Source organism: Bidens hawaiensis, unplaced genomic scaffold (genome assembly GCF_021521415.1).
Source record: "Bidens hawaiensis isolate Kalapana, Puna unplaced genomic scaffold, B.hawaiensis_p1.1 tig00042853_1, whole genome shotgun sequence".
In the NCBI taxonomy this organism is placed as follows: Eukaryota; Viridiplantae; Streptophyta; class Magnoliopsida; order Asterales; family Asteraceae; genus Bidens; species Bidens hawaiensis.
Window position 1 is genome coordinate 1 of NW_027497588.1, and position 72,089 is coordinate 72,089.

At 37.3% G+C, this 72,089-nt stretch overlaps 4 protein-coding genes and 1 long non-coding RNA gene across 5 annotated transcripts in view; 2 read left to right on the forward strand and 3 right to left on the reverse strand.

Moving 5' to 3' along the window:
• Positions 1 to 8,216: 8,216 nt before the first annotated feature.
• LOC143593837 (high-affinity nitrate transporter 3.1-like) lies at positions 8,217 to 9,839 on the reverse strand. The gene is made up of 2 exons (XM_077073328.1): positions 9,703 to 9,839; positions 8,217 to 8,768 (listed from the first exon to the last, which is right to left on the reverse strand). Exons 1-2 carry the CDS (start codon positions 9,827 to 9,829, stop codon positions 8,293 to 8,295), a joined length of 603 nt encoding a protein of 200 aa, XP_076929443.1. The 5' UTR covers positions 9,830 to 9,839; the 3' UTR covers positions 8,217 to 8,292.
• Positions 9,840 to 19,775: 9,936 nt separating this feature from the next.
• Positions 19,776 to 26,667, forward strand: LOC143593839 (chloroplast sensor kinase, chloroplastic-like). The gene is made up of 9 exons (XM_077073329.1): positions 19,776 to 20,279; positions 22,744 to 22,905; positions 23,048 to 23,341; positions 23,789 to 23,854; positions 24,218 to 24,286; positions 24,382 to 24,474; positions 24,789 to 25,006; positions 25,728 to 26,001; positions 26,085 to 26,667. The coding sequence occupies exons 1-9, from the start codon at positions 19,869 to 19,871 to the stop codon at positions 26,340 to 26,342; spliced, it is 1,845 nt and encodes a 614-aa protein (XP_076929444.1). The 5' UTR covers positions 19,776 to 19,868; the 3' UTR covers positions 26,343 to 26,667.
• Positions 26,668 to 29,429: 2,762 nt separating this feature from the next.
• Positions 29,430 to 31,822, reverse strand: LOC143593840 (uncharacterized). Its single transcript, XM_077073330.1, has 2 exons — positions 31,422 to 31,822; positions 29,430 to 30,740 (listed from the first exon to the last, which is right to left on the reverse strand). Exons 1-2 carry the CDS (start codon positions 31,521 to 31,523, stop codon positions 29,643 to 29,645), a joined length of 1,200 nt encoding a protein of 399 aa, XP_076929445.1. The 5' UTR covers positions 31,524 to 31,822; the 3' UTR covers positions 29,430 to 29,642.
• A 10,213-nt stretch (positions 31,823 to 42,035) lies between these two features.
• On the reverse strand, positions 42,036 to 43,571 carry LOC143593838 (uncharacterized). Its single transcript, XR_013146207.1, has 2 exons — positions 43,376 to 43,571; positions 42,036 to 42,667 (listed from the first exon to the last, which is right to left on the reverse strand). It is a non-coding gene; the product is annotated as an uncharacterized LOC143593838 (long non-coding RNA).
• Positions 43,572 to 63,162: 19,591 nt separating this feature from the next.
• Positions 63,163 to 72,089, forward strand: part of LOC143593842 (diamine oxidase [copper-containing] 1, peroxisomal-like) — an 18,014-nt gene continuing 9,087 nt past the window's right edge. The window contains exons 1-6 of the mRNA XM_077073331.1: positions 63,163 to 63,522; positions 65,333 to 65,448; positions 65,545 to 65,850; positions 67,335 to 67,447; positions 70,398 to 70,728; positions 71,639 to 71,854. Of these exons, the coding sequence (XP_076929446.1) occupies positions 63,321 to 63,522; positions 65,333 to 65,448; positions 65,545 to 65,850; positions 67,335 to 67,447; positions 70,398 to 70,728; positions 71,639 to 71,854 (1,284 nt within the window). The 5' untranslated portion in view covers positions 63,163 to 63,320. The remainder of the gene's footprint in view (positions 63,523 to 65,332; positions 65,449 to 65,544; positions 65,851 to 67,334; positions 67,448 to 70,397; positions 70,729 to 71,638; positions 71,855 to 72,089) is intronic.

A 72,089-nucleotide genomic window follows, 5' to 3' on the forward strand; every position in this document is an offset into this window, starting at 1 on the left:
GCCTTTAAGATTGGGCCACCAATACAGCGTTTTAACATCTTGGTACATCTTGTCTGCGCCAGGATGTACGGAATACCGCGTCTTGTGAGCTTCGTTTAATACTTGCTCGCGCAATCCTCCCTTGAGAGGGACCCATATGCGGTTAGCGAAATATAGATTGCCGTTCTCTTTCAGTTCCAAACTTTTAACCATACCCCCAAGGCATTCGTTTTTAACAAACTCTGGTTTCAAGGCTTCTTGCTGAGCGTCTCGGATGCGGGTAGAGAGATCTGCGTGAATGGTCAACCTTAGAGCCTTGACTCGTAGCGTTTTTATTCGCTCCTTCCTACTTAGCGCGTCTGCTACCACATTCGCCTTTCCAGGGTGGTACTTAATTTCACAATCATAATCATTCAACAACTCCACCCATCTTCGTTGCCTCATGTTTAAATCCTTTTGATCAAATATATGTTGAAGGCTCTTGTGATCCGTAAAGATTACACACTTTGTACCATAGAGGTAATGGCGCCAAATCTTTAGCGCGAAGACAACCGCTCCAAGTTCTAAATCATGCGTTGTGTAGTTCTTCTCATTGGTCTTGAGTTGGCGTGAGGCATACGCTATGACTTTGTCTCGCTGCATAAGGACACATCCGAGTCCCTGATGTGAAGCGTCGCAGTAAACGACGATGTCATCCGTCCCCTCGAGTAAAGACAAAATTGGCGCACTACATAATTTCTGTTTCAACAATTGAAATGCTGTTTCCTGACTTTCGCCCCAAACAAACTTCTTGTCTTTCTGAGTTAGCGCGGTCAGAGGTAGAGCTATCTTGGAGAAGTTCTCAATGAAGCGTCGATAGTAGCCAGCTAGTCCTAGGAATTGCCTCACCTCAGTTGGGGTTTTTGGCGCTTCCCAGTTTTCGATGGCCTTGACTTTGGAAGGATCAACGTGAATTCCTTCCTCGTTTACAACGTGACCGAGAAAGTGAACTTCTCTAAGCCAAAACTCGCACTTGGAAAACTTCGCATACAACTTTTCTTTCCTCAACAATTCCAAAATCGATCTCAAGTGTTGCTCATGCTTGGCCTTGGTCCGAGAGTAAATCAGAATATCATCTATAAACACAATCACAAACTTGTCCAAATATGGTTTGCATACGCGGTTCATCAGATCCATGAATACAGCCGGCGCATTAGTTAGCCCGAAAGGCATCACTAAGAACTCATAATGGCCGTATCTAGTTCGGAAGGCTGTTTTCGGCACATCTTCCTCATGGACCCTAAGTTGGTGGTATCCTGACCGTAGATCTATCTTCGAATAATAACTGGATCCCTGCAACTGGTCAAATAAGTCGTCAATCCTCGGTAAGGGGTACCGATTCTTGACTGTCAGCTTGTTCAGCTCCCTGTAGTCAATACACATTCTGAACGAACCATCCTTCTTCTTAACAAACAGTACTGGAGCTCCCCAAGGTGAAAAGCTTGGGCGTATGAAACCCTTATCCAATAGTTCCTGTAACTGATTGGATAGCTCTTGCATCTCAGATGGAGCTAATCGATAAGGCGCTCGAGCTACTGGCGCAGCTCCTGGGACCAAATCAATACGAAACTCGACTTGTCGCGGCGGCGGTAATCCGGGCAAATCTTCAGGAAAAACTTCTGGAAATTCGCGCACTACTGGTAAGTCTTCAATTCTTCGCTCGTCTCCTTTCTTCTCTACGACATGCGCCAGGAAGGCGTAGCACCCTTTCCTTAGGCACTTTCGCGCCTTTAGGCACGAAATCAGTTTCGTCGCAACTCCCCTTCTTTCCCCTTGAATTACCAAGGTTTCTCCGTTCAACAGTGGGATCCGAACCTGCTTCTCATGGCAAATAACTTCCGCGCGGTTCTCGACTAACCAATCCATACCTACCACAATGTCAAAACTTCCCAAGTCTATTGGCAACAAGTTAATATTGAACCCGTGACCTCCCATGACTATTACACATTGTTCAGTTCTTTCGTTCGCGCATAACTGCCTACCATTGGCTAGTTCTATAGTATAAGGCGTGTCTAGCCTACTGGTTGCTAAGCCTAGGGAGTTTTTAAACTCAGCAGATATAAAGCTCAGGTCAGCGCCAGTATCAAATAAGACAGATGCAAAATGGCCGTTAAGCAAAAACGTACCGGTTACCACATTCGGCTCTTCTTTAGCTTCACCCGCGCTGATCACAAAAGCTCTCCCGCGAGCTTGGTTTCCCCTTTGCGGGCAATCCCGACTGAAATGCCCTGGCTTTCCGCATGCGTAGCAGTTGTCATTGGCTCCAGCTTCTTTAGCACGGCAATTCACCGTCTTGTGTCCTGGCCTGTTACATTTGGCGCACGTGACGCTCGCGCATTCACCCTCGTGGTGAAACTTGCATTTGTTGCACCATGGGTAAGGGCCACTGTATCCTTTCCTTGATGGCTCCGCGGCTTGGATCGCGTAAACCCTTGCGCTTTCCTGCTTCTTGAACGGTGGCTGCTTGGAGTCGGACCCTCGGTGGTGAGAGTTCCACTTCCTCTTGGGATTAGAGGTTCGCTGCTCGATTCCGCGCGTAGTTAACATACCCGCACGGACCGTATCCCTTGTAAGGGTGATGGCCCGCGCTACCGCCTCATCAAAGGTTGGAGGCGCTGCGGCGTTGAGCGGAACCCTAACAACAGGAGGTAACCCAAAAATATACCTCTCGATCTTCTTTTCCTCCGTGTTTGCCATGTCTGGCACCAACTGGCAAAGCTCATTGAACCGGTTGTTGTAGGCGTCGATATCCGTTCCTACCATGGTGTGGTTCCAGAATTCCTGCTGCAGACTCTGGATTTCTGCGCGAGAGCAGAACTTTCTCATCATCATTTCCTTCAGTTCCTCCCAGGTCTTGTGGAGAGCAACTTCTCGCCCCAAAGTTTTCGTTTGAAGCTTCCACCAAGACGAAGCTGCCTCTTGGAACATGCAGGTCGCGTAAAGGACCTTCTGGTTCTCACTACATCCGCTAATGGAGAGAACTGTCTCCATCTTGTCAATCCAGTTGTAGAGCCCAATGGCCCCTTCGGTTCCCTTGAATGGCCAAGGCTTACAGGCCATGAATGTCTTATAGGAGCATCCTTTGTCCAAGGCTCCTGATTCGGGTTCTGGGGTCTCGTTCTGACGACCCTGACTTGATTCGGCCTTGCTGGCCTCATGTGTTGCGATCGCTTGCGCGATTATTTCCGCGAGTTCCTCGGGCGTCATGGTAATTCCCTTGGCTCTGGTTGGAGGCATTCTTGCTTAAACAGGGTGAAAATATATTAGACTTAGCGCATGTACTCTGAGTACATTATGTTATCATTATTTACTAGACAGTGTGACCCGTGTTCCTAAGTGTGTGTATAGTTTCTTTTGAAAATATTTTCTTTGAAAAATATTTCATGCGATTCCCCAACGGTTATAGTCTAGGTTAAAACTTCTTTTCCTAGTTCGCTATAACCAGTGCTCTGATACCGATCTGTCACACCCGGCCCTGAGCGGCGGAAACAGCCGGGCGTGCACGAGTGGGGATTGATAATTAAGCACGGGCCATTGCAAAACATTCAAAGATTTTCATTGCGCATGAAATGTTTAATACAAATACATTACATTGTTTAAAGATTACATAAAAACATCCAAGTATAAAAACTGTTGAAGATTTCCACGCCATATCCCCTTTGCGCGGCGGGTACAACCACGCGCATCGAAGGGATAGAACTAAAATCTTCCAAAAAGCTAGTTTTAGATGTTCAGCGTGAGGTGCTCTAAGTGTGACTCCATGCGCTACCTAGTTATCTCCTGAAAGACACGTAAAAATATTTGAATCAGTATAAACTGAGTGAGTTCACAAGTTTTAGTAACTTGATAAATCGTATTGCATCATAATCTCGATACAAATCATTCTGAAACATAATTCTGATAGCATTATTAAACACATGCTTGGTAAAACATAGATCTATCAACATATTCTGATAAACTCGTTGCGCGGTTTACGCGCGAACATTTCTGGGAACTGTGCTCGTCTGTGTAAGTGGCGCTGCCACTACGAGCTAAAATAATGTAATACCGTCCCGCGGGTTACGCGCGGACACTTCTGGAAAACTGTGCTCGTCTGAGTAAGTGGCGCTGCCACTACGAGCGAATAATACTGTAATACCGTCCCGCGGGTTACGCTGCGGACGTTGTGCCGGAAAACAAGGTGCTCGTCTGCGTAAGAGGAGCGACCTCTACGAGCGGGCTCAAACCCATAGTACTGCCCCATGACCATACTAGGCACTCGTCTGTGTAAGAGGTGCGACCCCTACGAGTGGGCGGATCAAACCAGCAGTCCCTACCCTTAGAGTTCCAATGGTAGAGTGATCACTTACTCGAATCTGGTGCACTAACATTGAAATACCATAGATAACTGTTCGCATTGCTCATCATGAAACATAACTTAAACACGTAATCGTTTGCATAGCTTGTAAGTATACCATGATAAAACATTATTTAAGTACGTGTCCCTCGCCCCGAAAGTAGTTTAAAAACAGTGAAAACAGTGAAAATAGGGGCTGTGAGACTCACCTGTGGTTCTTGTTAAGGGATTTAGTCGAGATTCGGGTTTTCTTGGTGTTGGTCTTTGAATTTGAAGGTCTAGAATACGATGAAATAGCAAGAAGTATATAAGAAATAGGAGAATATAAGGTTTGGAAAGTAGATCTCAAGTTTATAACCTCGGCTTACCTAGTAACTGGAACGGAATCGAAAATAATGGATGCTTGGGAGATGATTAGTGCAAGTTTGCAGTTCTTTGAAGTGTGTTTTGAGTGATGATTTAGGTTACATATTTATAGGCAAACTCAAGGGAACACAGTCCCTTGCTTTAGGGGATTGAAATCTTTTCATATCTAAATGTAATGATGATAAAGTATGGAAGTTATTATTATTTACTTAAGAGTGGAGTGGTGGATAAAAGATTTTGATTTGATTTGGACAGAACATGCAGGTCTGGGGTTGGTGAGAATAGGGTGGCTGACAGTTGACTTTTCATGTTACAGTGTGCTTTTTCAGGTACTTTTGTCAGTGTACAGTAAAAAGTGGAAAATCTCTGAAACACGCTACTGTTTCCTTTCGGGCGGGAGTAATCTCCTTATAACTGGAGAATAGACTAAGTGTTCTGCGCGTATAACTTTGTGCGCATAGCTTTCTGCGTGTAGGACATTTCTTTGCTGCGGGTAGATACGTAACCTTCTCGCAGTTAGGGACATTTGAGTTTCATTTGTAGATTCTCCAGGTGGTCTTGGTATTTCAACATAGTGATCAGTCATGTTGAAGTCAATTCCATCTTGGAGCTTCAGACAAACTAGCTCTCAACGTTCCCGCCATGCGGGTAGGTTAGTTCCCCTCCCGCACGCGCATAATTGGTTTTGGGATGCACCCGCCTTAGCCTCATGCGTGACGGTCAACCCATTTAGGCAACATAAAGTTTCATGAAAAACATAAGGCCAAAACGTTCACGCATGGCGCATATAACAAATGCTCACGCTGGTTCTTAACATGGTGCGCTCGCGCAGGTTGCACATAACAACTGCACGCGCTGACTAACATGGCGCGCTCGCGCAGGGCGCACATAACAAATGCACGCGCTTAATATTTACAATCACCTAATTATTAGGTTGATTACTTAGCTTATGGGTTTGGGAATTTACCGGTTGTCACAGTATTGTGGCCTTTTATGTCGTGGAAGTCACAATACTTGCTTTGATCTGCATCCGGATGTTGTCGGATCTTCGGAGCTCTTGGCCATGGGAGCGTCTCCGTGGTGAATACCTACGTGACACTTTTAGTGAGCGGCGTCCACCTGGGGTGCTGATCCAACAGCTGTGTATTACCTCTTTCGCCTGCGAAGGAGCGAGAGCTAGATGAGGTGTCAAAGTTTACCCTTGACTGCCACATGTGTAGCTTCCTCCTTTTGTTCCGCTGGGCGGTTTGGACATTTTCTCTAGTTCTTTGCGTATAGAAGTCTGTAGTCTTGGGCAGATCTCTACCCAGTTGCTTCTCTGTTTCGGCAAAGCGCTTGGCTGCCGTCATGATGGCATCCCATGTGGATGGCATGCCATCTTTACCCGTCAACGTGCGGATAAGCTCTGGGTAATCCGCGCCTTGAATGAAAGCTGCGCGAACAAGGTCTTCGCTTATAACACCCAGACTCAGCTTCTTTTAGTTAAAGCGAGTAATAAAATCTAGCAAAGGCTCGTTTTTATCTCTAACGCAGTTGAGTATTGTCCATTGTTCTTCAGTATATTTCCTCTGTTGACTGAAGTGTTGGCTGAACTTGTGTTGAAAGTCCGCCCAATCAAAGATGTGGTGGACCGGTAGACGGTCAAACCACGCTCTTGCTGCTCCAACCAGTGTCATCTGGAACATGTAACACCACGTGGGCTCCGTCCAGTTACTGACGGTTGCCCCCGCTATGAATCTGTTCAGATGATCATCCGGGTCGGATATGCCGTCGTAGGTGCCAATGTTGGGCATCTGTTTGGCGCCTTTTGGGGCGATTGCTTCCGCAATGTCCCTTGCAAACTTGGAAGTTCCTGCGTTTGCAACCGTAGGTCTAAAGGTTTTGGAAAAGTCACGAGACTTTGCCTCCGCGTTCCTTTGTTCGAAAGGCTCTCCGAAATTTCTTGTTTGGAAGTCTGTTCTCTTACGCTTCCCTTTCACCCTAAGGCAAGGGTTTGCGTCGGAATCAGATTCCTCCCAATCTTCATCCGAGGATTCGCATTCACTGCTCATGTTGAGCTGGTGTGTGCCTCCGAATTCGTAAGCCTGTTGGACGGAACGTAGGCGTTCGTCCAGCTCGGCTTGGAACTTTTTCTGACGTGCCTCCGCCCACGCCTTAACTTCATCAAGAGTTTGGTAGGGGAGCCTCGTTCGTTGTTTCTCTATCTGGGTATCAGTGAATCCCAGTGAACGATTATTTACTCCACTTGTCCCGGCTTGGGTAGCTGGGGTAGTGTTCGTAAAGTTTGTGTACTCGGTATCTCCCCCAGTAGCTGGGGTTGTGATAACCGGAGTCTCTTGGTTACTCGGTTTCGGGACCGGAGTATCCTTAACCATCTTTCCAGAAGTTTTGAAAAAACTGGAGAAAAATAAAGTTCTAGCTTTATGCACGGATGGCGCCAATGAAGAAACACCAGTCGAACCCCGACAGATTACGAGTAACCTGAGGGTTAGATAGACGTTTCCCACGAGGGGTTAATTCCGGCAAGATGGTTCTTCCGATAACCTGCAAAACAGACACCGTGAGCTCGTCACTAAGAAAGGGGGGGTTCCTCCTTGTGACCACCCTCTGGCGTGAGAATCAGTCTATATTACTCTTTGAATATAAAACTATATTATTAATACTAGAGCAGTTATCAGGTAAATTATACAAGATATTAGATGATGAAATGATAATACCATTTGATGTCTTTTATAGCCGAAGGTGGGTTTCCAAGGAGGTTTAGCCGGCCTACTACTCTGCCAACTGTGGCCTACACACGTGCTCTGCTGGTAATTGGTGGATAGGCAGCGGCTGACAGTGACCAGGCGTGCTGTTCACTTTTCCTTTTCCACCAACTACAGGCTAGGCACGTGGTATGGCAGGAGTTGGTGAGCAGGCGGCGGCTATTGGTCACAGTGATGTGGCGTGTTGTCTGCCATGCTGCTGTCAGTGAGCTGTCGTATCGTTGGTCAGATCTTTTGTCCATACCTCGTCAGGTATCACACAAAAGATCCTCCATTATTATACGGACTGGCTCATTTAGGCGGGAGTTTTCCCCCTCCCGCCTTTATGCGGGAATGCTCCCGGCTTTGCTCATTCCTTCTTCAGGTGACTACTGAATTATTACGAGTTTGAGCCTTATGCGTGTAGCCATGCTGCGCGGGTGGCCAGTCCCTAATGGCGGGTATCCGCACCTGCGGGAACAGGCGGATACTTGGAAACCATAGGGAGGCATTTCCTGCGGGACCAGCTTGCGTACCGCATGTGAGGTCGTCACAACTCTGAGCGTGGTGGGTCCTGCGGGTTTGGTAGGTCGCGGCGCAGACGTCCCTATGGTGAAGTCTGCGGGTTCAACTGCGCAGACGTCCGTTTAAGGAGTCTTGCGTGTTCAACTGCGTAGACGTCTCCTTTTAAGGGAGTCTTACGGGTCCTAACCACCTCTGCTGGGACCTACCTCTTCAGTATTATATATAATCATCTAGTAACAAGTAGCACTTTTGGTTTTCTAACACGATATAATGTTAAAATCTAGTGTATTTACTTATAGTCTTTTAACTTTTTACTTTAGACTGCCTTCTCTCTATAATGAAAAAACCGACAAGCGACAACAAAGCAAAAACCGAAAAACAAACGGATGCAACATCAATCGACACATGACGCCCACTGATCCCTTGAATCTTGAATAAGTTATCGGTCTTCTTATTGTTTGTGGTTTGCCCATAAGCGATCTCTTCATCGGCATCATTATAAGCATATGATCTTACAAAATATGTGGCGGTTGGAATATCTTTCTCAATATGCCACTTAAGTCCTTCTACACTCCCCTCATAGGGTTTGTTGTATATCGTAAACTGACATGTTTTGTCTTTTCTTAGGTTGTCATTTGTTTTCCTCCATTTTCGATCAATTTGGCTAACCGGGGCATAACAAAGCTTTACTTTCACTTTCTTGTATTCGTCGGTTTGGTTTGTGATCGTTTGGTTCAATCCAAAAGTGACGATTATATCATCTTCACCAGCTCTTAAAACTGCGAGTTACATGTTTTGTTTCGTCACTAGAATAACCCATTTTAGTTGCAAAGCACCCCAAAGGGTGTCACTTGTACCTTTATTATTTAACAAAGATTCATTTGTCTTGAAACCATATGTCCATATTTCTCACATTTATGCTATTATACATATGATTTTGCAGAAATTGCAACTGTTTTTTATAGGTAATAATATGCATTGGGAAATTATAAAATGTTTTTCTTTTCGAAATAATAATATATTTTAAGTTTTGTCTTACAAAATGATATACTATAAAGTTTTAATCTTGTTTAATCATAAAAAATGGTTGTTTGTCCTGATAATACTCATGTCATGTTAAGTTGACATGTTTAACATGTTTAGTTATGGTTCGTGTTCGTGTTTATTTGTTTAAGTTAACTGTTTAACCTATTTAATTAAACAGTTTGATCCTTAAACCTATTTGAAGTTAGAAAAACAAATAAACATTTTATTTATAAGGTCATCCCATCAACCCATTTAAGCCCTCTGTCACAACCCACAAAATCTCCTCAGGACATGTTTAGCCTATCTATCCAACCCGCAAAGCTTGTTTATGACCTAATTAACTCATTGACAACTTAATTCGACACCTTGCTAACAAATTTGCAATTGACTAACATGTTTGACCCGTTTATAGAAAATAAAATACGTGTTGTGTTCATGTTACACCATTTTAAGTGTGGCACGAAAAAATATATGGATCGTGTCTCGATTCATCAACTAAATCCAAAACCCGAAAACCATCAATCCACCAACCCGACATGATTGACGCCCCTAAATTCACACAAGTATGGTTCTTCCTTGTGCGTATTCTTTGCACGATACGAATTATAAACATCAAAACCAATAGATTTTGGTCTACATATGAAACTTAAAACAAAACACGAATTTTCTATATGAGTGCAGTTTTACCTTGACCGTCTATGGCAGAGACCACGACGAAAAGAGACAGCGGCAACGACGAGAAGAGCACATCTCCATTTGTAATCTTTAAACAGAAGAATAGAAGGAGAGAAACTTTAACCAAAAAAGATTTCATTTTTGAAGTGAGAAATTAAAAAATCTATTAGGTATATTTGAATAGTTTATGAATGGTGTTGATTTTATGAGTGGTGTGTAGAGTCAAAATTGTCATATAGTGACCATAGTTAATGTGAATGGCCCATGGCTCCCTTAATAGACTAAATGACTAATAATAGTTGTGGTCTCAAAAGTCTTTAGTCCACTCTCAAGTTGAGTTCATTGGGCCATTGGTTTTGTTCTAAAGTGAGCAAAATTCAATGTTTTGTACTTTTATGAGGTTGATTGTGTTACTTTAAATGTTTGATTTGTTTGCTAAAATATGATATTTGTATTGGAAAATAAGGTAAAAGTAAAACACAAAGGTGATAGTAATTACTTTAAATTTCTTATAGTAATTTTAGATTATTTCAATTCAAAACATTTAAGTGATTTAATTATGTGAGTTTACCATTAACACTAATGAGATACTTTAAATTATATTCCTTAATAAAAGGTACCTTAAATTATATAAATTTAAAATCTATTTTACTGTATACACTACAATAAATGATTATAAAAATACTATAATAACCTCTAGTTAGAAAATATAAGAGAAACAAAGGGTGTGAATATTTTCCACATGTTAAAGGTATTTAGTCGCGAGTCAACTTAAGGAATACCCTCCCCCCCCCCCCTTTTTAACAACCAACAAATATAGAATGTCTAGATATTTCGTATGAGGTGACTCAGTAGTTAAAGGCCACCGCTAGCTGGCCCAACCCAGTCATACGGAGCCCTTAAGCGCCTCCAAGTATCTCCAGTTCCGGGAAAACCCACACGTCCGAATGCCCACCTGGATGCCCTCAGGATCAAACTGGATATCACAAAGATCTCAGTCTTCCTTAATTGAGCCACCCATGTCCCCTCAAAATGTTATAAGTGGGAATTGAACTTGAGTCTTCATTGAGAAACTCAAACTCCTTACCATTACACCCCATTAAGAAGGACTAGAATATCCTTACTTCTATAATGTTATAATTTTAGATAGCAATAAAAAAAATTAGATGTTTTATTCAGACACTATAAAGTAAAAACTAATGTGCTACACGGATTAAGGAGGTGTTTGGGATTCCTTATTTTACCTTCTTAATTATATAATATCTAGTTCCCGGTGCACAAAACTGCCATTCAGATTTGTTTTCAACTTGAAATTTGTTAATTTGTTTTTAATTCTCTACTTCCTGATAGTTGCACGGTTGGATAGCATTATGCCATGGTATGTGGACATATCAAGGCCACTACGGTTAATTGTGTAGAATAATGGTGGGTCAGTTAGGTGGTTATCAGACCTCAATTCGCACTTATCACTTTGGCATATAACTAATCAATTTTTTAATCAAGACTGGAGGGAGGAGCTTGTAAATAATGTGAAAAATGTTTTTCTTTCTTGCAGCCTGATTATGAGTCTCCGTTCTTCACAGGCCACACTCACGAAGAAGCCAAAGCCAATGGACGAAAAATCCTTTATAAATGGAAGTTGGGAAGGTTAACAGAGCATTTTGTATTATCCTTGAACTCTGAAGGTAAGAGGATCATAACAAAAAAAATATTTTTCATGTTCTTTTTATGGTATTATGGATAAGCTTGTAATCAAATACATTCTAGTGAATAGTGATAACTTTCAAGTTTCAACATAGGCATGCCAAGGCTATTCTACTTATATTACTTCATTTTCCAATACTCTTTTGGCCATTATTCCTAATAAACCATATCTAATATTGAATGACTTTCGTTTCCAGAGTATGAATTCGATGCCATGAAGGAGGAAAATGAACCCAACAAGAGAAGTCCACCTACCGGTGGTGAAGTTCATATGTGTACATAAGAGTAAGCTCTTTTTCAACATATATTTGCAGTTGACTTTTCTTTTTAAAGATACTTGACTTTTTCCTATACCTTTGTTCCACGTATGCAATGTTTAATATTCTTTTAACTGATTATCAATCTCAATTATTAAAAATGCAGTATTAGTTTTACATTAATGAGATTGATGCGGAGCACGTTTGCGATGGATTCATGTTCTTCCAGAGATCGAACTATGAGTTAAAGGTTATATACACTAAAAGTACAGTTATTTGGCCCATTTCTTTTTTGAAGCATGAATCTCATGATAAATAATAAGTCAGAGAACCAGGTAGGTGCATGCTTTATCAATATATATGTGGGAAAACAGGTGGGTCGAAATGGGATATTTTGGTACGAGTTGGTTGAGGCTACTGGAGACACTTATTTTCCAGAAAGAGAATTGATATTGCATAAATGTTTACAATTTTAACAAACTAAATTCTTAAAAATATTTGGTGATGATACTACAAGCACAGCACATCCAACCTTGAGTAATATGGAAAGAAGAAAAGTACGACGTTTGATGGATTGTGGTTCAAGTTCTTTACTATGAACAACGTAACAAGACAACATGGATGGTGGGCTAATAGCAGCCGAACACGCGTCTCAACAAACGAACAAGAAACAATCATTAAAATGATGAGATTTCGTGGATGGAAAAAGAAAACTAAGAGCTCCGATTTGAGATTTTGTAGATTAAAACGAGATTAAAAGAAGCAGAATAATCATCATCATTGTCTGTTGACAAGTCTATGATCTCAAATGATGGTTGTTGGATATTTTTTGTTACATGTATATATAGTTAATTGTTTTAAGTACAATTTATTGCGTTTTTTGTTTAGAATGGAAAGAATGTCGTATCTTTACATACTATTAAAGCAATACAATTTGTACACATGTCATTCAACTAGCCTCTCCACATCACGTGTCATTCAACTAGCTTCTCCACATCAATGTCACATCATGCCAGGTCTTTGAGCGAGATGAAAGTTTTAATACATAGCACACAAACCATCCAACTAAGCTATCTTGATGTCTTTAAGAATGAAAAATATATCATATATATTAAAAAAACACATTGTATTGGAAGTGGATAATGGAAATTAACTCAAAAATGGAAATAAATGTCCAACAGAATCTTCACAAAATATTAAACAATGAAAATTAATTAAAAAAAATTCTTTAGATTATATATATATATATATATATATATATATATATATATATATATATATATTTAAATTATATATTATGTCATCCGGGTCAAACACCGGTCCACCCTCCCGGGTCGATTCGACCTTTGACCCGGCAAGGCTTCCGGGTCGACGTCCGGGTCGGGTCTGAAAACATTGCCTATTATTGCCAAATCATTTCACACACCATATTTAAACCTTAAGATTTTCCACCTTAATCATTTTAATCTCTCTCTCTCCCCCTCTCTCTCTCTCTCTCTCTCTCTCTCTCTCTCTCTCTCGCTCTCTCGGCTTACTAACTCCACCATCCACCATCTTTTATATTCCGGCAATGTAGATCGGAATTAATCGTTTTGCGGTAAGGTTATATACTATACTCTAATGGCCAACAATGCTATATGATTATCCGGCAAGGTTATATCTTTTTCTGGTAAGGTTTTTCGATATGGTTTTTATATTTATTTTAATTGTTATATGATTTTGTAATAATCTCTTAGTATATCAAAATCCAAGATTGAATTGATATTTTTGAAGTTATCACGGTTTTCCGGTAAGATTTTTGTTTTCCGTTTTTGTTTGTATTTATATTAATTATTATATGATTTTCTTATAATCTCTTTAGGTTATATATCAAAATCGAAGATACAATGGAGATTATCCCTATTTCGTTTTTCCGGTAACGCGATTCAAATATTCGGTTATCAATTAGAACATCAATTTTACATTTGTTTACATAATTCAAATCTTCTATAATTGGTAATTTGTTTATTATGTGATATTAATATTAATATTTAATTTCTCATTTCAGGTTATGTTCCCAACTTGATATAGCTAATTTCGTGGGTTGAAGATTTGTTGATAAGATATCTTATTTTGTGTTTAATATTGATGTATATTTTTGTTATTATTCATGTATTTATTTACTTTTCGCAATTCATGTAATTTATTTGATTTTTATATAATCAACCATATATTGTTGTTTGTCAAAGTCCATTTAGTATATTTGTAAGGCCCCGTTACCGGTAACCCTACTTTCGTGTTGGATTTACTCATAAACACAGTTCTAAATATCAGAGTTAATTAAAACATTTACGCGGAATATAAAACTTTCATAAAACTTTACATAATTCATAACTTGTCTCAAACATTTATTGTCTTTCACATTAAAGCATTAAAATTAACACATCATAGGTCCTCAGATGCCAGATTCTTGTTCAGTGCCATGTGTCTCCTCAAGCGAGCTGCCTCATCCTACTCACCTGCGTGCATACTAAAAGTCAGCTACGCTGAGTGAGTTCTAGATAATCACATAATCATACCATTCACATAACATTATATTCTTTCATTCATACTTTTATACTTTCATACTTTCTTACATTCATACTTTCTTACTTTCATACTTTCTTACTTTCTTTTGTATTAACTTACTTTCATATCTCATGTTATAAAGAGCATTACGCCCTACATTCATCGAGTATTATTAGGGCTCGGTACCCTCTTTCCTCGAGTATTATTAGGGCTCGGTACCCTCTTTCCTCGAGTATTATTAGGGCTCGGTACCCTTCTTCCTCGAATATTAGTAGGGTTCGGTTCCCTAGTTCTCGAATATTAGTAGGGTTCGATTCCCTCTTCGTTACCATACAACCATACATCATACCTCGAGTATTATTAGGGCTCGGTACCCTTTTCGTAACCATACAACCATACATTATCATTTCTTTCTTCTATTATCTCTATCATGTTCATACACATAAACATACATAACATACTTACCTTATACATAGCGTTACAACCTGACAGTACGTGCAATATCCGAAGATCGTTCACGTACCATCAAGCAATCATTCATACATTTCACATTATCCACATAAGGCATACACTTATCTCTTAGGATAAGTGTATTAACAAACATGTTGAGTATGCACACAGCCCCGAAAACATAACACATTATTGGGGCTAGAAACTCACCTGAACACGGTTACGTTCTCCGTTGATCGTAATCCCTTTCTTCAGTTGTGCACGGCTGACTGTATAACAAGTATACATATCAATTTAACTATCACTACTTATAACATCTTTCTAGTCTTAATTACTACCCACAACGAACGGGGGTCCGGGGGCAGCGCCCCTGGCAGCGGGGTCTAGGGGCGGCAGCCCCTAGCAGGGTCCAAGGGGCAGAGTCCCTGGCTGGGGTCGAGCTGCCAGGTCAGCTTGGAAAAATTTTATTTCCATTAACTGTCTTAACACATTTTTCATTAGATTTTTAATTTATTTTCTAAACGAACTTGGCTTTAGGCGAAGTTAAACCTCAGGCGAACTTGTCATCAGGCGAAGTTAAACCTCAGGCGAACTTAGCTTTAGGTGAAGTTAAACCTCAGGCGAACTTAGCTTTAGGCGAAGTTAAACCTCAGGCGAACTTGTCATCAGGCGAACTTAAACCTCAGGCGAACTTGTCATCAGGCGAACTTAGCTTGCAGGCGAAGTTCATCAGGCGAACTTAGCTTGCAGGCGAAGTTCATCGCTTGAAGGCGAAGTTGCCCAGATGAAGGCGAAGTTGCCCAGATGAAGGCGAAGTTGCCCAGATGTCCGCTGTTTCGGTTTCTGATCAACATTTCGGGCGATTTTAACACCCTTGTTAAGGTTCAATACCACCCACTACACTTCCCGACCATTTTCGGTCGTTTATTCACTAAAAGCTCGGATCTTTAAACTTCCAAGATCAAGAATCATACCTTTTGAGCTTGTTTGGATCTCGTTTATCTTGGTATCACCACTAATCTTTCTCTCTTACCCGGACCTCGCTCGATCCTTCCTTCTTTCTCGGCCCGGCCGGCGGCGGTTTTGGGTGTGCTTGGTGTGTGTGTATGTGTGTGTTTAGGAGAGTGGGGGAAAATGAAGATATTTTGGGATTTTGGGGGTATTTATATTCCTGAAATCCCATTCTCATTTAACCCATCTCAATTAATCCAAGTCCAAGACCCGCTCCTTCCCCGACATTAATCAATTACGCGAAATCACTAAACATAACTTCCTTTATTCATCATTAAAATTTTAGGATGTTACAATATTTTAATCAGAACCGACGTATTAAAGAAAAATTTATTTGTATCTTATATTTATCTATTTATTAATGATAATCTCTATAATTTATAATAATTATTATAAGTTTATTAATTTTGTTATTATTAATTTATTATCTTTTCTAATTAGTTGTTACATCTTATTTTGACAGAAATAATAACATTTACACCTTACTATTTTTAGATTTCAATATCTTTGACTTAAACATTATTCTGATATTTTATTGTAAGATACATTATATTTTCTATATATAACCAATTACGTTATATGTGGAAAACACAATAAATAAGTTATAAAGTTTCCATGATTTTAATTACAAGATTTTCAATATAATAATTTATTGCAAATAAGCATTTACATTATATGTTCTATATTCAATGTATTTTCATGGTTTTAATTATATAAATACAAGATTTTCAATATAATAATTTATTGCAAATAAGCATTTATATTATATGTTCTATATTCAATGTATTTTCATGATTTTAATTACATAAATACAATAATTAAGTTTTCATGATTTTCACTTAATTTCGCATTTCCATGATTTTGATTATTGGCCAAGTTCTATTTAAAAATTTCTTCAAAAGTTAATTGTATTAAGTGAAGTTCCTTTGGTGATTCACAATTTTATATTATCTATATATTATTTCTGATTAATATTAAATGTATTTTATTCATATAATCGTTCATTAAATATTAGTTTTTATTTGGTAAGTTTTTTGGTATGGTAACCATTATTAAATTAAAAATGTAATAACCAACATTTAAGTTCACGTAAATCATTGCAAATTAATTACCTTTAATTCAATTTATGACAATTGATTTTTGTTTAAAGATATTTAAGGTAATTAATTAATTAACAGTTTGATTTTCATTTACTTAATTGTGGAAGTCAAATTAAATTACTTAATTTTAGAAGTCAAATTATTAACGTTTTCCAAAAGACCCGAGTAATTATGGAAGTCAAATTAAATTATTTAAACTCAAATTTATTTTAATTACACTTATAATATTGTTACAAAAATTTATTTATTTTAAAAAATGATTTCAGATATTGTGATAACTAACTATCATTTGACCAAAATGATATAACTATAATTAATGATATTATATTTTGCCAACTTCAAAACAATTTATACTTTTTATATATGTAAATCGTTTTGAATATAAGTTTTTACAATATATATTGACAACTAATTAATTTATTAGTTATTACGTATTTGACCATAACACTTTCTTTGTTTTACAAATACAATTATTTGATAAATATATATGAACATTAGATCCATGTGATAGCTAAAAAATAATCAAATAGAAAAGAGTTTAATACCAAGTGCATAACCAATAATGTCTATATAAACGTAGGAATGAATGAATGTATACCAATTACGTTGTTATGTTAGATAAATTTATAAATGTTACTTTTATGTTTACTTGCATATTATATATGTAGATTATGAAAAATAACAATGTTTTCTTGTCAAACTCATAGTATAGGTAGATATGTATGTTTATTTAAATTTTTGTAATTGTTAATAACATAACATTTTGTTTATAACACATTAATTGTATTAGAGTTGTACTTTTAATTTCAAATGATGCAATTATCATTTAATTAATATTTGAATAATTTTTAAATACGCATAAATATCAAGATTAATGTATACAATTAAAACAGAATTATATAATGAAATTGATTTTAAATAAAGTAATGATGTTAACAATTACTTTATGTTTTTTTCTTCCTATATATTTTTATTAATATTTTTGAATATGTTGCTTTTATTTAATAGCAATATTTGTCATTTGTAGTATGTTTGGATTGCTAAATGGCAATGTCATTTGTAGTATGTTGGTTTTATTTTTTAAAGTTTCTTATTGATCTCTTATACCTTATTGTATTAAGATTAATAATTAGTTTATTACTTTTGTCAGCCGAAAAATATCATCTTGCTCGAAACATATGCGTGTTGGTTGAATATGTTGTCTATATTTATATGATTTGTTGATATGTTTTTCCACCCGTGTGTAACACGGGCTATACCCTAGTTCATGTCATTATGACATTAAAACACCCGTCCACCGGACGGGTATAAAACTAGTTCTTATAGGTTATAAGTTATAAGACGTTTGATTAAGTTTGATTTTGTAAGTGTACAAGTCATAATTTACAACTTTGTAACTTATAACTATAAGTCATAAAGAGATCGTATAAGAAATCTCAAACAACCCCCCTAAATAAATAAAACATTAACAAACAAGCTATAAACATACCTTGTCTTCTTTGCCATGGATCTAGAGGTACCTTACATGTCGCATGCGAATAATATTAGTGGCCTGTACGATCTTTTATGTTTCTTGGGAATAAGAAACATTCTATAATGGTAAAGTGGTAAAGTTAAGATGGTGTTTCATCTTCGATATTTAAACCATTCGTTGTTAAAGCCTCTTGACAGTGCAACGTCACCGATACATGAACACTAGGCTATAAAACCCCAAGCTCATGTTGCCTTTATGTGGTTTGCCCACCTGAGGGGCTTTAAAATTTATTTTTTAATTTAAAAAACATAATAAAATAAAAGGTAAATAATAATAAATTTAAAATCATTAAACACAAAGTAAACAAAAAAACCACAATTATTTTAGTCGTCGTTATTTGTTCGCTTGTTCCTCCAAAAATGTTTAACCAAATTCAATCGAAGACTATTGTTCGTTTCTCCTTTTTGTGTTTTTAATAAATTAGCAAGTTTCTTATCAGCGTTTAGTGTTGAGTCGGAATCCATATTATAGAGAACGATTATAAATTTATAGAAAAGAATGAGATGTTTGTAGTGTGGGCTTAATTAGATGGGTATATAAAGAGGAAAATGGTATAAAAAATAAAAATAAAAAACTTTTTTTTATTGAAACGGTCATATAATTGTTGGGATTGGAAAGGGCCCCACCACAATCACCTATGTCGCCCAACATTCCCACACCGCCCCAGCCCATGTCCCCGTTCTTGACTGCCCCTCGACGGTGTTCCAAGGGATCACCGCCCCTTTTCCGAGCTCTTTGTCGCCCACATCGAATGGTCCTGGGGTACCAACATAGCTTGCAATTACCCTTTTGTTCAAATGATATGTGGGTGATGATTAAACTTGGGATTTTATAGTCTCGGATTGGAAACCTGACTCAATAGGGTTTTCATATGGTGATGAGTTTTCTCATTGATGGTGTTTTTGAGTGAGTAATGTTTTGAGCATCAAAACCAGTGTGGACAGTTGGTGCCTCGTTTCAGAATTGCTCACTTGAATACTAAGGGTAGTCTCAGATGTTGTTAAAGTAAAAGTACCAACGTAGCTAGAGACGAGCAAATAAACATGTTAATCGAACCAAGCCGAAAATTAAAACCCCCGGACCGGTTTGAATCGATTATGTAGAGACCGGTTTAGAACCGACGAAACCGTAGGTTCGAAACTGGTTTATAATTTTTCTCACCAAAACCGGTTTCCAAACCAAAACATAGCAAAAACCGGTTAACACTTTAACCGAAACCGATCATAACCCTGTCAAGAAACCGATTTTGACCTTTATTGACCTAACCGAATCAATTTCAATCCAAACATATTTGTGCACCTCTAAACGTAGTCAATTTACGACACGTGTACTAGAGTAGAGTGAATTTCTTTCACAACACTAGTTTTGTAAAAAAAGTTAAAAGATTAATAAAGAAAAGGAAAACTATCTTTTTGTGACACCTGTCACATGCTATGTCCACAATAACCGTGAACCCCTATCCACTTATACCAAACCGGCAACCACCGCCGTAACAGAATTCTCCGGCCAATAATAACCGTCACTCACTCACTCACTCTCTCTATAATAATAATATTATTATTATTATTATTAATAATGATACTCTCTTCAATCACACCACAATTTCATCATAATCTACACCAACACACCGATCTCCGCCGTCAATTCCACTACAAATCATCATCATCCACAGCCGTACACTGCATCAACCCTAGCATCGGTTCAACTCTCCGTCACGTAAGTATTAGTGATAGTAATGACGGTAACAGTAACAGTAACAAGTGCGAAGATGATGATTATGATGATGATGACGTCACGGTAGCGTCAGCTTCAGCTATTGCAGCTGCTATACGTAACGCGTCAACGTCTCCGGTGGAGTTTGCGCAGCGGATTGAGAAGAACGGGAAGAGTAAATCGGTTCTGCTTCCGAGTGCTGATTTCCAGACGCTTTGTGTTGAACAGATGGATTTGTTTCGGCGGATTGTGGATCCGGATGCTCTCTTATCGGTAATATCATTATTATTATTAGGTTTAATATATGTGTAATTGAGTTTAATAACATACATATAGGCATATACCTATTTGTTATTTCATTGAATTGGTGATATTAGTGTATAATTGAGTCGATATACATATAATGGAGTCACAACATACATATAACTACTTGTTATTTAGGTTGAATTGGTGGTTTTATTAGGTTTACTGTGTATAATTGAGTCAGTCTACATATAACTACTTGTTATTTGATTGAATTTGGTAATATTATTTAGTTTACTGTGTATAATTGAGTCATCTGTGAGCTGTAGTGATGCTGTTATTTGATTGAATTGGTAATAGGTTTCAGTTACATTAAGAATCATGTACCTAATGGTAGCCTAGAGTTGGCAATATTAATGGTAAAGTTATCAGACTATTGTGATTGGAGTGGTAATAGATTTAAGTCACATATAACTATTTGTTATTTCATTGATTTGGTGATTTTAATTGGTTTTCTGTGTATAGTCGAGTCAATATACATATGACTGTTTGTTATTTGATTGAATTGGTGTTTTTATTAGGTTTACTGTGTATAATTGAGTCATTTGTGAGCTGTCGTCATGTTGTTATTCATTTATTTGATATATTTGATTGAAGTGGTAATATATTTCAGTTACAGTAAGAATAATGTACCTAATGGTAGCCTAAGGTTTGCAATGTTAGTGGTAAAGGTATAAGACTATTGTGATTGAATTGATGATTTTATTAGGTTTATTGTGTATAATTGAGTCATTTGTGAGCTATTGTGATGTCATTTGATTGAGTTGGTAAGATGCACCTAATGGTAGCCTAGGTTTTGCAATATTAGTGCTAAATGTATCAGGCTATCTTGCTTCCGAGCTCTGATTTCCAGACGCTTTTGTGTTGAACAAATGGATTTGTTTCGTCGGATTGTGGATCCGATGCTCTGTTATCGGTAATATTATTATGAGGTTTACTTTGTATAATTGAGTAACATAGATATAACTATTTCTTCATTTGTGACCTATTGTGATCTTGCTATTTTATTAGTAAAAATTCTTCAGTTAAAGTTAGAATAGTAAACCTAATTGTAGCCTAGGATTTGCAATTTTAGTGTCTAAAGGTATCAAACAAACGATTTGGAAATTCTATCACAAAACTAACTGGCTGACAATTGTGTGTTTAAAGTTTTACAATTATAAGTTTGTAACTCACATGTGAAGTATTTGCACCATTATACTAGCTGCACTTAATTGATTTGGCAACAAACTTCAGTTAGAGTTAGAATCATAAACCTAATTGATTATGTAGGTGCATTTCATTGGTTTGGTAAGAGACTTTATTTAGAGCTAGAATAGGAAACCTGATTTTAGCCTAGGATTTGCAATATTAGTGGTTAAAGGTATCAAGATAACGATTTGGAAATTTTTTAAAGTCTTGGAAAAATTTTCAAAATAGACAAATTGCCTAATAAGATTTTAAAAATAGGCATGAAATCACTTTCTCTCCAAAATAGGCATGGCCAATCATGTATTGACAAATAAGCCGCTTAGGCACAAAATGGGCCGGCACGGTTTACCATGTAAAAAGTGGCATGGCAAAATGATATTCTGGCACGTTCAATGGTTGGCTATAGCGGAGCCTAAAATGCAATGAAAAGGCTATGAAAGTGCCTGGAGGGTTTCTAAAAGGGCGGGCGGTTAGGCTCGTTTACATCCCACACGTGGATGGGTCACTTGCTTAGCCTAGACAGTTTCCAGAGACACTTAAAAAGTCGCGTGGTTTGGCTCCTTTGGATCCCACACGCTGATGATTTGGCACTCTCTTAGCCTTGACAGTTTCCAAAGACGCCCAAAATTCGCACAATTAAGCTCATTTGGATCCCACACGCTGAAGAGCAGGTCACTACGTGGTTGTGGCAGCTCCAGTGCTGAGTGCCCTTCGTAGCTTTTTCATTGTCGTTTAGGCTTCTCTGTGTCCCTATCGTGACACATGTCAGAATTTCCTTTTGCCAGATCATTTTTACATTATATCCATGCTACCCCATTTGGTGCCTAAGCGGCTTATGTGTCAACACATGATTGGTCATGCCTATCTTAGAAAGGAAATAATTAATGCCTATTTGGGAAATATTTTTTGTCAATTTGCCTATTTTATAAATTTTATCTTATGTTTTGGTGTCCATCACAAAACTAGCTGACTGACAATTGAGTATGTTGAAAGTTTCACAGATATAAGTCATCTTTGAATTCCTTGAAGCCTTGAACCATCACAGGAAGCAAATTGTGATTGTGTGTTGTGCATTGTGTTTGTTATGGCTATTTTAAAGCATTTATATGGAGATGGTGCTTTTCTTCATTACTAGAAGATTGATAAATCTTAAGGAGCATCTTAGCTTGTTGCTTTTTAACATTACCTTATTCTGATGTTGAATGCTCAATCTGAATCCTGATAGCATGCATTTAACATTCAGGTTTATGTGAGACCAGCTGGTAGTTATGTTATGGACAGGCTAGAGTTGCGCAGAGTTACTGTCTATCCTGGAAGGAATGTGTCTGATATTCTAATATTAATCAGTGATTTTAGTATCCCAACAGGATTAAGAGCAGCAGAAGCTTCACTCTTGAAACAACAGGTACAGTTTTTCATGCAATCTAAGGTGGCGTTTAGGATGCATATTCATGCAACTCTTCTTCGTTCATTAGAATAGGATATACGTTTTTTTTGTTTCTGATTGTTCTTTGTTCAATTTAGGATACATATTAATGTAATTGTAGGCAGAATTTATTCCTGAGTGTCGAACTTTGGTTTTCCCTATGGTGAAACATCCGTTTGTTGTCGGTTTTTTGGTTGCTGAAATTCCAAAACTAGAAATACAAAAAGAAGATGATGCAAAACAAGGCTCATCACCTGAGGATACTTATGCAGTGTACCCATATGCAATCTCAAAATCATGGGAATTTCAAAATTTTGTAGATAGAACATTGGAATTGCACAACTTTTCTGCTGAACAGAGATTAAATGCAATAAACATATCCCGCTCTGTTGCTATGGCGTATGTTATGGATCAGGTAAATGACTAATTTAGTGATTTATTGTGTTACAGTTAGAAATTTTCCAGGATTTATCCAAAGTTATTTTAAGTTAAAAAACTGAAAATGTGGATTATGAAATTGTGGAACAAAGTTTTTAAAATTAAATCAATACTTCCAATTGTATCGGTATTTATTAAAAAATCATGGATAGTTTACAAATCTTCAATTTTGCAATCACCGTGGCATTTTTTTGTGAATGTTTTGGTTAAAATTATATTATTTGAGTTGTGGTTTTGTTCATGAGAGGTGGTGGTGTTTTTTAATTGTGGAGCGATTAATGCTGTGAAATATTATTGTTAGTTTATTAATTGAAACTCTTGATTATGCTTAATATTATAAACCAAATGTTTCTAAGACTGCTCTATTAGTTTAGTTTGAAACTATCTTAAGACGAGTACTAATGTGTGTATGTTTTTTTCACAGAAATCAATGTTACTTCAGCAATCCTCATGGCAAAACAACGTTAGGATGAGTAATTTGGTTGAGCAAGTAAGACTTTATACACCTATTTCACATTACTGACTATAAAACTGCATGAATTAGAAATTACCTTTACACTTTTTATTGATTATATCTAATCAGTGCACATTTTATCATCAATTTTACCAGCCTAGTTACAAATGACATCAATTTCCTGATAAAATACTTAAAATGAGGGTGGTTGCTAAAATCAGTTTTAAGTTACAAGTTGAATTTATATAATATGCATAATGAAAAGTTGGATGCTAAAACTTAAGGAAAATAATATGAAGTAATGTTTCTATTATGTGCACTTTAGAATTCTTTGTTCATCGATATTATGGGCATAAAACTTCTTAGACAATATTATGATTGTTAGTCTTTTTTTTACAGATTCGTGGTCCACTTTCTAGCATTCGAACTTTGAGCAAAATGTTATCCGCCAATATGAAGAAAAATGAGGTGTGTCAGTGTGTGCCAAAGTTTGTTAATATTCTGTCAATTTTGTTATATCTTTTAGGAGTTACCTTTTTGACTCCTTGAATATGTTATTGTAGATTCCTTATGATATTGTTGAGGACATAATGGTAATAGGCGATGGTATGAGAGAGACTCTTCAACAACTGCAAGACGCTGTTCATATGACAAAGGTATGCTCTTGCATGGAATATATATTAAAGGACTAATTTCACACTCATATGCGTGTATATTCTCCCAAAAGCTCAAAATTTCATATTCATATATATATATATATATATTTTTTTTTCTAAACTTTATATATCATAATTATATTTATTTAATAAAAACGCTAAATCTATCATATTTGCCATTTGATAGTAAATAAAGCTAAATAAATTCTGTATTAAGAGTAGGCTGCATATTTTCAATGAGCTTATGCCTTTGATAGTTCGATGTCAATATTAAATATTTATTGGTTTTATTAATAGTTTTTAATTTCTTTCAGAACAATATAGTTCGCTACAATGAAGAAAACCTAACGAAAATAGACGAATCGGCTCACGAGTCAACGAGGTTTCAGTTATCCAATTTCTTCTCAAATGACACCTCTACCCCCACGAGACATGAGTATGGCGGACCATTCTCTCTCTCTTCAAAATCTGGAGACTCGGAAATGCCCATGCCACCTATGGCACTTGCACCTTTGTTAAATCATAAGATAAGGTATGGTTTATAGGCTCCAATAATTAGGGCTGTTCACGAACCGAACCAAACCGAACGCGGACATGCGCATACTTGGTTTGGTTTGAAAGCGAGCCGAACCGAGCTGATTGAATTTAAGGAAACGAGCGATATCTTTATGCTTGAACTTGGTTCGGTTTGAAACCGAGTGGCTTGGTTCGGCTTGGTTTTGCTTGATTTCATACAAAGTTTTCAATTTTAAATTTCTAAAACTTCAAAATATCTTTAATTCAAGACTCTCAACTCTAAATCGTCTAAAGTTCCATCTTTAAAATGTATAAAACTTAAAGTTAACAACAAAACATATACAAAACGAGCGGCTATGGTTTAAATTTGAACTTTAAATTCAACATAAAAGATTGAAAAATTAAAAACTTTAAAAAAATAGTATACTTTTATCTATATTCATAAAATTCACATATAAAACTAATAAATAAAAAATAATTCGAGCAAAACGAACCGAAGCAAACCGAGCGAGGCTTTGCTCGTGCTTGGATTGTTTTTAAACCGAACCGAGCCGAACGGCTCACTTCCAAACCGAGCCGAAATCGAACGGGCATTTTTCGAGCAATTTTTGAGCGAACGACGAACGAGCGGCGAGCGACGAGCATTTGGACAGCCCTACCAATAATTAAAAACTTATGCTTGTTTTTTTTTTGAAAATAAATAAAAAGACTAATATTTGTATTTTCGTGTAAAAAAGACCATGCAATGCATCTGATGTACTCTCTGATCTTGTGGGTGCACTCAAACCACTGGCTCATAAACAACAACGCATCATACGAGTATGTGAAATACCCGAATCGTTGGAGGTTGCAGTTGAAGAACCCGCGTTACGCCAGGCTTTAAGCAACTTAATCGAGGGTGCGTTATTGCGTACAAATATTGGAGGAATGATTGAGATCGTGTCCATCTCAGCGCCAGCTGGAGGCGTTCTTATCATAATCGATGATGACGGACCTGACATGCATTACATGGTATGTTAAGTTGTTGACTGTTGCCGACTCATACTCAACTTATTGGTATTGTTAAATAAAAACAGGCTTATTTAATTGTACAGACACAAATGCATTCGCTTACACCGTTTGGAGCGGATCTTTTATCGAAAGGCATGGTTGAAGACAACATGACATGGAATTTCGTAGCAGGGTTAACCATTGCCCGTGAGATATTGGAATCTTACGGTTGTGTCCTCAGAGTAATCTCCCCTCAGGTGGTTGAGGCAGCGCTTGGTGCTGGCGGGTCCCGTGTAGAAATATGGCTACCTTCTTTCTCTTCTTCAACCGATGGTTTAAACCACCCCGCTCAGGCAGCATAAGGCTCTACGTGATGTGGTTTTTTCCAAAAATGCCCTTGTTAAATCGGTAACAAACTTCTTAAACCGTAAAATTATATTCATGCTTACTGGCAGTATGTATATATATAACTGATGCTATTACATTAGGTTTGTGTAAATAGCAAGATATATCAGAATTAATAGGTAATGTAAAGGTTTGTTGTATCAAAATGTAACAGACGATTTATACGTGTTGTTACGTGTAAAAGATGATGTGACGGTACCTTTTTTTTTACCGTAATCGGTAAAAAAAAAGGTGGCGTGGCAATGGTTTTACGGGTTTAGTATGCAATTGCATCAAATGATAAAGGAAATAAAAGTTAGTTACTTAAAGCTTAAAAAGGTAGTTTTGTTACAGACAATGAGTAACAAAAGTAATAATCGCGATTGCGACTAGACCAACCAGATCGTGACAAATTTATTGCGAAAGTGACGGTCACGACGAAAAGTAAGACGACACGGTTTGTTGCAATCTTGATGGCCATTTTGAAAAGGATTGATTTAAATGGCATATTCTCATGCTTAGTTGACTCTTAATAGTCTTATGGTGATTTTCTGTTTGATAATGATAATTAGTATTTTAGTTATTATTAAAATCAACAAAAAGTGTGATGACCCATTCACATCGACACCAAATGAGCTTTCACACGTTGATTACAAATAGTATTATAACTAGTTCCCGGTCCGATCAGCTCGTATGGTGATACGATCGTATTATTATTATTATTATTATTATTATTATTATTAAAGTTTATCTTTTATTTAGTTTTCATTGTTCCTTATCGTTTATCTTTTTCTATTTTTATGTCTTTTATTTTCCTATATATTGTAATCTCTTTTAAGAGAAAGAATAAGAAAGAATTATTATTTGAGTTTATTTTCTCTTCTTCTCTTATGTTCTTGGAAGATTGACGGTTGTCTCGAATAAACCGTAACAATCGGTGCTTTCATTGAGCCTAAGCCTAGATGGCTTTGGAAGAACTCTTGTGGGAGCATCCACAACTACCTCTTTTTACCGGATCTATCCCCGCCCTATGGATCTCTCAAGCTGAACGATATTTTCTCTTTTACGCGATATATGGCGACGAGTGGTTTCCCTGTGTCATTGAATCCTTCGATGATGAACCATTCTGGTGGTTCAATGGTTGGCTTCGGAGTTCAGACTTCCTCACCTGGGATGATTTCACTACAGCAATGGTTACTCAATTTCACGTTAGTCCCATCAATGCAATTGCCAAGTCTGATAATGAAACCATTGTTAATGAGGAAGTTACTCAAGAATTGGGGGATGCGATCTTAGGTGGGCATGTAACTGGTAATTATAAGCAACAAAATTGTAATTTGATGGTTAATAAAGATGCCAATCAAATTTACAACAATACAATTAGCTTGTTGGCACCGACACCGTTAAAAGGTACAACAAGGCGACCCGTGTTGCACCCCTTGTGGTGGTCCGTTGACATTGGCCCGAATAATACCAGAAGACTCGAATGGCGGCCACCGTGGTGCTACGTTGAGACCGCCCCACTTGTCGGTGTACGACTCGAGTGGCGACCACCATGGCAACGACATTGCGTCCTTGAGGACAAGGACGTTTTCAAGGGGCCGGGAATTGATACGATCGTATTATAATATTATTATTATTATTATTATTAAAGTTTATCTTTTATTTAGTTTTCAATGTAGTCAAACTATGTTTCCTTATCGTTTATCTTTTTATATTTTTATGTCTTTTGTTTTCCTATATATTGTAATCTCTTTTAAGTAAAAGAATAAGAAAGAATTATTATTTGGGTTTATTTTCTCTTCTTCTCTTATGTTCTTGGGAGATTGACGGTTGTCTCGAATAAACCATAACATATGGTTATTACCCACCCATCAGTTAATTATACGGATGATCCTTGTGGTTTTGCCTAGGGTGCAAACGAGCAAAGCTACTCGAGATCGACTTATTAAAAAGCTTGATCGAGCCAACCTTAGACGAGCTCGAGTTTGAGTTTAAGCCTAAAACTAATCTCGTTTAATAAACAAGCCCGAGCCTGAGCTTCACTTATCGAGCTCGATCCGGCTCATGAGCTTGACAGTAATATAATTTTTATACTATATTATTATATATATTTTATAATTATTAATTAATCTATACAATATTGTGACAAAATAACTAACTAATATATATATTATGTTATACATAAATTTATTTACAATTGAAAAAAAAATAAATAATTATAAATATGTAAAAAGTAATTAAGAAATAGTAAACGAGACGAGCTCGAGCTTCGAAAACAACTTACGAACCGAGCTTGAGCTTTAGAAATAGAAAACGAGCTTGAGCTCTATGTAAGTTAAAACGAACCGAGCCCGAGCTCGGCTCAACTCATTTGCACCCCTGGCTTTTTCCTAAGTAACGCCTTTTGATGATAATAAAAATAATAATAATAATAATAATAATAATAACAACAAAAAAAATATATAAATTCCAGTTGGACAAACAATGCCAGTTTCCGTGATTCCAAATTCTTTGAAGAATAAACTTATCATCTCAAGACATGGCAACCTCAAATCACACGAAGATGATCAGATTCTTTATTCTCCACATAATCAATCCTCTTATCTACTATGTAAAGAAACATTTTAATTATATATCCTAATAAAAAAATTGTTTGAAATACTTCATCTTCATGTATTAGAATCGTTTCAAATTCATAAACTTAACTCATTTTTAAAATAAATAAACAAAAAAAAAAATCATATACGTGACCAGTATAATAAAAAGGCTTCATAAACAGTTCAGGTTTGTACACGACAAGACATTGACATTCTAACTTAAGCGGATATAATGATACACATCTATTTATGGTAAAAACTTTTTGGTCATCATTCATCTAATGTTTTAACTGTTCAACATCATCATGATTTTGTATTTTTCTATTTCAAGACATGTTTCACTAAATGTTCATGTTATGAACATACTTTTCTTGATTAATCTTTGGTACTTGTACACGAGGCGTGATCAAAATGACAAACACAACGAAACACAAATTTGAATAAATAAAAGAATATATCAATCTCGGCTCAAAATTTTCTAATTTATAATAAGGGAGACATGGATCAACGGTCAGTACTAAACAGTATGACCATCGAGCCACGACCTCCCAAACAAACAAACAAACGAATAGAACTAAGGAATATTTACATCAATCACTATAAATCCACGAAACTCATTCCGCTCTATAAACACTAAGTGTGTACTCGTATAACCTTCGGGCTCGGGTCAGGCCTAGGTCAACCACTTTCTCTCATGCAATTCCCGGGCAAGAGAAATCTATAATCGTCCGCGTTTTCAATAAGATGTTGCGGAAGATGAACAGCCGAATACGAATGCGGGATAGGTCCCATTTTCCCGATAATGTCCTTAAACGTATACTCCTCGGGTATCATATCGAAAAGATTGGACCCTTTGCATATCACATTTTGAACCCTACTAGGGTTCAAAAACCTCTTGAACCTCACTCTATCACTATGACTATAAGCTTTCATTTTGAATATAAACTCGTTAACGTGTCGAAAACAAAAGCTACAATGCCACCCGGCATCCGCCAGTATCACATTTGAATGACGAAAATGCGCGTATCTCGTTTTACCCGACTGATATCTATGAACCGAAGCCCGCCAGCTATTATTATCCGAAAGAAACTCAAATGAATATAAATAATTTTTTAACCGAAGGTGTAGCGCGGGCGGGATATCATCACACCATCTTAAAAGATTAATCGTGTGTCGGCTCGGGATTTCATCAACATCCGACATTATCAACAAATCATCGTCTTCGATCCCGGCTTTTTTAATAAGATAATCCAACGCTAACCGTTGATACGCCTCTTCTACAAACGGGTTCTCCCCCTTTTTAAACCTCCCAGGAATCATCCCGTAAGTCAACCTCGAGTCAACGAATTTAAACCGGTCACGGTTGCTAGAAAACACTAACGGTTTTGGGACCCCGGTGAATGTCGAGTTTGATTCTAGTAGTACAAATTCGGTCACATACGGGTACAACTCGTGCCATCTTATTGTTAAAAGATCGACCTCGTTACTAAACAACACGGCATCAAAAACACGTCTAGGGAACTCTCGGGTTTTCCATCCGTGAAGCTTACATAGGTTTTGCATCGACACGTTTTCGTGATAATAATGTGGGATTTCGTGGAATGGTTTTGGAGGTGATTCCCATATCGGGCGTAAAAAGTATGAGATTTTTTGACCGTGAACGTATAGTGAGAAGATAATCGAGGGTGTCAACACAAATATGAAGATCAGGGCTTTTAAATCTAACCCGCGAAGAATGCATTTTACTCGCGATAGAGCCGAAGGTTGACCCGAATCCTGCAAATCAAAATGTACATTTTGGTTAATAAACATAATCCACTTTTATACATCCAAACACTTAAAAATACTAAAAGAGTGATCATCTGCAGCCTCTATAACCCGACTTTAACATGACCCGTTTAACCCGAAAATTAAATTATTTAACTGTTTTCATATTAATACTTTAAAATTCTAAATTTACATATAATTTTTATTTTTTAAGCAATTATGTTTAAACCATACCAATTTAATTTTTGAAATTTAAACTTTTAAATTATAAGTTACCCAGATGGTTTAATTTGTTATATAAAATCATATATAAAAAACTAAAAGAATAAATAAACATGTCAGCCACAAACCCGTCTGGTTGGCACGAATACAACTTGTTTAGCTAAATGTTTTCATGGGTTCAACTCAAACCCGTTTAGTTAAACTTGGCGGGTTTAACTCGCGTTTAAACTAAACCCAAACCCGCAAATTTCATGTCAGGTTCGGATAAAAAAACAATATTTTTTTATTACAAGTAAACCTATTTACAAACAATGATACAAAAACTTATAATTTGTTCTAATTAAACAAAATAATAATAATAATAATAATTCACAGCCTTTTTGTCACAAAATTGTCACAAATACAAAAAAAAAAGTAAAATAATAATAATAATAATATCAACTTAACTAAGTAGATTTTTAAATTTACCTCATCACAAATATTACTGCAGATATCATCTGATTTCTTAGAGCAATATCTTGATCCACCTTCTGCCATTAAATAAGCTTTCTCCACAATATTGACCGCCATAAAAAGTCAAACCTCCCAAATTCACTATCAATTGATTAAATTGATCACCCCAAATTGATTATTAATAATAATAATAATCAAAGGGTGATCCCAAATTTAATCTTCTCAAGATTTAAAACCCACCAATATATATGATCTTTGAGAGTGAAATTAATAAAAATTGAAAAAATTGATATTAATAATAATAATAATATAAAAAGTTGAAGAAAAATGGAAGATGAATTGAGTTAATTTCTGGGTAAGTTGGATTGTGTTGTGTTGGCTTCTATCTCTATGTATCCTGTAAATTACTCATATGAATATGAATATAGAAGATATATATAGATATACATAAGAATGAAATGAATGGTGGTATATATACATTAATACATGGGAGATGATAAAGAATAGTTTTTGGAATTGACCAAATTGCCCTTGTTGTGTTTTTTTTTTCAAAAAGATTTGAAGAGTTATATTTTAATTAACTTTTTAATTTATTTAGCTGGTTTCTGGAGCCGGTGTCTTTCTGAAAGCAGAATTTGAATTTTTGGAATACGGGTATGGCTAGCTTACATCATACGTTTCTTAGACTCTATCAGTAGTTTTATTATTGGCAGGGTTTTATTAGGCATGACTAGTGTTTTCTATATATGTATATAGACTTGTATTTGTTGTATAGGATTTATATACGATTACTTATCATGTAAATTACATATTAATTATTTATGTTTCTCGTTCATTTCAAATAAAAGGATCCAATTATGTTTATGTTTTCAATTTCAATATTTATCTTGGTTTTAAGACGGAAACAATATCATAACGTATGATTTAAGTCGCCAGTCTTGTAAATTTAGAGTGATTTAAGTGAATGTAACAAATGTTTTAGTACTAAGATTTGGTTTTTAGTTAGTTAATTAGACTATTCGATTTTAATACTTTATGCATCAAATATCAAATGGTTTAGATGTTTGAACTAGCTTAAATCTGACCGTCCAATTGAATTGAGAGGTTTGGACCGGTTTAAATTGGACCATCCAATGAAAGTGAAGTCGAAACATCCACACCCGACACAAAGATGACCCACAAGGTAGGAGAAAATACGACGCCGCAATGGAATGAATTTTCGAGATAAAGATGAAGGAAATTAAGAAAAAGATTCATCTGCATCTCTAACTTAATTGTGTCTATCTAAAATCCTTGTTTAATATTATATGGTTTAGTATAATCAGGGTTACGACTTGTTTAAATCTTCAGTTCAATAACGTTTTTATGAACAAAATTACTAAGCTTTAAACTTGCCGACTGAATCAATGATTTGAATCATTTAAATCAAATTGATAATTCCTGAGTCATTTGATTGCCTCCGTTCTCGTATATGAACACCAGTATTAGTGTGAAATCTAAGTGGTTGTGTTTTTTTAATAATTATTATATATACTACATTTTATCAAATGAACACAACTTGTTGAGGGGTAGTTTGGTCAAACTATAGGATAGAAATGGTCTCATGTAGGGGTATTTTGGTCATTACGTAGAAGACTTAGCCTTGTAAACGCGGTTTGTTGGATAGACCGATCATCCAAGATGGCAAACTTTGGACCTACCCAACACACCCTTACGACACGTTTAACTTTTTTGAAAACAAACATTAAGGTAATTACAAATTATCCATCTTCCTAGTAGTTTCATTGTGATTTAATTTCTAAAAAAGTTCAATAGTGTTTTCATATTAAAATATAAATTTAAATTATGCATAGGGGACGAATATTTTAAGAAAGTTTTTGGGTTGTGAAAACTAAAAAAATCATTTAATAATTAAATTTCTTTTATTATATGCATTATATTTTGGTTAAATAATAATAATAATAACAATAATTTTACACGACTCGACTTTTAACATAGGTGTAATGAATATTACATTACAAAAATATTTACTTTTCACATTGTAATGTAAATGTTTATTACATCTGTTTTAAAAGTTGATTTACGTTAAAAAAAATAATTAAAGAACTTTTTAAAGATTTAGCTTATAAGAAATAATTTTTTTTTAATATTGTAAAGTGTAGTTCTTTCGAATTATCATAACTTAAAATAGTTTTCAAATGATGTCAATTGAAGTTTTTTATGATGATTAGGTAGCTTTGTGTTTGTAGTATAGTGTAACGGGTATTCGGGTCGTTCCATGGAAGATGGCTTCGTTCGAATTTTCCCTCCTGTTATGTTTTGTTTAGTGTGATTTTTCTTCCGTGTGTTTCAAGAGTGTCTTTATGTAAGGTTAGTCGGTTTTACTTTTTGATTTTTTTGTACGGTTGAATACTCGGGTTCATGGTTTGGGGTAGTAGTTTCTTTCCAAAAAATATTTTGGGGAAAGTCAAATTAAAAGAAACATTTTTTGTGTTGATTTTTATTTATAAATAGGTTTTTTTTAAGAAAAAAAAAAAGAAGGAACAAAACTTTTCGAGTTTATAGTCGAAAAACCGAATATTCAGGGACCATCCTAGAACAAGTGATTATCAACGTAACTTGATATTCTGATACACTCGAACCTCAATGAATGCCCACATTATCAAGCTTTACCAAGGAGAAAAGAAAGTACCACTAGTATAAAGAGTCCATAACGACTATATTAACTACTTTAATCATAAAAAAACAAAAGAAATATAAAAAGTCGTTACGTTTAAAAACTTGTTAGAAACGTAACACCACGACAAAAAAAGACGGGTTTTCTTTTCTTTTTTTTAGAAATATAAAAAGTCGTTACGTTTAAAAACTTGTTAAAAATAACTTGGTTATAATTTAAGTATTGTTGATGTCTTTCTCATTAATAAACATGGTCTCTTTACAAATTTATGTGTCTATCTTAATGAGCCAATCATTCATTTTGGATGTTATCCTTTGATGGTAAATGTCAAATTTACGAGGTTAAAACCTTTAAATCACCAAACTTATTTATGGTTAAAATATTTATTATCTTGGTTTGGTTGTCTATTTTTATCAATTAAAGTCGTTTCATACTTCACGGAATTTGCAATGAGTTGATGAAAAATTTTTTACCCGACTGGTTTCGAACTAACATCTCCTAGTCCGTTCTAACTTAATCTATTTGTTGCCTCCAGTAATGAAAATCCTGGATCCGTCACTAAAGTAGGTCCACCAACTATATTATTGTGTGGTGGCTAGTGACAAGTTTCATGCTCAAACCAAATTCTTAACAGCCCACTGAAACATGTGTAGTTCAAGCCCAATACTAATTCCATCATTTCTAGTTTCTTCCAAGGTTGTAAAATTCGCTAGACGGACTCTAGGCAGCCGTTGGGAGGTAGGTGTACTCGGAAATGCTAAATATAAAGAAAAATTAGTTTTTGGACATTATATAGAAGTCAAATATCATAAATTTACTAATATTTATAACAAAAAAGGTAAAGATCAATATAATTAAGAGAAAAACATTTTTAAATAATAAATTATTCTAAAAGTTGTTAGTCATTAAGTAAAAAAATGATATTTATTCTTTAGTATTAAAGAAGTACGAGTTACGTTTTACTTTTTTATGCCAAAATCGGCTCAAGTTCACCGACTAGTTGCGATTCTGACTAAGGTTGACCACCTTTAGTCATTCTTGGTAACTAGGCGGAATTAAAGAAACTCGCCTCGATGACATACCTTGTAGCGAGTACTCGGGGATTACTCGGCCTTGGAAACCTACTTTTACAACATTGGTTTCTACTATAATCACCCTAATCTTATGCTGACCCGGCCAAACCTCACCAAATATCTAACATGCTGAAATTGAATACCCATTAGTTATTTTTATTCTTGCTTGAGCCGAATAATGAAAAATTATCATGTTTGGTTTCTCCGTATAGACTTAGGCATAAAACCCGATTCTGGAGCTGACCCAAAACCGTACTAAGTACTAACCAGGTTCCGAATTCCTCAAAGAAATCACCGGAACCAAACCCGGAATCGGTTTTTTAAAAGACCCGATTTGTGCACCTCTACCTCCATACTTCAAGTTGGGCCGAACAATAGATTTTGATTTGGGGCTATTAAATATGCTCAAGTCTTAAGAATATGACTTCCATTCCTTCTATACCAGCCCATACAAATACAATATCCAAGCCCAATAGTGAATTATCCGTGTACTGCTGGGCTTTATAGACTTTACAAATATTCTCATTTAAATGGGCCCAAATATTTCTAATTAAATGAGTTTAAAAATATTATGTTGCGCTTAATTCCCGACCCAAACACGGCGGTTTGGGTTAGGCCGACTTCATCAACAAGTTGATTCGCGATTACGGGATTAAGCAAGTTTTCTAGTTTATAACCATTTGAATTTTGTAATGATTTAACATGTTATCCAAACTAAGGATGGCGGTATATAGCCTTGACCAAGAACACGATCAAGAAACAAAAGAACTTCCACGTGTTTATTAACTAAGAGATTTTAAACGATCAAAAACTTGATAACAGTATTAAATTATAACTTGGTTTATATAAGCTAACCTAAACTTGTTAGATTCAAATATGAATTAATAGGATATGACCAACTTGTTATTATCTAACTCAAAACACCACCAACTTGTGGGTCAAAAATAAACTTATCTGAAATTGGCTAACAATCACCTCCTCAATTTCCGTACCCAATTAGGTAGGTTTTCGTTTTTTGAGTTCACCACTTGAATTGGTATCAGAGCTTTGACAAGAACACAGATTAGCTAGATGAATGTTGGGCTTTTCCCGACTCAAACAAGGTGGTTTGGGATGGGCCGACTTCATCAACAAGTTGGTTGGTAATTAAGATATTAGTTAAGCTACCAAATCGAGTTTTAGCTTACGTGAAAGTAGTCAAGCTCAACTTGCCTCATTCGCAACCCTAATTAAAACTCTCATGAATCCTTAAATCCCTATGTCTTCATAGGTCCTTAAAAGGAGTAAAACAAAATACCAAATTAATCATTATATAACACAGTACATGTCATGATTTTTTTTTTGTTTTCCGCTTACATGTACTTTGATTTCAAGAATAGAACAAAAAAAACAAATCATGATCATTATTTTTCATTATGATCATCTGTCTTAGAACTAATGCTTTTGGTGCGTTGAATGCCGCTAGGCGAACGATGGAGCCTGCATCGGAATGAGCCAGCGTGTGTGGCCGGAGAACATAAGCAGTTGTTCGTGATGCTACCTTGCCGTGCTAACCCTCTCGATGGCGGTGATGTCACCATAACTTGTTCCAACTCCGCCTTCAACTCCTTGTTATCCGCCATTACCTAACTTTGGATCAATTTAGCTCACAAGCTACTTGAGCTCAGATTGATTAAAAGCTCAAAACGAGATGAACTCATAGAATATTTTTTAGTTTTATCCCTTTTTGACTTCTATGTATTAATTTCACGTGATGAGATCCGGTATAAATAAAATTAACATACTAAACAAGTAAACATACAAATGACTAGAGTAATTACAATTTTGAACTATAGTAACTATGTTAAAAAAATGGTATAGTGCAATAATAAATGAGATTACTGTAGTTCAAACGTTATAATGTAATAATAATTACTCTAGTTATTTGTACATTTTTCACGATAAAAGTCATTTTTATTTGTATTTGATCCAAACCCTTAATTTTACATTATAACAGCCGCGCTTTAGCTCATTTAAGGTACTACACAAGCTCAAGCCGAGCTTAGGCTAGTTTAAGAGTTTTTGCTTCTCAAAATATATAAAAATAATTATAAGAGTATATTAATTAATTAATAATAAATAAACAAACCGAGCTCAAGCCTAAGCTGGAAAAAACAACTTATGAGAGCTTGGGCTTGGCTTGGCTCGGCTCGTTTACACCCGTTAACCTAATCATGACAACATGTTTTTTTTATCATCTAGAAAACATTTATGTAAATCTTAAACTTGAACATGAGATGTTTTGTTACCTTTGTGAAGAGGAGATGTTTGGCAATTGTGAGTATACTAAAGGTTCAAAGAATATGGCAATATGTAGATGGTGGTGGTGGTGATGATGAACGATGATAAGATAAAAAGTGATCCATGTATAATGCATAATGTGTCATGTATCCAAAGCATATGATATCCGTCCCAAAAGAAGATTATAGATAATGTTTTTTATATTTTTTTTTAGTATTGTTTGGAAAAATAGGATTTTAAATAATTTAAATAAAATAGATAGACAAATATCCTTTTCAATTAGTATATTTTTGATACTATGTAATTACACTATAAGATGAATAAAATTCGAGTCAATTTTGATACGGGTATGAAAGCAATCAAATGTCTCAAAAACTCGGTGATTAAAATAAAAAATTTAACAAATCAAATGGTTTAGTTAAAAAAAACCTCAAAGATGTTTATTTTTACCATAATCAAACTTATTAAACAATTTCTAACCTTAAGTCCTTAAGTTATATTAAATATAAAAGAGATCAAACATGACAATAATATAAATAAGTAAAAGATAAAATTTTAGTTTACTTTTGAAATTCAATTTAGAAGATAATTCTTCATCAAATATAATGTTTTAGAAAAATGAACTAAAAGTGGAAGTTTCAAACAAAATTGAAATTCAAATTAGAAAATAATTCTTCATCAAATTTAAAACCTAGTTTATACAACAGGTGGGGTAAAAATGGTTAATCAAACCAACTCGAAAATCGAATCGAAACCAAACTGGTTTGGAACTAATTATATAGAACCTGATCTGAAACTAAATGACGTCGCAGGTTTGGAACCGGTTTTTAATTCTCTATACCGAAACTGGTTTCAAACATGTTAACAAAACCGAAAATGGCCAAAATTGGTCAAAAACGAGCCAAATCAAACCAGTAAAAAAATCGATTGTAAAATGGTCAAGAAATCAGTTGCAACCCGAACCAAAATTGGTCATAAATCGTTTTTGACTTTTGTTGACCAAATCAAATCAAACCAATTTAGGGTTTAGAACCAGACAACCAGTTTGCGTGCCTCTACTTTATACACATTATTATATAAATTTTCCGTAAATGCATGAATACACTAACCATTTAACCAAAAAGGAAAAAAGAATCGACATGACTAACAACAAACCAAAAAGAAGGTTGGATTTAACTTTAAAATGATGATCACAACGAGAATCATGGGAGTGAACATGCCAAAAGACAAAAAACAATTTAAACCAAAGTAAATAGATAAATAAATCATACATGTCATTCCTGTGGATGTCAATTTCATAGGTTTATGTTTATCTTAGTTTTTTAGTTTGATTGGAAGGTGTATAATTGATGATTGTTATGTGGTTTGGTCCCAACCCCACATGACCTAAAGTTGGTTGTTTAATATTATTTTAATATATATTGATGGAAAAAGACTTAACTTATTTAGGTCACATACCATAATGGTATTTCCCTTACATATATTATTATTATTATTATAATTATTATTAGCTTTTATATAGCTGTTAAACTGTGATCTTATTATTAATATTATTATAATTAGTAGTAGTTTTTATATAACTGTTAAACTTTGATTTCCTTTATTTTGCTTCATACACATGTACTTAGAGCCGAGGGTCTCTCTGGAAGCCACCTCTTTATTCCTTTGGATAGAGGTACGGTGTGCCTACATCCCACCCTCCCCAGACCCTACTTATAGCTTTGCTGTCGGTGGGATTTTACTGGGCATGATTGATTGATATTGATGGAAAAAGATGTGTTCGAGACGATTATTTTATCTGGTGGATCATTTGGATATCTTGAAATAAGGCTATTTTTGGTTCGTAAAGGGATTTAAAAGAGTACCTGATTCGTTTGTTGTCTTATTTATGGGCCTTGTCTCGTAATTGTAAAGTTATGGCTTAAAACCATATAACTAATATTTAGTTTTTCGTTTTGTTTTCCTCCCAGGATTTCTTTACCCGGGAGGAGTGTTTATAGACCGCAATGAAGTATGATTATTGATTTCATAGGGCCATATGGATGGCAAATGATTGACTTGCATTCCTAGCCTCGTTTAGTATATGAATGGTCGATTTTAATTCCGATACGATCAATTGTAACAAACCAATTACCACAAAACAAAGAGGTACGTCAACGAATGTGAAAAATCGGCTAATTCATTTGAAAATAATTGATGTTAGAGTAGTGTTTACAGTCACCAATATTGACACAAATTTACCCAATGAACACCCCTTGCAAAATGATTCCTACCAACAAATGTCGAAAAAGCTTAGGCTGGTTTATCCGAAATCGTATTTTTAGAACTAGTGACTACTCAGAGAGAGACTGTCCACTAGAATTTGTCACACCAACAACGATAAAAAAATAAAAAATTATATTTATAGTTTTATCTTTAATCTTAATCGCGTTGATGCTCTGGTGGTCCTTTGGGAACTACCCACATATAGTTTCAGTGAATGTCCTTTTTTCCTGGTTTAACCTACGTGTTGGTGATCTGTTAGTGATTACATACAATATTAGACTTTATTATTATTATTATTATTATTATTATTATTATTATTATTATTATTATTTGCGATACGAAGCTTATGGGTTTCGTTCGTTGGTAACAACATTCTAATGTAATATTCTCATTAAGCAAATATCAGTGTCGCTCCTATCGTATAGCCATCTAGCAGCTCCCGCTCTTGATCGACTCTTTCACCCCACAGTCACGTATGTGTTTTAACGCCATCACACCAATCGTGCCAACACCGGTACATAGGACATAAACATTTAACCATGTTTACCAATTACCATAGTGCCAAAATAGAGTATAACCTATTGCAATATGACAATCCTACCAAATATGACTTTGTTATCACTAGCTAGCAATCCTTTTCTCCTTTAACAACTAGCTAAGATACCAAATGTTATCTACTACAAAAGTCCAATATGCAAAACCCACCATACAATAATACTTGGCAATTGGCATCAACCCATCAATATTATTTCAGGCCCCATTGGATAACGGTCCTAGAAATGCAATTGACTCCTCATATGATGGTGTTGTTCTAATGAATTTCAACCAGCGTCATCTTCGAGAATCATAAAAAAATATTGGGTCAAGGGCAAAAAAGAAAATTAGACCTAAAATGTTGAGTAATTGGGTTTAAACATTAAAAATACATAATTTTTTTCAAAAAAACATATATGATTTAAAAATAAAATAAAATTTGTGCCTATCGGGTATTGGGCCGGGTCGTTCGACCACCTGGCCCTGCCTCATAGCCGGCTGTGATTCTAACTACAATGATGCTTTGTACTTGCATGGTTTTACCAGACCAAACCCGAACCGGGCCCAAAGTTTGATAGTCAAGTGACACAAACAAATACTGAATATTCGTAACGTCCTGCTTCTGCCACTAAAAATACGTAAAATGATCCCGTGCATCTACTTTATGTTCATGTATTTACCATAAATGTCACCTCATCAATATTTTGTTTTGTTTTTTTTTTTGACAATTGTATATTTTTCGATGTATATATTTTATTTCCGTGTATCTATTGTATTTACTTAACTAAAAACTTCACAATTTGTATTTGGTTCATATTTTCTTTTGCCTTGTTATTAAAAAAAACGCATGAATCTTTAAAACAACAATATAGTAGTAGTAAATTAGAAACACCTGTTAAGAGTTATAAAACATTTTTGTTAATAAGGTTGCCCAACTCACGTTTATCATACCAACGGTCATTTCCCGATTGTCGGTCGCACGTCGACAGTCGTCACAACCACTCGCGTATCCTTCACCCGAATGTGAATTCAACGGGACTGAGTAAACCAGTGACAATTGCATATATCCCCTTCTAAACTTATAAAACTGCATTTTTCCTAAGTTATGTGTATTAAAAACTTGCGTTTTTGGAGAATATGCAATTTTGTAAGTTTAGACGCGGGTAGATGCAATTCCCGATGTTTCCCAAATCATGCTTCAAAAAGAACACCGCCCCATCCACCTTGGTACCGCCCAAAACCTATACGAGCGGGTATATACTCATGAATACCTACCCAAAGCCATCTTACAATCATATTTATCTTATTACTTGCACCAAATCACTCCAAGGTTAGCAATGAAGTAAAAATAAAGAAATTGAGCGAGTGTGAATGATGTTCATAATGGAAATCGAAGATAACGTTTACCCACGATTCAGTGGCGTAGCCAGACACTTTTTACTACGGGTTTGGAAAATTTCGATGGAAGGATGGCCGATTGTTTATCACTTAGATTTTGGGTTTTCTACGGGTTCGATGTTGAAATTTCTACGGGTTCGATGTCAAAATACACTAATATATAACACTAAAACAAAATTATGTACTGGTTCGGCCGAACCCGTTCCCCTAAAGCTGCCTATGGCTCTGCCATGATTATTATAGAAAAACGAGAAGAGAATAATGACTTGGCGTATTAGATGAGATTATTGAGAGTTTGAGGCGACAAACAGTGATAGTTAATAAAGAAAACGACGTATAAGATGACACAAAACAAGATCAAACCGTCGATGAATTCACCAAGAAGGAAATTCATAACGCACTTTAAAAGTTTTTTGTTTTCGTCCGTCGAATCATTGCCAATGGACCGTACGAAACACATATCCGAATAATAAAATTATACACAGTCCATTCATACATCATATTTTTTATAAGCGTTTTTTTTTCATATGATTTGAACTTTCATCATTTGACAGAAGTTATTTAAATGGTAACATATCTATTTATATCTTACCATTTAAATAACACATGTCTTGCCTCTATTAGAAATATTAATAATATTATTAACATAGTTTCCCCCTTTCAAATAACCGGAACCATGTTGCCAATAGTTTTCATTCGGAACAAGACAACACCGGTTAAAATCCCGTAAGCATAACAAGGAAGTTTTCCCGCGCATTTGTTATAGTAGAACGGAAGTTTTGGCGTCGTTGCTGGGGAGTTGGTGGATGAGCTAGAACCCGAACCTGAACCAGACACTGAGGCGGAGGATGGAGTCAGAGTCGGAGACGATAAAAACGCTCTAATTTTAATAGGTGTTCGATCATATTCCTCAACGAGATTCGCTAGATCCTCGTTAGACGTTATGCGAACAAGCGCGTCTAGATCCTCCGTCGGTAATTGGCACCTCAAGCTCACCGGCTTCCCGCATAATTCGCCGAGTTTGATCATCAATTCTGTAAATCAGAAGCAAATCTCATTTTAATATCCAAATACTCAAATGAGAGTTACTCAATATATATTTGTCTAATTAATTAAAAAACTCGAAGCGAGCTAAGCCCGAGCTTCTAATAGAGCTCGTTACAGTCTCGTCGAGCCTTAACGAGTCTATTTTGTATTTTTAGGTTTTAACTTTTCTAGACTTTGATTTATTAATTTTTTACCGTATAGCCGAGCTTGAGCCGAGCTATTTTAAGTTTTTTTCCCTCAAAGTATATAAAAATAATTATAAAAAAAGTATAATTAATTAATAATTAGCTTGAGCCGAGCTATTTTAAGTTTTTTTTTCAAAATATATAAAAATAATATAGCTAATTAATAAATAATAAATGAGCCGAGTACAACCGAACTTGAACTTGAAAAAAATAAATGACTCAGTACAAAAAAGTCGAGCTTGAGCTCTCGTAAGTTTCGCAAGTCAAAACGAGCCAAACTCGACTTGTTTACACCCGTAAGCTCAATCTAAAGATTAGTGGTAAAGCTTGGACGAAAATGTTAGGGACAGACTCAAATAGTACTTTTAAGAAAATATCAGTAACAAGGGGGGCGGGCTCAATTTTCCAGTATACAAATTTTCGACGAAAAACAGGTTAATTTACACTGCTCGGGGCCCACCCCTTACCCTCACCATGTTCCGCCGCAAAGATAACGAATTGATAACTAACCCGAAAAAGATATAGACCGCGCAACGGCTAGGACGCGTGTTTGACCGCCATAGTACCGCAGCTTGCCGTCGGGATACCGCGGGAGTATCCGGCCACCGAAACTACATAAAAATTTGATTGTTTCGGTGGCTGGAGACTTGGAAGCGGTAAGAGAAGCTCCCACCATTTCAAATCTTAAATGTTAAAAACTTAAAACTTAAAATTTTAAAGAGAGTTTGCTTCTTAAAGCAAGAGTAAAGTGCAACTAGCATTGTATTTATAGAGTTTTCAGTGGGGCTCACTTAATGTGGGTTTGTTAACAACCATGTAACTGTGGGGCCCACTTTATCGGGTTACGGTATCCAATATATTCGTTGGTTTGTGTCATGTATCATAGGATTTTGGATTTTGGATTTTGGTTCATTATTTTATATTTAGACCATATGTATGCGTCATGTGACATTCCCTTATTGCTTGAGAAGTTTTGTAAAGAGTGGTGTAATGAATAAAACGTCACAACTCACATACAATAATTACATATATTTTCCTTTCTTCTCTTTCAACACACAATTTTATCAAAATTCGTGTCATATCCGTGTTTTGTAGAAAACGCTATGCCAAAAAGCCGGGGGGGGGGGGGATGTGCCACCGATGTTTTCACCCCAAAACGCCAAAAATTTGTCGACTACGGATGGTCTTAACTGTGTTATTTGAAGTAATCCAATGATGATAGACGACATTATATGTGTGAGTGCAAACCGCACTTGGTAACAAGCCGTCCGTCTCCAGTTTAGAGGAAAATTCGTCAGCCGAAGACAAGCTGAGCTAAAGCACCGGTTATGATCGAAAGTTGAGACATGCGGCCTCCAACCCAAATCTTTATTTTCTCTCCAATACCAGTTGAGTTAAAACTCGTTGTTATTTCGGGTCATCAATAAATAACGAAAAACTAAACTTCTCATTTTCAATTTTTTTTAACTTCTCCGGTAAACATGTTGGATGGTTATCATTATCACAAATGAAAAAAAAATAATTTTAATTTATTTCCCGAAATGTCTAACGTGTTGTTTGTTGCGAGTGTTATTGTTTAAAAACCAGAATTAATATGTAAATACCAAGTCGTAAAGTTATTATAAGGGTTATCTAGTGTAAGATATTTGTTTATTAGGTAGTGTGTGTTAGTTTCATCGAAAAGTGTTTTCATGTTGTCGGCACGCAGGGCGAAGTATCGCAGCCACTTAGTGAAGAGGTAGGTCCCAGCACAGACCAGTTGGTCCCGCAAGACTCACCTTGAACATGGACGTCTGCGCAAAGGCCATCTGCTCCCGCAGGACCCACCATGCTCATAGAATCTTACGCGCAGTACGCAACCTGTACACGCAGGGAAAGCCTCCCAATGGTGAAGTACCCCGCCTGTTCCCGCAGTTGCGGATACAAGCCATCAGGGAAGGCTACCCGCAGACAGCAGGGCTACACGTACAAGACACTAGCTACTTCAGCAGTCACGTGAAGGCATGAGCAAGGCGGGAACAATCCCGCCCAAATGAGCCAGTCTGATTCTGAAAGATCTTTTGTACCATACCTACCAAGGTATGGATACGACAGACGATCCGACCAGAACAGCCCATGAGCCAATCACAGGGTGACAGCTCACCGACAACAGTGCGAGGAGGAGCACCCTCTAGTACTGTTTGTCACTATTAGCCGCTGCCTACTCACCAACCCTCACTGTGGAGCATGCGCAGCCTACAGTTGGTGGAATAGTATTACTGTTGGCCGTAACCTATTCACCAACCAGCATGGCCTGCGTACAATCCACAGTCAGTGGGACGTGCATAGTCTACAGTTGGTGGAATAGTGCAGCCGACTTTATTACTGTTGGCTGTAACCTACCCACCAACCAGTATGGCCTGTGCGTAATCCACTGTTGGTTGAACAGGAATACTATTCAGCCGGCTGTACCTTCTAGAAAACCTACCTTCGGCTATAAATACTCCAATATCTTGGAATGGTAGGATCATCTACTATCTCGTATAACTTACTTGATAACTGCTCTAATAGTATTCATATACTTTTATATTCAAAGAGCAATATAGACTGATTCTCACGCCGGAGGGTGGTCACAAGGAGGAACCCCCCCCTTCTCAGTGACGAGCTTACGGTGTCTGTTTTGCAGGTTCCCTGAAGTACAAATTACTCTGCTGGACCTACCTTCGTGGGAAACATTACCTAGCCCCCAGATTACCCATAATCTGCCCGGGGTCACTTAGTGTTTCTTCATTGGCGCCATCCGTGGGACCATTATTACTAAAGATGGCTTCAGAGCGAACCCTGAAAAGGTCGAAGCCATTGTCAAAATGGAATCACCTACCACCATAAAACAGGCTCAAACACTTAATGGACGACTAGTCGCGCTTAACCGCTTTTTGGCAAACCATGCGGATAGGTCGTTCCCTTTTGTGTCAACGCTAAGAAATTGTTTAAAGAAAACGCACTTCCGCTGGACACCAGAAGCGGAAGCAGCTTTTCAGGAGATTCGATCACGCCTGATCGAACTCCCAACACTCACAGCACCACAAGCGGGGGAGGAGTTAATCCTATACCTCTCCGCAACAGATAGAGCAACCGGGGCAGTCATGCTTGTAGAACGAAAAGGCATCCAGATGCCAATCTATTATGTTAGCCGCGTGCTGGCAGACGCGGAAACCCGGTACTCTACCCTGGAAAAACTGGTCTTGGCACTTATACACGCTTCACGCAGGTTGAGACGATATTTCCAGGGTCACCCAATCACTATTCTCACCAACTTCAAACTCTCAAATGTTCTAGGCAAACCCGAGTTATCGGGACGTCTAGCCAAATGGGCAATTGAATTGGGAGAATATGCGATTCAATACAAGCCGAGACCAGCCATTAAAGGTCAGGTCCTGGCTGATTTTATTGCAGAAGTCCCCGCTTCACGGGAGAAAGAGTGCCAGGAGGAGGTTCAACCCTCCCCAGCACACGAAATCGACGAAGTCTGGCGACTCTACACTGATGGAGCAGCTAGTAACGAGGGATCTGGCGCAGGGTTAAAATTAACAAATCCGGCAGGCCAGGAATATACTTATGCTATTCGGCTGGATTTTCCAAGTACGAATAACGAAGCTGAATATGAAGCATTCCTGGCCGGATTGAGGATTGCGCGAAAGATGGGTGTAAAAAATTTGGAAGCCCACGTAGATTCCATGCTAGTGGCAAACCAAATAAACGGGACGTACACGGCTGTGAACGACACAATGGCCCTGTACCTTGCCCAAGCCAAAGCCATCATGCGCGATTTTAATGATTGTAAAGTGATACACGTCAAGCGCAGCGAAAACAAATCTGCGGATGCGTTAAGCAAGCTTGCATCACTGGCCTTCACCCACTTGGGAAAGGACATCCGCGTGGAACTCCTCGAAACACCATCAGTCCCGCACAAGGAAATTTGTGTCATCCAAACCGGTACAGAAACATGGATGACCCCAATAATAAAATACCTTGAAGCAGGAACGTTACCAGAGTCGAAGTCACAGGCAAGAAAACTACGCTGTAAAGCACTGAATTATCAACTGGTCAATGACACCCTTTACAGACGTAACTTTCTTGGCCCATTGTTAAGATGCGTGGACAACCAAGATGCTGACTACCTCTTAAGGGAGGTTCACGAAGGCATCTGTGGAGTACACGCAGGCCCCCGCGCTGTGGTAGCCAAGCTAAACAACGCGGGATACTTTTGGCCGGGGATGCATATGGACGCGTTGGCATACATCAGAAAATGCAGATCTTGCCAGCTTTACGCACCCAACACGCATCGCCCGAAAAATGAACTTGTTCCTGTCACTTCCTCGTGGCCATTTCAGAAGTGGGCCATCGACGTGACAGGCCCATTCCCAACAGCAGCTGGGAATGTTCAGTTCCTAGTGGTAGCCATTGACTACTTCACCAAATGGATAGAAGCGAAACCTTTAGCCCAAACAACCGCAAAGCATATCAAAAAATTTATTTGGGAATTTATTATTTGTCGTTTTGGACTTCCACAGAATTTGGTAAGCGACAATGGCACCAACTTTGCTGACAAGAAGCTACAGCAGTGGCTGAAAGAACTTCAAATCACCCACACCTTTACCTCAGTGGCACACCCGCAAGGTAACGGTGAGGTGGAAAGAGCAAATAAGAGCATCGTCGAAGGCATAAAGAAAAGACTCTTGGAACATAGATCCGGTTGGGTGGACGAGCTTCCACACGTCCTTTGGGCAAACAGAACGCTGAAGAAGACCAGTACGGGAGAAACCCCGTTCAGTCTCACTTATGGCACTGAAGCCATGATCCCAGTCGAAATCGGTTTACCCTCACCAAGGGTCTTAATCCAACCAGAAGACAATGATGCGGAAAGACGGTTAGACCTTATGCTAACCGAAGAGCGCAGAGACTTAGCCGCCGTGCGTGAAGAAAACTACAAACGACAAATGCAAAAATACTACAACACGCGGGTAAAACTCTGCAACTTCAACGAAGGAGACTACATACTGCGTAACAACGAGGCTTCGAACCAACAACGCCCAGGAAAGTTGGCCCCGATTTGGGAAGGGCCATACATTATCAAAGAAGTTCTGGGAAAGGGCGCGTACCGGCTCGAAAGGCTCGATGGCACTCCCATCCCTAGAACATGGAATGGAGCTCAATTACGCAAATGTTATATGTAGATCAATTCCAACTTGTAAAGAAAAGGCCTAGAGCCACTTCTAATGGAAATGATTCTCCTTTCATGATGTATTGATAGCTTGTAACCTATGAAACTTCCCTTACGGGAAGAAGTAGTTGCGTGTGGAAGGCGGCAATACCCGCATAAACACAACGCCAAAATTTTGAAAAAAAAAAAAAAAAAAAAAAAAAAAAAAAAAAAAAAAAAAAAAAAGTTCTAAGGAAAACCTACACGCAGGTCAGATGTAGGTAAAGTTTAGCCATCCTTGTAAGTGCAAACGACGGTCTTACCCGCACAATCACATACAAGGAAGCCAAACTTAACTTACCATCTACCACGTTAAAAGGTTAACTTATGAACACTTAAAAAAGGATAAGAAAAACCTACACGCAGGTCAGATATAGGTCTAAAGTTAAAGCCATCCTACTAAGTGCAAGTGACGGTTACACCCGCACAATCACGAAAGAGGAAGCGAAAACTTTAGTCCATTATCAACCACGTTCAAAGGTTTAACTTAATGCCTTAGAAATTCCGAAAAGGAAAACCTACACGCAGGTCAGATAGAGGGTAAAGATTAGCCATCCTACCAAGTGCAAGTGACGGTTTTACCCGCACAATCACGAAGGAGGAGGCAAAACTTTAACCCATCATCAACCACGTTCAAAGGTTCCTATTCTAAACACTTGGAAAATTGCTAATTCAAACTAAGTATGCAAGTCATAAGTTTATAAAGCAAAGAATCCAGCGAAAGGAATAACAATCGTATATTTCAATGATATATTACAACAGTGGCCGGGTAACTACCCGCCTAAAAGAAATCTATACAAAGCTAAGTCTATCCTAGCAGTGGGAAGGGATCTTCAGGATCAGGCTTCAGGGCCACCTCCGCTTGGACCAGCACCGTCAGAGCGCGGCTGCCCAAGGAAAGCCTTAAGGATGTTTAGCCCATCATCAGCAGCAGCAACTTCATTCACCTTCTCCACCACTGGATGCGGGAAGGCAGCGTACTGGTTCACAGCATGGTCATAAGCAGCTTCAGTATTAACATTGAATAAAGGGAAGTTGGAGGGCGGAAAGCCTCTCTCAGCGAACCCTAGACCAAGCAGGAAGCCAGTCTTCTGCCCATCCTCATGAGAAGCGTTGAGGGCTGCGCTCATCGCATCGTCATAAGAGGTCTCTGAGAGGACCTGACGCACAACCTACAAAAGAATACAAGTTAGAACATTTTCTAATTACGAACGAAAAGCGTAAAGAAAAAGATAAAGATACCTGAGGCAACGCTTCTCGAAGCAACCATTGGAGGGTAGCTTGACTTTCTTTACAAGCACGTTCGGCTCCGCTTTTATCAAGGTTGGCAAGTTGAACTTCCTTGGCGGCAGCTTCTTCGACGCTTTTGAGTTTCCTTTCAGTACGGTCAAGCACCCCCCTCTGGTCAAGGATCTCCTGCAGCTTCTTGGCATCTTCCATTGCCAAGGCGTCATGAGCATGCTGTAGAGCCTTTAATTTGCATTTAAGCTGCTCATTCTCTTCGCGAAGTGGCTCAGCAACAGCTTCAGCCTTGGCAGCCCTCTCAGTTGAGTTTCGCGCAGTCTCCTTGGCCAGCCGAAGCTGTTCATTCACAGCTTGAGCAGCCTTGGAGCGGGCCTCAAGTCGCGCCTGGACTTCAACCTCGAGGGCCTTGAATGCCTTCTCCTTCTCGGCTGCGGCAGCGGCCAACTGCCGGTTCTCCTCCCGAAGAGCCCGCGCTTCAGATATATCTTTGGCGTGAGCTGCTTTTAACTTGTCGTTTTCACGACAAAGCAGCTCGACGCGGGGCTGCGTTCGGGCCTGGAGAACCCGAAGCTCATTGGTTAGCCTACCCTCTTGGTAGCTAGCCATGGCTTCCCCCAACGCACCATGAGGAGCGGCGTGGCGAGCCCAGTCCACGCACTCCACGGGGGTGCGAAGGGTTGTTCTTCGGCGTATGTTCCATCTTGGAACATACACTTCATTGGAATCCGACACTGCAAAAGAAACAAAGGCAGTTAGGAAAAGATGATAAAAATATACAAAGGAAAAAGAACCCTACGTACCTGTAGGGTCAATAACAGGCCGATAGCCGCCAAACCCATCACCTGAACCTGAACCTAAAGGAAATCCATCCAACAGGTCAGGCAGACGGGAAGGTGGCATAGATCGGCGGGAAGCCTGGCGCATACCTGATGGTCTGGCCGTCGGTGCCGGTGGCGCAGGTATAGTCGCAGCCGCTGTGGTAGCCATGGTTGGCGCCACCTCCTCAGTAACAGTAACCGCCGGCTCCGTGAAAGATGCTGTAAAAATTGCACTCACGGCCGGCGGAGACACCTTCTCAGCTGGAACAGCCTCAGGAAGGCTGGAACCAGCGGAAGCAGGCGTAGACGCCTGAGTCGATGCCTCGGGAAGGCTGACCGAGCCTACCGTCATTGGCGGGGGAATACTTGCTCCAACTCCACCCTGGAATGCGTCAACATCCACACCTGCACAAGCAAAAGTGTTAGAAAAATTTATTTGAAACAAATCTAGACAAGAATTATGGGGGTACTCACGGGGTTTCTTGAGCTTGAACGCACGGACGAGCGGGGGCGAACCCGATGGAGCCGGCCTCTTGACACCGGTAACCGTCGTCGTCGCTGCCTCCCCGGAGGTAACACCTGCAGCCTCCGGAGCGGTGGTCTCCTCACCACCGGGCTTCCCCGCCACCTCTGCATTATCTGACTCCGAGTCAGATAAGACTACCGGGTCGGCCGTAGAGGCCACCTTCTCCTTGCCCTTCCCGACGGCAGCCTTTTTCTTCCGCACCAGTGGAGGACCTTCTGCGGATTCCTCAGAAGAGGAAATGTCATGAACTCCAGCAGCAGGCACAGCATTGAGAGGTTCAGGGTAGAAGATAGGCTTACCTGGCCGTCGGTGGCTCAGGATCTCTTGGCCTGGCGGGTAAACCTCCACGAACCGACCCGCGGTCTGCTCTAAGATGGGCAACTCGTTCTCGTCCAGAGCACGAGTACCCATCCGCGCGGGACCATCTTCCTCCCGCGGGTTCAGGAGCGACTGAAGATCGTTCCCCTCTGAAATCAACAAGCAAGTTAGTAAAAATCGAAGTCAGCAAAATGAAACAAGACGTACCATAAGGGACAGAGTTCGAACCATATTCAAGGACGATCGGAACCTTGTCCGCATTCGCCGCCTTCCACACCCGGCTCATCCCCAGCATCACCATCGCCGACTCCGGAAAACGGAAAACCGGGGACTGGACCCGGGATATCTTCGAAAACCATTCCGCCTCCTCGTAGTTGAGGGCGGGAAGGTTTGGAAGCGCCTGGCCATTCTTGAACTTCATGGCGATGGGGACGGCGCGAGCGGATATGAAGAAGAACTCTCTTCTCCATGAGCGAAGACTCCGCTCGGTGGTACAAATCTTTAAACCCTTGATACGGGTTGTAAGAGTATACCACCCCTGGATGCACCTCCAAGTGTAGAAGGTCATCAGACGGTCAACGAGGGGCTCAAGGCCCAGTATCCGGCACACCCACTCAAAGTGCCGGACCTTGGCAATGGCCATGGGGTGTACCTCTGTCAGGTGCACACCGTGCCTCTCCAGGACACGGTACACAAACTTTGTCAACGGAAACCTAAGGTTTCCGTAGACAAAGAATGCAGCATAAACCCCGATCTTGCCACTAGGGGCATCGTACACAGTATGGTGGGGTTCAGGAAACTCAGGCTCGAGAGACTCGAGCATGAACTTCCTGATGATATACTGGTACAGATCGACAGGAAGAGAACACTGGCATTCGCCAGCAGTCTTCTGATCATCAGTATCATGAGAAGACATGGTGGAAAAAAGAAAAAGATTTCAGAGTAATGCTTTACTGAACAGAAAAATTCGCCGGAAATTACGTGAGAAGAAGAAGAAAGGTGAAAGTGTGAATTACAAATAACTCTCTCCCCCTTTATATAGTAATCGCAATTAATGCGGTGAATTTAATGCGGAGGAGAGAGAAATCAAAGGTGCAATGAAACTATGACACGTGGCAAAAAGCAGGCTGGCAACAGCTGTTGAAAGGACGTGTGCCAGTAATTTCGCGGCCACGCGCCCGAAAAATCACGCCCACGCGCCTGAAAAAGCGACTGGAATGACCATGTTCTGTCACGTCACCATAACTTCCTGCACGTCCTGACACAGTCAGAAGAAACCGTCGCACGACGTTTCAGAGGTTTGGACTGTTCTTATCTTTCCAACTCTTCGAATTTCAAAATTCAAAATTTAAAAAATATTAAAAAGTAAGCGGGAAAATACCCCTTACCCCTTGGCAAACAAGTAACCGTTAGACGGATGCGGGTACAGTGTAAAGGCAAAACCCTTCACATACCTAGCACCCGCAGGGAATTGAAGCCAAGTAAACCTTGGTAAACAAGTAACCGTTAGACGGATGCGGGTACAGTGTAAAGGCAAAACCCTTCACGTACCTAGCGCCCGTAGGGAATTGAAGCCAAATATTCCTCGGCAACCAAGTAACTATAAGACAGGCGCGGATACAGTGTAAAGGCAAAACCCTTCACGTACCTAGCACCTACAGGGAATTGACGCTAGGAATACCTTGGAAGTAAAGTAACCGTAAGACGAGCGCTGGTACAGTGTTAAGGCAAAACCCTTCACATACTTAGCGCTCCGCTGGGAATTGAAACCAGGAAGGATCTTCTGGGCAATGCTTGCGGAAACGGAAATAACATCCCCGCATAGCGGGAACGTTGAGAACTACGTTGTTTGAAGCGCCAGGATGGAATTGGTGGTTTTAACATAATTGATCACTATGTTCAAAACTACCAAAACCTCATGGAGAATCCACACAACTGGGACTCAATGCTCCTGACTTGCGAGGAGGTTACAGACCTACCCGCATCATACCCAAAGACCAAGCAGGAAACTCGGGCATTTCTGCAAGTGACAAGGACTTCCCATGGAAAACCTTACAAAACCCTTTTCAAAACCCTTTGCTTAAGTCCAAAAGTTCACCTCACTTTATTAAACACGCATGAGAAGAACATTGGACTGGGGGGACTTGAAGAGGTAGGTCCCAGCACAGACCAGTTGGTCCCGCAAGACTCACCTTGAACATGGACGTCTGCGCAAAGGCCATCTGCTCCCGCAGGACCCACCATGCTCATAGAATCTTACGCGCAGTACGCAACCTGTACACGCAGGGAAAGCCTCCCAATGGTGAAGTACCCCGCCTGTTCCCGCAGTTGCGGATACAAGCCATCAGGGAAGGCTACCCGCAGACAGCAGGGCTACACGTACAAGACACTAGCTACTTCAGCAGTCACGTGAAGGCATGAGCAAGGCGGGAACAATCCCGCCCAAATGAGCCAGTCTGATTCTGAAAGATCTTTTGTACCATACCTACCAAGGTATGGATACGACAGACGATCCGACCAGAACAGCCCATGAGCCAATCACAGGGTGACAGCTCACCGACAACAGTGCGAGGAGGAGCACCCTCTAGTACTGTTTGTCACTATTAGCCGCTGCCTACTCACCAACCCTCACTGTGGAGCATGCGCAGCCTACAGTTGGTGGAATAGTATTACTGTTGGCCGTAACCTATTCACCAACCAGCATGGCCTGCGTACAATCCACAGTCAGTGGGACGTGCATAGTCTACAGTTGGTGGAATAGTGCAGCCGACTTTATTACTGTTGGCTGTAACCTACCCACCAACCAGTATGGCCTGTGCGTAATCCACTGTTGGTTGAACAGGAATACTATTCAGCCGGCTGTACCTTCTAGAAAACCTACCTTCGGCTATAAATACTCCAATATCTTGGAATGGTAGGATCATCTACTATCTCGTATAACTTACTTGATAACTGCTCTAATAGTATTCATATACTTTTATATTCAAAGAGCAATATAGACTGATTCTCACGCCGGAGGGTGGTCACAAGGAGGAACCCCCCCCCTTCTCAGTGACGAGCTTACGGTGTCTGTTTTGCAGGTTCCCTGAAGTACAAATTACTCTGCTGGACCTACCTTCGTGGGAAACATTACCTAGCCCCCAGATTACCCATAATCTGCCCGGGGTCACTTAGTGTTTCTTCACTTAGGCTTGTAATGGTCTCACAAAGATTCACATTTTTTTTAATAAAATGAATGGTGAAGTAGAGTATTCTGATTGGCTATGGGTGTATGCGGTGATGTGGCAAATGGGCTCGGTGAGCCCATTACACATGATCTTTAGTATTGTTTTAAGTAATAAGTCTCAAACACCCCGTGACCATTTTGAAAAGCAACATAAGTGGAAGTCATCATCGTATGTTTCTAATATGGCTTAGCAACACCACGTTTGTTAATGTGCAGACTATATAAAAATCCCCCGGTTACGTATGAATTGTTTGGTCTAAAATCAACTTACGTGTTACTGTAGTATAATTAGCCCATGGTATGAATCATGATGTGTCAGTACACACACAATGATTTGCCTATGTGGCGAGATGTGTAGTGTGCAAGTTATATGACTGCCAATCAGATCTTATTAATGAACGAAGACGAACGAGTGCATCCTTTCGTTTAAGTGTATGTGTTCGCTCTTTTGTTTGGTCAACGTTAAGCAAACGAACACAAACAACACTCGTTCATGTTTTTCGGTTCATTTACAGGCCTAGATAATGGAGGCGGTGCCCGAAAGACAACATAGACAACAGTGGTTGACGTGGTCGTCATCTATATTATTCTATATACCCTATAGTTAGGTCATTTTGGTTCATGTATTTTTATCATAAAATACTAATATCGTTTAAGGAATATGGAGGAGAGAGGAGGGCATCGTGTAGACGTGACTGCGAAAGAGGAGAGGGGCGTCCGTGTGAAATAGGTGTCCGTGAAAGAACTGTCTATGTCAAACGGGCAGGATGAGGTGGCGTTTGACGCCACCTCGCTATGCCCATCTCATAATGCTTTACACGTGGAATGTGAGATATAGAATCATATCATACGACACATTTCTTGTAGGATCCGAGTCATATTGACACGTACGTATGCCCTCTTATTATGCTCCATGTGTCATCATCAAGATCTTAAACTTTGATTTGTGTGCATTCCATCTTCAGCCACAAATTTGGCTACATGCATTCCTTAGAGCATCCACAACGGGCAACTTATCCTGAGGTCCGGATGATGTGGCCAAGCAGCGGACATGGGAAGCACGAACTTCACCGTTGTGGCCATCAAGTCCGGTGAAGTAGTCCGGGACTGCAAACGGCTCTGCAGACGAAGATATGGGGCCCATGCTATATCCTATAAAACAACAGAAAAAGAAAAAAGAGGAAGGATGAATCGAACATGGCAGCAGCATGAGGTGTTCACCGGTATAACCCAATTACGAACCCTATATTTTCTACCGGAAAAACCAAAATCTTTTGGGGAAAATTGGAGAATGAAATTCGAAGGGATTCAATTAAGGACATTTGTTGCAAGAATTCAAAGATGGTGTTGGTGAGCTGCAAAGAATGGAGGAGATTTGATTGAAGAGATGATGAACAAAATGGATAAACATACGCCCTTTATCTAATTTTCATTTTAAGTTTATTATATTATATTATACCTCTTCATTGTCGGCCAAGTAAAAATAAAGCCATTTCCATTTATTTTTTTTTGTTTTTTTAAGTTAAACTTCATTGAATCAAAAAATAAAGCCATTTTCATTAAACATAAATAATTACTTTGTAATATATATAATATTATAAAAGGTAATTTGTTTTATATAAATTAATTGGAGAGTTAGGTGATGATGTGGCGGTTTGTAAAGGTTTGTTGTTGTGGAATAAATGAAAGGTTTTTGTAAAAAGTTTGGAATCTGATGTGGAGCTGATGTGGCGGTTTGTAAGTGTTTATTGTTGTAGATGCTCTTATATTCCTAGTTGGGTGTGGATAAAAATAATTGGAAAATAAAAATACACATTTGTTTATGATGTTATAACATAACCTTAAAGAAATCGAGTTTATATTAATTAAGTTTAAATTTAACCTTATTTTATGAAGGAGTTTAACTAATGAGAAAAGTTAACGTACAAATTAAATTAACATGTAATTGTAAAAATCAAGTACAGTAATTATGTAATTACATCATAAAGTAATTATGCATTTGATCCAAATTCTGCAATTGCTCTATGATGTAATTACATAAATACTCTACTTGATTATCATATTAGCATGTTAATTTCATTTGTATTTGATCCAAACTCTACTAATTAAGTTGAAACATGTTTTTTTTTTATTTAAAAACATTGTTATTGTGTTTGATACAAGTGCAACACCTAGCTATTTACAATTTTGTTCCTCTTGTTTACAAATCTAATTCATCCCACATCGGATGAGAAAGAAAATTTATATAAAAGAGATGACTATACAAGGAGTGAAGGAACCCTCGGTTTTTTTAAAGGATTCATCCATTTCGTTGTTTTGTCGTCCCATATCAATGAAAGAAGAGAAGTGGTGGAACTAACCAAAACAATAACTAACATATTCGATTATCTTTAAAAAACAGACTAGCTTCGATTAAAAGCGGTTCGGTTATTCACTTTTGAATTTGGGCCAACTTAGTTTTTGGTTAAGAACTGAAAAATTAAGCAAATAACGACTTTAGTTGGACTTATAAAATTTTATGTCGATTGGATTTAATTAACAAGAACACAAAAAAAAAAGTAAAAATAAAATAAATGAACTTTATCAAAACTCTTAGCCTAGGTTTATGGATATTATAAACGCTGATTCTGTAACATACTAATCATGTGGTGTTTTGTTTCAAACTACGCTATATTTTTTCCAAGTGACGGTCAAATCTACGCTATATTTATACATATGTTTCCAAGCTGTTGTTTTATTTTCTGATTATACGAATGTTCTTACTATGATGTACTCCTACTACAACAGTCTACAACCGCATTTGGTTATCGAAACAAACTACCCCCCCCCCCCCTCCCAAAAAAAAAGTAGCTAAGGTTTAACTCAACTCATTTACCATGAAAAAGAAAAGTTCTAAATTGTGATTTTCAGAAATGAGGCACATTTTTTTAATACCCTAATTTTAACAAAAGTGTACTGGTTACATAAACACATAGATGCAATGGATGGTGGGAATTTTGATGGAAACCTAATTTATTTGTGGATTGGAGTTGACACAAATATTTATGGCTACAAATTTATCTTTTATATTTGTGCAAGACATGATTTAACAAAGAAAAAGCCATGATTTAACAAAGAAAAAGCCAGATACTTCTATTTGTAGTTCTAGATTGGTTCATGCTACTAAACCTAACATTTGATGCAAATCTAAAACTATTATACTATGTAGATATTGTAGTTATTGTTTGATTTAACAACTTTCTTTCAAACTCGAATTCTCGCAAACCATGTTAAATCGTTTGAGCCCTGTTACTTCAATGATAAATCAAGTTTATTAATGATCCGTTGAAATGTCTGAGATAAAACTTATTGCACACATGTTGTGAGTTATGACACCTTAGGCACATCATATATCATTATGTTTTGTCCATATGAGAGATTTGTGTCGTAATAAATGTCTTACCTCAAATATCATCATGTTAAGCGTGTTTGAGTGAGAACAAAAAACAAACCGGTGAGCTTCTTATAAGCAAAAATGATAATATTACGAGAGACTAGATGTTACAGCGTTACACCTCTCAATTCAAAACTCTTACGTGGCATTGATTCGAGATACAACTCATTTAACACTACCATCAAGACAAACCCATCGTTATCAAATGAATCCACTATCAAGTGCCTCTTGCAAAATTGAGATAAGTGAGAACCATGTGAGTGACAAAATGGCTAAGGTACATGTAGTGGTAAATAATATTCATGCATCTTATTGGATATTCTTCCATGAATATGGGGATGGGATAGTATTTGCACATAAACCAATAAACCATGCTTGCATTTGGACAAATATGGCATCACAAAACTTCACAAAATAAAAATAAAATATTATAGTCAATAAAAGGGAGTTGGGTGAGTTTTAGTTGCGCTAAATGGGTCGTGTTCATAGATTGGTAGGTTAAACCTGATAGAATTAATATAAACCTGTACTCGAAATTGTTTAGACACATGTAGTGGTGACACGAGTTATTAGAGTTACAACAAGAAACATAAATGGATACAAATAGGTATGTTAAGGGAAATGTCATCCTAAAAACAAGTAGTTTCCTAGAAAAACTATAAATAAATCATAGCCATTTGATCATGTTAATTAACAGTTGAGATTTAAAATTACCAAAAACCAACATAATTTTCTAGAATGCTCTTTCACTAGTATAAACTGACATAGTTTACTAAAATTGCTCCTTTACCATAGTTTGTTCATGTATCATTCCTAGAAAGCTCTTTATTTTTATTTGAACCCTATATATTAATACTTTAAAGTTACAATGTTACAACAACAAATATAAATGAATAATATAACTATGTTGAAAAATATAAAACTAATGCTCATTCAGTCATTCTCTTTTACCTTTTAACTTTTTCTGTAATTTTAACAATGGGCTTAATAAGTATGCTAATACTTTAAATGCATTTTCATTTAAGCACAAAAGCCCAGTTCCCACCCACAATCCGGCCCACTAACTTCTTGCAATCTCATTACTCAGTAGTAGGGTATAAATGAATAATAGAGGAGCACACAAATCCCGGTTAACCGGTTTCTAACCGGTTCATACCCGAAATGCAACCGGTTATCAACCGGTCCAATCCTAGCCGGTTACTATTAATCCTCCCATAAAAAAAACCGGTCAGTATAATAACCGATTAATGGTTAATTGCTTTGTGCACCTCTAGAGAATAAATTGCAATTAAAAATACATCTTACATTCAATTTCAGATTCTGAAATAATTTATAATTAAATGTTGTATGTGTTTGAAAGTTGGCGTCAAACTCGAACATAAAAAAACAAGGTTTTTGAACAAGTTGTTCGACCATTTTCAATAATATTATTAAGAACGAAAACCATATATTACAGTTACTTCAGAACTCTATATATACTGGAAATTATTAACCCAAATATAATCATATTATGAGTCAAATAATAAACATACTATGATTCAAACTCAAATAAACAATTTTAACAAACCAAACTTTTTCACTCTAACCTCTCCAACTTTATTTTAAGCCCGTTTCATGATTAACTTCAAATAATATGACCTATATAGTCGGTGCTTCTTGATTTTATCGTGTTAAATAGTCGCTAAAAAAAACTATCCAATTATAACTATAGTTGTGCAGAGTACATGTTAATTTTAAATAGATTGTGACTTGCGGTATGTACAGACTAGCTTGTTAAACGCCTGAGCTTATTTGAATGGAAATGAACTGAGTATGGAATAAAGGTAGCTCACTCATATAAAAACTCGAATAACTTGCCCGTTTACATGTATTATTTTCTAGCTCACCGGAAAATATTAAGTCGAGGATGCTTGACTTGTATTATTAATAGCTCGAGAACTGGTTGACACTGGGTTGACTCGATAAATGATTTTGGTTACATCTAACATGTAGTTTATTAATTAAGTAATGTATATTAAATCAAATCTAACCAGAAAGACGAATAACCATATATAGCATCTTATTCTAAAGATAAATTCTCGTTTGATGCCTCATTTCAATTATCCGGGGTCATACAAATAACTTCTTACAAATGTAAATAACCGAACGCAGCATATTCAAACTCAGTGCACTTGAATCTAGGACCAACCCGAGATCACACCGATTAAGCATATTCGCTCCCGGTCTGAGCAAAGACCTAAACATGAAACATACTAGCATAAAAAGTTCATAATCGACTTTGGCATAGCCAAAAACCATCCCAACTCGAAAGACCCAGACCTACCCATCCTATATCAGTCTGGTATTAAGTTTCGATTTTCCATAAATTGCGAATCCATGCCCTTGCTTCACCCGGGCCAGCGACGCACACCCCTAACTACTTTAGCTATCCAAATTATTTAGCTTTTGACCTCAATGTATTAAAGTATTCAATCATATCAACTTAAACTTTGCTCAACTAAATTACCTTTTTAAATAATTTTATCTCACACGTAGTTAAGACTTGAATTAAATAACATGATGTGAAGCATGACACAATATATAAAGGGTCCTACTAGGGACACCCCACACCCCCTATACGCCCCATATAGGGATGCATGGCATATGGGGGGCTTATACGCCATGTATAGCCTATATGGACGTATTGATGAGTTTTTTTATAGCAAAATTGGGTGGTGTCCCTATAAAACCCATGTAATAAACGTTTATAATAAGTAATATATTTTAAAGAATGAAATCGTGAATCATGGAAAACTTATATAATTGAAGATCAAAGAAAGAAATTGAGTCATCAAATATTGTTACACAAAAAACAGAAAAGAAACAAAAAAATCATGTTGGCGTATGACGTCATCAGATTCTTTGAGAGAGTGACATGCACTAAATTGTTAAATTACTTGAGAGTCAGGACAACCTAATCATGGATGCTACTTTTATGATAAGTTAAAAAACCCTCACCTAATACAAAACATCATTAAATTATTTGTGGTACTGGTGTATGGGTTTAAAACAAGACACCATAAAACATTTTTTATTCACATCCTATCCATAATTAAATTATGTGAGTAAAACTATATAATTTAAGGAGTGGTTTAGGGTATTATAAGTAAAGAAAAGAAAAAATGCTATGATTTTTTTGTTTGAAAAGATTTTGTAGTATTTTACAAAGTTTTCGATATTTTTTTAAAGTGGTTTTTAGTGAAAGGGAGATAAAATGTAATGATAAATGTATAAAAGATATTATTTAATTGAAAAGGTAGATAAAATATAATAATTTTTAGTGTAATTATAGATTTAGAGATAATAGAATAGATGTGTATGCTCTTATATGTTACCTTTTTAAACATGCCTAACTCAAACTTATACAAGGCTCGACCGCTGTCTAGAGTCTGTTTCCTACAAGGGTCAGAAATTTTAAAAATTTATATATTTAATTTTATGTTTTATGGGCCTGGGTTAGGTCTAAAAAATAAATAAAAAGTTTAAATACAAACAAAATAATATATTCGGGTCTTCTAATTTCTAATAGATTAGTAATAAATTAAACACAATTCTTATCAATTTTAATTAATTAATTGATTTGATTAGATGTTTTTCAAACACATAAGACTTCTTAGTTGACGCTATTTTGACGTTGTTTGACTGGTTGGTTTTAATATTTATATTTAAAAAAACTGTTTTTCAATACCTATATTGGCGAGTTGTCAATTTTGGCAATTTTCCAAGATAAAATGGATAATCCAAATTAATTTGTTTATAACGACCACCACACTCTTTAATTTGGAAAATCTCGTTGCCTCACTCTGACCAAACTATATTGTCTTAATAGGCTCACTTTGGCTTCAGAGTTTGGCTTGGACATTTCTCTGGAAAACCATACCGCCGTCTGGCACTTGACAATTATTGTGCCATCACAATAACAAATTAACATACGATAAGACGAAAACCCGAGTGAACTTAGGTTTCGAACCAACAACATTACACAAGACCTAACTCAAATTTTTCAGTGCGTAATTTGCGATAATTCACCAAAAGTGAAATCTAAATTATTTAATTATTTCTATTAATTATTATTATTATTATTATTATTATTATTATTATTATTCGCATGGGATAAGGTAGTTGCCCCGATTGAATACGGTGGTCTTAGACTTGGTCGGTTAAGAGATTCAAACGTATCACTGGTAAAATGGTGGTGACATTTTAAAAATGAAAAAGGAAGATTGTGGTGGAAAGTTATATGGGGTTACATCATGCATCGAGGTCATGGTCTTCTATACTGGCAAGGTTATCGATGTCGTCTCTTTGGACTCGTATTATAAAACTCGACTCGGTGTTAAAAGAATCAGGAGTTGACTTGGGAAGTTGTTTTCAACATGTGGTGAGGAACGGGGAAAAGACTTGGTTTTGGCTAGACACATGGGTCGGCACCGGGTCGGTTCCGCTAAGGGCTCGGTTTCCAAAGCTTTTTGCTCTTGAGAAATTTAAAGGATGTTTGGTGGCAGAACGTCTTTTCATGCTAGATGGGTGGATATGCGGTCGTTGAGAGTGGTCGAGGGAGCCGGTTGGTATGGCAGAAATTGAGGAACTAAAAGATTTACTTCAGTTGTGTCAAGGGGTTTTAATTGTATCGGGTCAGGATGTGGTGGTTTGGGCTTGTTACCCTACTGGTATGTTTTCGGTTGGGAGTGTTAAGGATAGAATTTAATTGATCCCCTATGTAACCACTAATTATGTCTTCGAATGGAACAAATTGGTCCCAAAAAAGGTGGGTTTTGTGGCGTGGCGGGCAGTCCTAGGTCGGTTGCCAACTTTCGACGCTTTGACAAAAATGAATATCCCGGTTCGATCGCTTCTTTACCCAATTTGTGGGGAGACAGAAGAGTCGGTTGAACATGTGTTTGTGTCGTGTGGCCTTGCACAGTGTATGTGGAGTTTGGTTTCGCAATGGTGTAAAATACCAGCCTTCTTCCTTTTTAGCTTTCGGGATGTTTTAGAACTACATAAGTTTTCGAAGTTCCCAAAGGAAAAGGCAAAAGTTTTCCACACGGTGTGTTTGATTGCGACTTGGAGTTTGTGGAAAAGGAGGAATGCGTTAGTTCACAAGGGAAGCCCAATTCGTCTTGTAAGCTTGATGGAGGAAATAAAGGTGTTAAGATTTCTTTGGATAAAAAATAGGGGGAAAAGAAGTGGTCTTACCTGGGAGGATTGGTGTCGGTTTATTGTATAACGGGGTGTGGTTCATTACTTGTGTTCTTCTTGTTCTTTTGGCGGCGTGCTTTTTGTATTTTGACGTTTGTGATTGTAATGGTGTTCCTAGCGTCTTGCTAGTTTGATTAATAAAGCTTTTGTTAGTCGTAAAAAAAAAATTATTATTATTATTTTAAATCTATCCTACCAATGATACGTTGTCAATTCATGACACCAAAAAGTTTCCACTTATTTTGTCCGTTTCTCTCCACATCACTCTACAGACTGATGAGTAACATATAGATACATTATATACATATATACGTATATACATATACATACAGTGTGTCTGTGTGTGTGCTGTAGCTGTACGTCACTGTAGCACTCACGCAGTTACAAGCGGTTACAACGGTCTGCAATGGCATCAACTTCCGATAAACCGACGGTTCTTCTCCGCCGTGAGGTTACGTCATCCTCCGCCGCGGCGGACGTTGTGCAGGACTGGACGACGGATCCGTCCGTCGGAGATCAGATTCGCCACCGCGGTACGGCGGCGTCAGTCGATAACTTGACGCGTCCTGTCGGTACTCAAACTGCTGCTGCTACTACTGCTACTAAAGGTAGTTAATAGTTAATAAATTAGGTGTTGATTATTAGATTAACTGATTTTTGTGAGAATTTGAGTTTATTAGTTTAGGTTTTGTTAGTTTTAGTTGTGATTTCCGATTTGTTAGTGAGAATTAGGTGAAATTGGAAACAGTTAAGTGATTCTAGTTAGGTTTTAATTTGTGCTGAAGCGTGTTAATCGCATGCTACAGCTTATGACTTATGTGTGTGTTTGTGTATGTGTATGTATGACTGCTTTCGTTGATAACTTGACGCGCCCTGTCGTTGCTCAAATTGCTGCTGCTACTGCTGCTAAAGGTAGTTAATGAATTAGGTTGCTAGTTAACTGATTATTGTGAGAATTTGATATGATATTATGATTAATCTAGGTTTTGTTAGTTTTAGTTGTGATCTTCTATTTGTTATTATGAATTAGGTGAAACTGGAAACAGTTTGGTAAGTGAGTGTAGTTAGGTTTTAATTTGTGTTAAACGCTTATACACGTACATACACATGTGTTGTGTGTGTGTGTTATGCATATGTATGTTTGCTTCCGTTAATAACTTGACGTTTCCTGTCGGTATTCAAGCTGCCGCTGCTACAACTGCCGCTAAATGTAGTTTGTGAATTAGGTCGTTAATTACTTGATTTTTGTGAGAATTTGATTTGATTAGTTTAGGTTTTGTCAGTTTTAGTTGTGATCTCTGATTTATTAGTGAGAATTAGGTGAAACTGAAAACGGTTTGGTAAGTGATTGTAGTTGGGTTTTAATTTGTGATAAAGCGTGTGAATCGCATGCTTATAGATTCATACACGGTTGTTCATGTTTAAGTATAGGTACAGATCAACAGATGTTATGGAATTGACGTCACAGCTTCAAACAAAAAAGCTCACTGGATACAGCCTTATATGCATATTCCGAGCAAGGCCTTGTTCATGTTCATCCTTTAATCTTTTATCGGGCAATCGAACGGTTCACGAACACCAAACCTAGCCGAACCGAATTTCTTGTTCGTGTTCGTTTATGAAGGAAATGAACTTGTTCGTGAACGGTTCACAAACACAAATGAACGACGCAAATAAACACAAGCAATGTTTTATTTGATTTGGCTATCCGAGAATGATCAATAACGACGGTTTGGCCTGACTAGCAAGTTTTTGTTGGTGTTTTTCTTAACATTCATATTCATGTGTCGATTTTACGTATAAATTAGTTGCATAAGACTCATATATTTTTGTCTTATAGTTAGTGATTTTGCTTTTATCTTGTGATATGATTATAGATGTCATTAAAAATATTAAAAACCTTTAATGAAAAATCATTAACAGATGTAAACGAACACATTATCAAAAGTTCACGAACACAACTGAATGAACCATGGCCCTTGTTCGTGTTTGCTCGTTTAGTTAATCAAACGAAATTCCTAGTTCATGTTTGTTCATTTATTAAACGAATGACTGTATACGAACTTCCCGCCAAACAGTTCGCGAACAGTTTTCCGAATGTTCAGTTCGTTTACAGCCCTAGACACTGGTCCTATTCAGCCAAACATGTTTTGTTTGACCACATGACATTCAAAAAATACTGGATACTGTAAATTTGACTACTATTGTAATTTGCATGTATTTATAGTGATTTTCGTTATAATTTGCTTTATCTGATCTTTTGGTATCATAATATTGTGCCAACACACCAATAAATTATATAGATGCCTCATAATATCACCTATGGTTTGTCATACAGTTTAATAATAACAATGCTGTAATGTCGTTTGTGTAACCTAATAACTGATTTCTAGTATTGACTGAAAATGGTTCTTTCAGGACCTGGCCCAACCAGTATGGTTAAAGCACAAACTCGCCATCCACTCGATCCTCTAGCTGCTGCTGAAATCTCCATAGCAGTGGCAACTGTTAGAGCTGCAGGAGCAACACCAGAGGTTAATTAATAATTGCCACACATTCATAACTTTTAATCTATCAAATTCTCTTTGTAGACGTAAATTGGAATCTTAATATCATAATGGCATGTTTAGGTAAGAGATAGCATGCGATTTATAGAGGTGGTACTTGTGGAACCGTTAAAAAGTGTGGTTGCATTAGCGGATGCGTATTTTTTTCCACCATTTCAACCGTCGTTATTGCCTAGAACAAAGGGAGGCCCCATAATTCCAACTAAACTTCCACCTCGACAAGCTAGACTTATTGTTTATAATAAGAAATCAAATGAAACTAGTGTATGGATTGTTGAGCTATCGGAAGTCCATGCACTGACTCGTGGTGGTCACCATAGAGGGAAAGTCATTTCTTCTAAAGTTGTGCCTGATGTACAACCTCCAATGGTATGGAACTTTTACATAATCAGTTTTTTAAACTCTATTTGTGTTCATTGGCTTTAAAAGATGATATTCTTATCCTTTTATGCAAAATGCTAAACATAGCCCTTAGGGCTATGATTCACGACCAACTTTTTGGTGATTGGAGGTTTAAAGGTAATCTCATATGAGTAGCAGTTAATAATGAAACACTAGCCAGCTTTAGGTGGGTGGTTGTTTATGGAAAATTTCTTATTATTGTATTGGTGAAAATTCGGTTGTTAACCGTAGCCATGAGAATTAATTTCATAAGCAAAACACTTGTTTTATTAACCACATAAATTTGTTATTGGATGGTTGATGATTGACTTAGTGACCTCAAGGAAATATTTGCTAACATGCACTCTTATCTATATGAATTGAGGTTCATTAGTTTATTTGCATATAAGTCTAGGGGTGTGAATGATCAGAGCTCGTTTCAAGCTCTTTTTCTAAGGCTCGAGCTCGGCCTGTGAGTTGTTTCTTCAAGCTCTGGCTCGGCTTGTTTATTATTTATTAATTAATTTGTATGCATTCTTTAAAATTTTTATATATCTGGAGAAAAACCTTAAACGAGCCTAAGCTCGGCTCGAGCTCGTTTAGTATCTTAAACGAGCCTAAGCTCGGCTTGAGCTCATTTAGTACCTTAAACGAGGTAAAGCTCGGCTGTGATGTGTTAACTTAATACATAGAAGTCAAAAAGATGTCAAACTTTAAAATACACAAGGCTTGACGAGCCTAAAATAGCTTCCCATACAAGGCTCGAGCTTGGGCTCGATAGCTAAACGAGCTTCATTTGAGGCTCGGCTCGAGCTCAAAAATTTTTGGCTCATTTCGAGTTTTTTATAAATCCGAGCTCGAGTAGCTCGGCTCATTTGCACCCCAGTATAACATATCAATGTACTTACCAATTATCCCATTTAAGTCATTGTATTCTTCTTGTACATTTGAGTCATTAAAATATGCTTTTCTTGTCATGTAAATGTTAGGGTAATTATTCAGACTTTACACTGTTTGGGTATTACATGGACTTGATGTAAAAATATGCCCAAAATCACTAAAAGACTCTAATACTCTATAATGATCGGCATGACAAAACGGCATCTTTTAATGACTAATGTACAAAACGAGTATGGTGACCAAGACAAGACAAAAGTGAAAGTACATTAGTATTTTATTGAATTTTGTTTTTCACAATTTAAATCGCTTACAGTATCAAATGAGAAACAAAATATGGTAACATATGATTGTTTCTAATTTTATTGATATCGATGTTGGCTCTAAGCCTCTAACAATAACTTCCCATGTTAATGGCACATAAGTACAAGAAACTTTTTTGTCATTTGACTAGTCATCTTCATGTGCCAAATGCAATTATTTTTATCTTAAAACGATCACATACTTCATTGCATCATTCTCTCTTTCCACATTCATCTTATTCTATTCTATTATTGTTCTACCTCTTTTAATAGGATGCTGTGGAATATGCTGAATGTGAAGCCATTGTAAAGGATTTCCCTCCATTTAGGGAGGCCATGAAGAGGAGGGGTATTGAAGATATGGACCTTGTGATGGTAGATCCCTGGTAAGTCCTTACATATTTTCTCAATTTCATACCATATGTTATATGCTCCTATGTCATATGAGCATTGACTTTTCTCTAGCTAAGACAGTTAGAAGCATATAGTTGTTAATTCCTCATGCCTTCTCTTGCATAAATGCCTTCACTTCTGTATTGTAATCACTGAACAAAAAAAGAAAATAAGTAATTCTCTTTCTTTCGAGGAAATGCATTTTGGGGCCACCTAGGTAGGTATTCAACTTTTTGCTAAGGCCATCCATAAATGAAAACTATTTTGTCAGGGCCAACTCCGAGAAAGCAAAAAAAGTTTTGGGCCGAAGGTGAAAATTTTTCCGGGCCTTATGTAAAAGAAGTATTTTATTGGGTCTAAACAATTTAATTTTTATATAAGTTTACTTGGTTATAATGGGTTGTGTAAAAAGTTTTTTTATAAAAATATGATTAAACATGTCACAAATGAGATTAGAACTCATAACCTTTTGGTTGAGTGTAATAGCCATTTGCCACTAGACCAAGTTAGTGGTTATTTAATTGAGTTTAAACATTAAATATACATATTGTATTTAATAAAAATATATATAATTTTTTTGTAAAAAAAAAATTCGGGCCTAGCGGGATGTCAGGCCTGTGGCCGTCGACCACCCTGCCACCCCTAAGGGCCGGCCCTGTATTTTGTAACCCATCATGTTTCAGTATTACCAATTTCAACCGTACTAATATATAGGGTTTAATGGTTTTTTAGTTCACTTCGTAGTTAGTAATTATCATTAGGTAAAGTTTGAGTTCGATAGTGTTATGACCGTTTTTAGAGTTGAAGTTAATCTCAAGTCATCAAAGTGTATTCTCCTCCATTGCTTTGTTTAAGTACATCCATATTAATGAACTAATTGTTAGTTCGTTATTTATAGAATACCTACTTATTATGTTCGACAATTAATTTTTAACAGCTACACTATTAATATTTAATACCGTAACAATACTTCTTTCTGAAAATAGATTTTTGTCCTAAAAATAATGTTTTGAAAACACGTTTGTAGTCTTCTAAGTTTTTCGAAGTGCCTTCTAATAATAGTAAGATCCCCCCTTTGCATGATTAACATATTGACCACTTTGTACAACATCAAAAGGTGCATTAAGAATGGGATATGTCAACAATTACCCCAACATGTCTGCCTTGAAGCCTCCTAAATTTCAAACACATGTTGTCTCCTATAGTTCAAAACTTGATCATTGTGTTGCATTTGTGAAGTACTCAAATACATGCTTAACGCTGTTGAGCCATTCCATACTTGACTGCTCGTGCATAGTCGTCATCCAGCTTTCTTAATTGGTTGCATAATTGTTCATTCTTAGCCGCCATCCACATTAAATACTCACCAATGTTGTATTGAATACAATCCGGTCGTTTCCAGCGAGGACAAACACTGTTGTATATTGATGATTGCAAAGCTGACCTTGCAGCTTAAGACCCCTTTCTCTGATCGTCCTCATGCCTAACTGGTTCAGTTGCGAGTGGGATCTTAAATTGTGCCATGAATTAAAAGAATCACTGGTCAAGATTTCCAATAATAAACATGGTGCATTGGCTTCAGTGGAAGCGACCCAATTGTATTGAATGATAACTTTGGTGAGTATAACATGTGGTTGGCGGCTAAGAGTGGAATGTTTCTGCGATTCACTAAAGAAGCATGGATGATGACTATGCTTGGATATTCAAATATGGATAAGTGGACAATGTAAAACATGTATTTGAGTAATTCACGAACATGACACATCGATCACATCTTGGGCAACAGGTGACATCACTTTTTTTAGAATTACAAGTATGCGAATATTAAATTTGGGAGACTTCAAGGCAGATATATCTAATGCACCTGTTGATGTTGGACAAAAGTCTTTTTAGTGAAGGGAGAATTGTTTCAGTATAATAGTGTAGGGGTTAAAATGTAATTTCTTAATAGTATAGACAGGTTTTCTGTTAATAACAGAATAACCAACAGTTAGTTCACTGATGTGGATGCAACTTAACAAAGCGACAAAGGACAGTAGACCTCGGTGATTTGAGATTAACATCTTCTCTCTAGTTCTCTTTCTCTTAAATCGGTTATAAGTAGTTTCCTCAAGAGCAAGAATTGGCTTGTAGCTTCTCTACCATATATATTTCCCAATTATTCAAGTCATGTCTTTCGTGGTTTATTAGACCAAAATCATGTTAATGATGAAAATGCCTTATTTATTTTCTAATGATATCAATTTTACCTATAACATGTTGACATGTCATCAAACATTTGTTTTTCTCTTTTCATGATCTTTTAATGGCATTAAACATGTTTTTGGCCAATATATTAATACAGGTTTATTGTGTAGATTAGATTTAATGTGTTTATTGTGATTATCTTTACCATGGTTTGATCAAGTTTTCTTTGTAATTATTCTCTTTGTACCCATAAAAGTGGCCAATGTAATACACAATACCCTATGGGGCTTTCATTATTTTACTAAAACCATAAAGTCGTTTTAATAAGAGCGGTCTTAAGGAAAAAAAGTCAAGTACCTAGACTGCCTCCACGTAAGTTGTTATCCCTATTTTTTTGTTTGTTTGTGTGTGTGTGTGTTGGTGTTACATTATATGCTAATTGTTGGTCCAGCACCGTATATCACACACAAAAACATACCGACATATTACAACCCTTGCTACCAAGTTAACTTAATCCACAAGACTGCTAATCTAATAAGGAAATTACTCTCTGAAATCTTAATTTAATCCTTACCACTTACCAAACAAAGTCAAACCAAATCTTCAAGCCAACATCTTTCTGATTTGTTTATCTCAAACACCAATATTTACCTTTGACCCGTCAACTTTCACAAGTGAACCCAAACAACCTTTCACATGTGAAATCAAGATTATACTTCCAACACTAGTGTGTAATATATCAATTTTATATTCCAGGTGTGTTGGTTATCACAGTGAAGCTGATGCTCCTAACCGTAGACTAGCAAAACCACTTATTTTTTGTAGAACAGAAAGTGACTGTCCCATGGAAAACGGTTACGCTCGCCCAGTTGAAGGAATCGATGTTTTAGTAGATATGCAAAACATGGTGGTGATCGAGTTTAAAGACCGTAAACTTGTTCCTTTACCGCCAGCTGATCCATTGAGAAATTACACAGCTGGCGAAACAAGAGGCGGTGTAGATCGAAGTGACGTGAAACCACGAAACATTGTACAGCCCGACGGTCCTAGCTTCCGTGTCAATGACCATTTTGTACAATGGCAGAAGGTATGTTCTCTTTATTCTTGAAGGTGGCAGTTTCTCTAGTCTAAAAAAACGGATCAATTCTGGTCACACTTTTTCTAGTGGGTTAAACGAGTATGCTCTAAAAGTTTTATCAGAAATGGTAGCATGTTGTATGGGTTGAAAGTTACCCACAGTGTATTCAAAATGTGTATAACCTTCTCAACTACAGCCATTGAGAAATTACCTGTTTATGGGTATTTGGGATATACGTTGTTTCATCACGGGTCAAACGGGTATATTCCAGGAGTTTAGCTAAAATGAAAATCAGTTGTGTATTCAAAATGCATAAAACCTTCTAATTATTATCTCGAAAATTAGGGGCTGTTTTGTAGCCTCTTAATGATTCTATTAAGAGGCTACCTCTGAATCAGTTAGATGTAAAGTGTGTTTGGTTCATTTAAAAGACACCTCTTAATGATTCATTGAGCCTCTTAATCGGTCAGGCTTCTTAATGGGTCAGCACAAGATTGCCAAAAAGCCCCTTAGATTACTATTGTGATAAAGATAGTCTTCTAAATGACTGATAATATTGGCCTGTAAATGAACCACACATTCAGCGAACCATTCGATGGAAAGTTTGTTTATGTTCGCTTCTTAAATAAACGGACGAAAATGAACAAATACTTTTGTTCCTTTAGTTAAAACGAAAGAACATAAACATGCATTGTTTGTTCATTTATGTTCGTGAACATTTGTTTACGTTTGTTCATTTCAATTTGTTTATGTACACTAGTTTACATTTGTATATTGCTCTTTTACTTTCTTTTATATGTTTATTTAAAATTTTTAGTCCCATTACATATTAGTCTTGTTTTATGAAATTAATTTATCACCCATTATCACTCTTAGCTTGCTAGGATTAATTTCTCTTGTGTTAATTAATTATTTGCAGTGGAACTTTCGCATAGGGTTCACTCCTAGGGAAGGTTTGGTTATCTATTCTGTTGCCTATGTTGATGGTAGCCGAGGTCGGAGGCCTGTGGCCCACAGATTAAGCTTTGTTGAAATGGTGGTTCCTTATGGTGATCCCAACGATCCTCATTACAGAAAGAATGCATTTGATGCAGGGGAAGATGGATTAGGTAAAAACGCCCATTCTCTGAAAAAGGCAAGCCCATATTTTAGTATACTGCTTAGTGCTTATTATTTCAATCGTGTACTTTTTTTTTTCTAACTCAATCATTAGAAGTGGCAACTTGAAATACGGGTGGCATTCTGTATAAACATGACCGATTACTTAATTGTGTCAAATATTGAACCTTTAGCCCAGACACGTCTAACCTAAGGAGTACCTAAACATATCAAATGAGTTGACTGGTTAAATTAGTTGTAAACGGGCTGGT

Excerpts from the sequence above, each read along its gene's own strand:
- LOC143593840 (XM_077073330.1), bottom strand. The coding sequence starts at position 31,523 with ATGGCGGTCAATATTGTGGAGAAAGCTTATTTAATGGCAGAAGGTGGA. Across the intron at positions 30,741-31,421 it reads GCAGTAATATTTGTGATGAG|GATTCGGGTCAACCTTCGGC; the intron begins GTAAATTTAAAA and ends TTTGATTTGCAG.
- LOC143593837 (XM_077073328.1), bottom strand. The coding sequence starts at position 9,829 with ATGAAATCTTTTTTGGTTAAAGTTTCTCTCCTTCTATTCTTCTGTTTA. Across the intron at positions 8,769-9,702 it reads CTCTGCCATAGACGGTCAAG|TTTTAAGAGCTGGTGAAGAT; the intron begins GTAAAACTGCAC and ends TGTAACTCGCAG.
- LOC143593839 (XM_077073329.1), top strand. The coding sequence starts at position 19,869 with ATGATACTCTCTTCAATCACACCACAATTTCATCATAATCTACACCAA. Across the intron at positions 22,906-23,047 it reads CTTCACTCTTGAAACAACAG|GCAGAATTTATTCCTGAGTG; the intron begins GTACAGTTTTTC and ends ATGTAATTGTAG. Across the intron at positions 23,342-23,788 it reads TGGCGTATGTTATGGATCAG|AAATCAATGTTACTTCAGCA; the intron begins GTAAATGACTAA and ends TTTTTTTCACAG.